The sequence below is a fragment of the Dicentrarchus labrax genome, unplaced genomic scaffold (genome assembly GCF_905237075.1).
Source record: "Dicentrarchus labrax unplaced genomic scaffold, dlabrax2021, whole genome shotgun sequence".
In the NCBI taxonomy this organism is placed as follows: Eukaryota; Metazoa; Chordata; class Actinopteri; family Moronidae; genus Dicentrarchus; species Dicentrarchus labrax.
In genome coordinates this window covers 16,582,958-16,643,947 of record NW_026136718.1, presented here as the reverse complement: position 1 = coordinate 16,643,947, position 60,990 = coordinate 16,582,958, and the positions used below count along the sequence as shown (strand labels likewise).

At 38.3% G+C, this 60,990-nt stretch overlaps 9 protein-coding genes and 1 long non-coding RNA gene across 17 annotated transcripts in view; 6 read left to right on the top strand and 4 right to left on the bottom strand.

The window, feature by feature from the left end:
- Nucleotides 1–377: 377 nt before the first annotated feature.
- LOC127350363 (class I histocompatibility antigen, F10 alpha chain) lies at nucleotides 378–2,377 on the top strand (the record flags this gene model as incomplete). The annotated part of the gene is given in 4 exon segments (XM_051376895.1): nucleotides 378–479; nucleotides 674–691; nucleotides 897–968; nucleotides 1,898–2,377. Coding segments are annotated over 3 exon segments (167 nt in total), but the record flags the coding sequence as incomplete, so codon positions are not given.
- A 2,286-nt stretch (nucleotides 2,378–4,663) lies between these two features.
- Nucleotides 4,664–8,374, bottom strand: psmb8a (proteasome 20S subunit beta 8A). Its single transcript, XM_051375985.1, has 6 exons — nucleotides 7,961–8,374; nucleotides 7,531–7,672; nucleotides 7,101–7,212; nucleotides 6,337–6,466; nucleotides 5,392–5,596; nucleotides 4,664–5,177 (listed from the first exon to the last, which is right to left on the bottom strand). Exons 1-6 carry the CDS (start codon nucleotides 8,108–8,110, stop codon nucleotides 5,089–5,091), a joined length of 828 nt encoding a protein of 275 aa, XP_051231945.1. The 5' UTR covers nucleotides 8,111–8,374; the 3' UTR covers nucleotides 4,664–5,088.
- A 401-nt stretch (nucleotides 8,375–8,775) lies between these two features.
- psmb13a (proteasome 20S subunit beta 13a) lies at nucleotides 8,776–12,209 on the bottom strand. The gene is made up of 8 exons (XM_051375986.1): nucleotides 12,070–12,209; nucleotides 11,738–11,825; nucleotides 10,675–10,772; nucleotides 10,346–10,486; nucleotides 10,120–10,235; nucleotides 9,753–9,811; nucleotides 9,343–9,494; nucleotides 8,776–9,089 (listed from the first exon to the last, which is right to left on the bottom strand). The coding sequence occupies exons 1-8, from the start codon at nucleotides 12,129–12,131 to the stop codon at nucleotides 8,978–8,980; spliced, it is 828 nt and encodes a 275-aa protein (XP_051231946.1). The 5' UTR covers nucleotides 12,132–12,209; the 3' UTR covers nucleotides 8,776–8,977.
- psmb12 (proteasome 20S subunit beta 12) lies at nucleotides 12,130–15,430 on the top strand. Its single transcript, XM_051375987.1, has 6 exons — nucleotides 12,130–12,277; nucleotides 12,742–12,812; nucleotides 13,574–13,705; nucleotides 14,054–14,183; nucleotides 14,293–14,437; nucleotides 15,075–15,430. Exons 1-6 carry the CDS (start codon nucleotides 12,230–12,232, stop codon nucleotides 15,200–15,202), a joined length of 654 nt encoding a protein of 217 aa, XP_051231947.1. The 5' UTR covers nucleotides 12,130–12,229; the 3' UTR covers nucleotides 15,203–15,430.
- A 252-nt stretch (nucleotides 15,431–15,682) lies between these two features.
- On the top strand, nucleotides 15,683–19,135 carry psmb9a (proteasome 20S subunit beta 9a). The gene is made up of 6 exons (XM_051375988.1): nucleotides 15,683–15,972; nucleotides 16,103–16,170; nucleotides 16,695–16,826; nucleotides 17,425–17,554; nucleotides 17,793–17,934; nucleotides 18,125–19,135. Exons 1-6 carry the CDS (start codon nucleotides 15,922–15,924, stop codon nucleotides 18,250–18,252), a joined length of 651 nt encoding a protein of 216 aa, XP_051231948.1. The 5' UTR covers nucleotides 15,683–15,921; the 3' UTR covers nucleotides 18,253–19,135.
- A 260-nt stretch (nucleotides 19,136–19,395) lies between these two features.
- tap2a (transporter associated with antigen processing, subunit type a) lies at nucleotides 19,396–27,091 on the top strand. The gene is made up of 11 exons (XM_051375984.1): nucleotides 19,396–19,968; nucleotides 20,783–20,897; nucleotides 20,997–21,127; nucleotides 21,618–21,823; nucleotides 22,170–22,367; nucleotides 22,476–22,604; nucleotides 24,229–24,417; nucleotides 24,670–24,843; nucleotides 25,475–25,634; nucleotides 25,887–26,023; nucleotides 26,499–27,091. Exons 1-11 carry the CDS (start codon nucleotides 19,458–19,460, stop codon nucleotides 26,706–26,708), a joined length of 2,160 nt encoding a protein of 719 aa, XP_051231944.1. The 5' UTR covers nucleotides 19,396–19,457; the 3' UTR covers nucleotides 26,709–27,091.
- A 7,998-nt stretch (nucleotides 27,092–35,089) lies between these two features.
- On the bottom strand, nucleotides 35,090–37,492 carry LOC127350486 (uncharacterized). Of its 2 annotated transcripts, XR_007880594.1 has the most exons (4): nucleotides 37,125–37,492; nucleotides 36,863–36,896; nucleotides 36,411–36,520; nucleotides 35,090–36,307 (listed from the first exon to the last, which is right to left on the bottom strand). It is a non-coding gene; the product is annotated as an uncharacterized LOC127350486 (long non-coding RNA). The 2 variants fall into 2 exon arrangements; XR_007880593.1 differs by having other exon boundaries at nucleotides 35,090–36,520.
- A 492-nt stretch (nucleotides 37,493–37,984) lies between these two features.
- Nucleotides 37,985–49,645, top strand: brd2a (bromodomain containing 2a). Its single transcript, XM_051377176.1, has 12 exons — nucleotides 37,985–39,770; nucleotides 42,766–43,072; nucleotides 43,742–43,879; nucleotides 44,128–44,269; nucleotides 44,386–44,585; nucleotides 44,720–45,235; nucleotides 45,399–45,527; nucleotides 45,654–45,845; nucleotides 45,962–46,224; nucleotides 46,498–46,817; nucleotides 47,063–47,191; nucleotides 47,429–49,645. The coding sequence occupies exons 1-12, from the start codon at nucleotides 39,739–39,741 to the stop codon at nucleotides 47,554–47,556; spliced, it is 2,496 nt and encodes an 831-aa protein (XP_051233136.1). The 5' UTR covers nucleotides 37,985–39,738; the 3' UTR covers nucleotides 47,557–49,645.
- A 1,454-nt stretch (nucleotides 49,646–51,099) lies between these two features.
- Nucleotides 51,100–57,421, top strand: hsd17b8 (hydroxysteroid (17-beta) dehydrogenase 8). 2 transcript variants are annotated; one of them, XM_051377183.1, is made up of 10 exons: nucleotides 51,100–51,177; nucleotides 52,951–53,113; nucleotides 54,122–54,324; nucleotides 54,440–54,556; nucleotides 55,482–55,577; nucleotides 55,935–56,020; nucleotides 56,133–56,217; nucleotides 56,671–56,713; nucleotides 56,999–57,073; nucleotides 57,208–57,421. In XM_051377183.1, the coding sequence occupies exons 2-10, from the start codon at nucleotides 53,068–53,070 to the stop codon at nucleotides 57,225–57,227; spliced, it is 771 nt and encodes a 256-aa protein (XP_051233143.1). In that variant the 5' UTR covers nucleotides 51,100–51,177; nucleotides 52,951–53,067; the 3' UTR covers nucleotides 57,228–57,421. The 2 variants fall into 2 exon arrangements, with proteins under 2 accessions (XP_051233143.1, XP_051233144.1); XM_051377184.1 differs by lacking the exon at nucleotides 51,100–51,177 and having other exon boundaries at nucleotides 53,079–53,113; nucleotides 54,007–54,324.
- A 1,752-nt stretch (nucleotides 57,422–59,173) lies between these two features.
- Nucleotides 59,174–60,990, bottom strand: part of col11a2 (collagen, type XI, alpha 2) — a 48,148-nt gene continuing 46,331 nt past the window's right edge. For all 6 annotated transcript variants that reach the window (XM_051377169.1, XM_051377170.1, XM_051377171.1 and 3 more), the window contains one exon: nucleotides 59,174–60,990. This exon is cut by the window's right edge and continues 1,050 nt beyond it. The gene's annotated coding sequence lies outside the window, so the exon portion shown is untranslated.

Here is a 60,990-nt window from a genome sequence, read left to right as displayed (position 1 = left end):
TTTTAACATCTAACCACAGTTCACAGATTATAAACACTGTATTGATTTAAACTACTGATCAGTTTTAGAAGATGAGTGGATGATTTAATTACTGAATAAATGTATATATCTATCAGTAAATCAGTCAGAATAAAGTTTATTGGCCAAATATGGTGACAGTCAAAAGGAATTTAAATATGATTGTCAGAAGTTGTTATTGTGCTAAAAACCAACATTATGGGACAGAAACCAACATACAGATAAACAAGCATTGATACAGTAAATAAATCCAGACAAGTAACAGCAGCACAAACTAACATTTGGTGTCTGACTCTGGTTCCTCAAACCTGCTTCATCTGTTCAGGTTTTTACTATTTTTGTTGTTTTCTGCTCAACAGAGAAACCTGATAACACGACTGTCATCATCATTGCCGCAGTGGTTGTTCTCGCTCTCGCCGTCATTGTTGTGATTGGAGCCGTCATCTATAAAAAGAAAAATGGTGAGAGACCATTTACCATTTACAGAAACAGAAACTGTGTCTATTTTGTCAATATTTTGATTTTAACTTTGAATTGTTGCTTTTATCCAGATTGCAAAAGTGAAACAAATTTAATTCCCAACACAACAAAATCTGTTTCAGCCAACACTGGAAATAATTAACATAAATCATTTTGTCTTTTCTTTCTATTTCAGCCAAACGCCCTCCATCTCGTAAGTACAACTTGTTATTCTCTCTCTGACCTTACATGAATGCTGTAGAATAAAAAAGGGTTTCTGGATTTTCTGTTGAAGAACTTTTCTTTCACTGTTATCTGTTTATAATATATATATATATATATATATATGTGTTGTGTATACGTTAACAGTGTCAGTTCAGAGCAGAATGTGGGCTAACAATGTGTTTCTGACCTTACAGCTATAAGCAACCCTGAGGTCATGGAGGAACTGAACCCAAAAGCCTAAACAACAAAAACACCATCTGAACACAGTAAGTTACATCTTATCAGACATGAACTATTCACACCTGTTGTTAAACAAAGCTACCTTAACTTAAAGTGCAAATAACTTTATTCACTGTAAAACTTCTGTGACACTTTGTAAAGAAAATATTTGATTTTCAGTTTATTTCCACAACAAAGGTGAAACACACAACGGAGTATTAGGGCCAGACTAAAAGAAAAACTTTTTATTTTTTTGGAAATTACGAGATTAAAGTCACAATATTATGAGAATAAAGTCATAATATTACCAGAATAAAGTCATAATAATATTACCAGAATAATGTAATAATAATACAAGAAAAAAAGTCATTTTAATGAGAAAAAAGCTTCAATAGAGTTATCAAGATCAGACTTGAGCAGCTCAACCAAACAGCAGCCTCAGCCTGACTCCAGCAGCCGCTGTTTGTCTCAGTCGTACCGTACAGTCAACAGGTAAACTAACGTATTGATCATTTTGTCGTTAAACAGTTTTGCTGGCTGGGCCAACAGGCTGACAGTTCTCATAATATTACAACTTTATTCTCGATATTACGACTTTATTCTTGTAATTTCCCCCAAAAAGTCTGGCCCTAATACTCCATGGTGAAACATTTATATGAAGTTAAGATTATTAAGAAAAGGTATCAGCTTCCAGAAACCTTTAGATCAGTAGGTCAGATAAAGTGAAATGTTAAAACTCAAATATTAACCTTCAGAAAAACAATGACAAATGTTTATTAAAATTACATTAAATTAAAACAACTGTTCTTCAGAAGCACAGAAGGTAAATACTTGTTTTATTAAATATTAACACTTAATTATGGATATTTAATGTCTGAATGATTCTTTAAATTTGTTGGTTTGTGGAAATGATCTCCGCAAACATTTAGGAAATTATTTTGTTTTCTATTTTATGTAATGTTTTTTTTCTCTTTAGGTTTATGGATTCATTTTGCACTCGAACGAGGAGCGGTCCCTCCACATTCTCCTCCGTAAACTGGGAATTCATTGATAATTCATCCACATACAATAAACTGATCAGGGTTGGAAATCTAGTAGTAGATGCTTATTAATTGGAATACAAAGAACACAAATTTGATAAATTAGTTTACAAACATTTTACATTACAAATATAAACATAAATGGCGACATTAAATTATGAAATGTTGGTCAATCAAATGAGGATCAATCATATTTTGCTCTTAACTGTAAAGAAGTAAAACAAGATATTTAAAAAAAAATGAATGAAAGCATCACAGCACTTTCTATACGTAGATTTGTGTGTTAATCTTAAACAAATCCACCATAGTTATAGTTTAATACTTCTGGTGTTGGGGTTTTCTGGTAAAATCAATATCTGTAATAGAAATGTAAATATACATATACACATACACAAACACACACACACACACACACATCCATGGATTCCCCTGCATATACTCCAAGGATATGGCGATTTGATACCTTAAGATAAGAGAGATTTGTAAACCAGTAGAGAGTTAATATATTAAGAAAATAAATAGTTATTTTATTCTCTGGTTGTATTAGATCACTGGAAGCAAAACTGCAAATCAATCAGCAACATCCAAAATTATGCTTCCTATATTGGACACTCTGTACTGTCTGTAGGTGTTAATGTAAGAATACAATGGTGATAAACTTTCTTCACCTCTCCCACTGTGCACTGGCTGACTCGTCCTCTGTGCTCTCAGCTGGATCAGTGGGACGGTGTGGAGGGTTTTGTTTCAATGGTTTGAATTATCTGGATTTGTAAATAATTCATTGGACACACATTTCCACCTGTTTCCTGCTACATGGTTTAATTTACAGAAACTGTTCAACATCTTGAAATACATGCAAATACTGAATAAACAGTGATAGGTTGTATCAATGTTGCCCATCCCCATACACACACACACACACACACACACACACACACACACACACACACAAACAAACAATATAAGAATCAGGACAGAATTTAGTTTCCAGTTGTGTAAATAGTTTGCTTGTTTATTTCTTTAAAAGTGATCAAATTTAAAAATGTTGTTTTGATTCCAATCAGGCCAAAGTATATAATTTATGTTTTTGAGATTTTTCTGAATTAAACAAGAGTGTGTTATTGTTATTGTTTTTGTTTTCATAATATCTCTGTTTTAATTAGTTTGGAAACTATTATATTTAAATTTTAGCTGAAAGGGTTGTGGGATGTTTTAAGCTTCTCAGCACTGATAGAAATCTTTTTGAAAATACTTGCTAATATTTAGGGACAAGGGACATTTTCTCTCTTAGTTTTCTAGAAAATACTCAAAATTACTTTTTGTGTTGGATTGAGTGGATTAATCTCAGATTAAATTGTTCAACTGTTATGTTCCCTTTGTACTTTTGATTTCAATAAAGTCCTGTCAAGTCCAAGTCCAATAGTGTCTTTTTGTGTTTCTGCATATATTCTTACACATTTGTGACTGTAGCTACAGTTATATGAATATTGCCTGAGTTTTCATGTTTAAAACAGACTAAATGAGCACAGCTCTGTAGATGTTAAACTGGAGAACGTGTAGAACAAAATTCTTTACAGATAGCTCAATGAGGAATTTGGCTTTTCACACGAGAAGAAAATTATAGTGATGACGATTCTGTGTTATGTGTAGGTATTGTTTACTGCTGACTTTAATAAGAAGGGTCTTCAAATGTTTTGTGTATCATAGGAGGCACGTAGGTGTATTAATTAAAGATAAGAAGAAAAAAACGATAAAATGTTTAAAACTTCTGATTCATTTTTGTCTGTTTATGTCTCATTGTGTGTGTGTTATCAGTGTATAGACTTTAAGAGATAGCCACTCAGTTCTTCTCATTGTATGTATCCAGTGTGGTGATTTGGTTTTCCCCTAAAAAAAAACCTGTTGCACTGAAATCTGCCTGACAACTGATGACGTTACGCTGCCAAGATATTCTCCAGTTCTGTGGCTTCTCCAAATCAACTCTATTTTTATATGTATACTGTATGTATGTGTGTAGGATGTACCTACAGTATACAATAAACCAAAGATATACACTCACCTACTGTATATCATATAGTTAATATAGTTGTGACACTTTGTTACTATTTTTAAAGTCATATGGCCCATAATATATATAATGTTCTTTTTAAGGCATAAATTTTACTGCTAGACTTCTGTGACTTTCAAATTTTAACTGAAGCAGGAGAATACAAACAGATCCTCACAGACCTGTAAAAATGATGACTGACCTTTTTTCGTGAAGATCAATACCTCCACGGGCAAAACCTGTGTGACTGAGCTCTGCATGGAAACAGATGACATCACAGCTGTTTTGGTATCACCAACCTGTATTATATAGTAAACCATAGAAACAAAGCCTATTGTTTTAAGTGGTTTGACCAACCTGTTTTTTTAATAAACCATAGAAACAAAGCCTATTTATAAGTGATTTTATATAACACAATATAGATTTACCTTGTGTTGAAAATGTGATGACACAATCATATTGAATCAATACACAGTTGACAGTAAAAAAAGAGACTGGAGACTACAGGGATATTTATAGATTACCCATCATGTCAACATATTTTACTATTTAATTTTCAGTGACATACTAGCTCTGTCATGAATTTTGTGCTTGACACTATATCATAAAGCAACTTAATGTATCTGTTCAGGTTAATCATTACAGGACAAAGCAGTAAGTTGAACGACAGCCTTTATTTAGAGCAGTTTTGATATTATTTTAACAGGATGTGCTGGTTAGCATAAACCATATCAAGAGTATCATCATGTACAGTACCAACAATACATAATATAAAGAACCATAACCAAACAAAGATGTTAACTATTTAATTGACAATTGGATCCGGCAAAGTTTAGGTTCATATGTAAGAAAGAAATGGTTCTACGTAGCATTTAATGATCTGACTCATTGATCTAAAATCAGAAATGGACCACACACTTCCTTACACACTTTCATTTCCAAAATCAGGTGTCAACTATTTCAATATACAATATATATAGATATAAAATACATTGAAACATAAAAAAAACACATAATTTTGGAAAGAAACACATCACTGGACTGTACTCAGAGAGCTGAACTTTATCTGTGTTTGAAAACTCAGAACATTCCCTTCCTGTAGCGGTGGATCAGCTCTGATACGTCTTCCTTACACACCTTTATCCAGCCATCCTCCTGCATGTGGTACACTAAACAAACACACACACACAAAAATATCACATACAGGCCTACACACATATTCCCACAAATCTACACAAAAATAAGATTTCAGTCTGGACCAAAGTGAACCGACCAATCAACAATGCTGCTTGTGATAAAAATAATATCTTTAATAGAGATACAAGATATACTTAAATGTTAAATCAAAAACTAAATTTAAGAGCATTATCAGAGTATACTCACTGTTGACCACTCCTCCAGAATAAGCATCCCTGTGTGTAGCGTGAGCGATGCCCCGACGGCCCAGTTCATACGCCTCCTCTACTGTCATGTCTTCCCGGTAACCGCTGTCCACCACACCGTAGGCGTAACTGTTACCACAGCCGGTGGAGAACATACGGCCAGACAGACGCGTCCCATTATCATCTACATAGTACAGACCTGGGCCCTGGAGAGCACAGAGTCATTATATGGTCTGCAGGACAATTATTATTTTATATACAGGCCCCTGTTTCTGATAAGAGTACTTCCAAATAGTGACAATCATAAAACGAATATAATTTAATGAGCTGCTCCATCAATGATGCCTTCAGTGTTCACGTATATCTTCTAATATTTCAGGATTGTATACCTGACTCACTAAAGAAATTATACTTACATGAATTTGAAGATATAGGCAACTGGTGGCGGCAATCAGTATTATTTATATGTCATATTGATATGTAGCTAATATTTAAATATGTTGTGTTTACAATAAATCCCTCTTTTCCCTAGTTTGACTGTTAACTGGTTTCTGTGTAAATGTTTCCTAAACAGCTTATATTATAATATTATAATACATTAATACATGAGTGTCAATGTTATCTAAGTGGTGTCTATATTTTAATGTTTTTTACAATGATGAAGGCCATGTGAAAAGGAATAAAGTGACTTTGTCATTGAGTGTCATTGATAGTAAATATAATTAATGATAACAAACAAGTATCCATTTTTAAAATAAATTCTTATTATTATCCAAATTAGACCACAACTTTACAATCCTCTACCAGCAAAATTTCTAATTTCTATACCAATAAATTGGGTACAATATGAGGCTCTGTTTCACATGAAGTGATAAAAAAGATTATAAATGCTCCTAACACTGCGGATTGTAAAACTCACACATTCACAACCAAACCCACAGCTTACCTCTTTGTCCCATCCACAGATCATGCTTCCCATAGAGAGGCCCATCCCTCTGTAACCCTGCATCATGTTGGAGAGCAGCTTGGACGCAGCAGCTACAGAGATCCTGTGGTTGTTCCTCAGCCTGTACAGCCTGGATGAAATAATAATAAAAGAAGGTACCAACCAGTTCATAAGCAAATCCATAGACAAATCAATCTGCCATGCATTTAGTCCAGATTGGCCTGAACTTGGTGCTTACCAACACTGAAAAAACTGTTTTACCTGGCAGTATTTTATGTATTTTATGCATGTTTTCATCTAAATGTAAATCTGTTATGTTACTTTGATTTATTGTGTTAATTTCTTGATAAAGAAGCTTTGATAGTTCATATAGTACCTTGTGTAATATACGTGTCCTCACATGACATTCGCATAGGAGGCCCATGTGGGGTTAGGACCTGGAGCCCAGGACTTTCTTACTGTGCACCACTGAACCTCTTTCTGTCAGTCAAATAAAACTAAATCATTGAGCTTTCTCCAGTTTCTTTTGTTGTGATTGATCTGACATTACTCGACTATATATCCAACTCATTAACACAACTGTTACACTAAATCTATAAGGTCATGAAGCTCTAAAACAGGAACCAGATAAAATGTTGAAGCACAGAATACAAACAGCAAGTAATACACCACCAAACCCACCAATACACAGATACATAGAACGTTAAATGACAAAAGGGACTGACTGACAATGGGACCAATATTCAAAACACTGCATGACGGACCTGCACTCTTTGGCCAGGAGTCTCTCCCAGTACTGGCAGTCTGCAGCGCTGCCTGACATGGTGCCCAGTAGGTAGGGGTTGATCTCTATGACCTTGTTGACATCGTTGGATGCTGCAGAGCATTTGGGAAAAGGAGACATTTAGTGACCAAGATTACAGTCTGAAGCATGTCAACACTATGATGAAGCCCACTGTATCAGCACCTTTTTAGTCCATGGTCTCTAAATTCCACATGCTGCTCTTTGAGACCACTGTTCCGAGAATCAATGAGAATTTGATATGATGTACTGTAAGGGACTTTACAGAAGCTAGGCTGTCAGACTATGTGGAATGACGGGCTATGCATTGTATGCTCCACTTTCTGCAAACTTTTCCAGGTCTGGAAGAGAAATAACACATTTTCCATAATTTTCCAGACATGCATATTTACCTAAGTATCGTCCAGCTGAGGCTCTGGAGTCTACGGCCACAATGACTCCATGTCTGAACTTGAAGGCCAGGGTGGTCGTACCATGGTTCAGCTCTATACACACACCTCCGTCATGGTTGCAGGACTTGAGAAACCCTGAAGGCTAAAATGAAATCAAAGAAGGGATCTTAGACGCATAACGTGTAAAAACGCTGTATATGTGTGAGCAACATGAGAGTGGAATATCCATCATAACCTAATATTCTTTGACAACAACTCGTGATAGTTAAGATAAATGCATGATATGATATTTCATAAGAAGCAAACACGCTGAAAACCACAGACGCGTAAAATAACTTGAACCACACCGCGTCTGACGCTTCATGCTTATGGCAGGTTTACCGGATAGGATTCACTATATTTATTTCTTACCAAAACTCAAGATACTCACGTCTACACCCAGAGGAAGAGCAAATTCTTGAATTTTGGTCCCGAAATTGTAGTGGTTGGTTCGGTCAACAAGATGTGTCTGTCCTGCTGGAAGAATCTGCTCCCGGAGTTCAGAATAAGACTTAAAACCACTTACGTCGAAAAGAGCCATCGTGTGTTAAAGTGGATAAACTAATTCTGATTATAGTCTGTAGTTTGGGGTTTTATGTTTTCCAAAACGACGAAGCTGATTGACAAAGCGTCAATGATAATTTCCTTGTTCGTGACAAAGAATTCGAAAGTGAAAGGATTGAGAAACAGTTTTATGTAGTTTGTCGTCTCAAAATAACAATTCAAAATTAGTCAGAAACATAAAACCGGTGCACATTTATACATTTTTGAACAATCATGGCCATTATTTGTAAATTAAATAGTTAATTGATCAAAATAAAATACCTAGGACTAAAAGAAGGTATTGATCTATAATTAAAAGATGGCTCGGAACTACAGAAACCAATAGCAGAGCACTATATGTTTCTCGTCATCAGTCTCTAAGCGGAAAGGCAACACTCAGGTTTGGAGAAGCCAGCTGAGGTGAATCACAGTATTAATACCTGTTTGTATACTAAATAAGTTTAAAAAAAATACACTATCTAATGCAGTTAGGTCAATGTCATGATGTAGTATGACATATAACATTAACATAAGATGCAGCAGCGTTCTTTTTATTGGTCTGTTAATAATAATAATAATAATAATAATAATAATAATAATAAGCACAGTAAAGACAAATAACAAATCATGAAAAGAAATTAGGAAACAGAGATCAAACTGAAATTTATTCAATATTTTTTTATTATCATTGCATATTGTGAATATTGTTCTCATTGTGGCCTACTCTTCTTCACATCACAGTGAAGCACAGCAGCAGAACAGAAACCATGATGACAGTGTTAATAAAATGTCTGAGATGTTTAACAGTGTTATGTAATTAAAGACTGCTAAATGTTTTCGTCTGTGTGTGATTGTGCATCGTGGCTCAGGCTGTATCCATCTGCTGCACGGTCTCCTGTACAACCTCCAGCTTTAAGGGGACTACTTTCTCTGTCAGAACCGCCGTCGTGCCTGGACGATATTTGTATTTCATTTTCCTAGGAGAGAAAAGATAGATAGATAGATAGATAGATAGATAGATAGATAGATAGATAGATAGATAGATAGATAGATAGTTTAATTGAATTAATAATCACAGTGACAACGACAGATTAAAGATATTCACCACTCGCTGAGAAGAAAATCTGATTTGCAAATATGGTTCAACATAAAAACTCAACAAAACTCTCTTCAAATATGTGACCACTGAATCTGTTCTTCTTGAATAAAGTCATACTCATACTGGCCTACCTGTTGTCTTTGTACTCTGACTCCTGGTAGGGTCTGATGTAGTCCACTCCTTCTCTGGTGATGACACAGATATCGATGTTGTTGCCTGAGCCGAGGTCACTCATGATGCCTGCGTGGATGGCGGCACACACCAGCTCCTTCGCCTTCTCCAGCTGACAGAGTTAAGAGAAATCAGGGAAATGATGGAGAGATGAGTCAACATGAAGAAGACAAAGGGCTTCATCAGCTTTAAAATCCCAAATACCTAAACACTCTTTCATTAGGGAAGAAAATTAATGGTTTTAACATTTTCTCAACTGTGCTACAATTGACTTAAAGATACCCAAAAGTAAGTGAAATAATATTGTGATAATGTCTAAATAATCGACTAACAGTCATTGTCACAATATTTAGATGTCCAGGTGACGTACCTCCAGGTCGTGTTTGAACCCGTCCTCTAGAATCCCAAGAGCAGCCAGATCACCAGATCCTGCATGGAGACAAAGTAAAGACAGATTAAACAGATTGGAGAGTGAATAAAATATATAACTGCAGAAAACAAAAATGTTTGACATAATTTATATTAGTATATTATAGCAAATAATTTCATAAGGAGTGTTTGAAAAATGTACTGAGATAACTTTTGTTATGATTTTGTGCTATAAACATAAAAATGAGTTGAACTGAATTGAACAGCACAACTGAACAGCATCACATAAACTCCACCAACAAAGAATCAAAGAAAAGATGTCACAGTAACGGTGCTGCCACTGCTTGTAATAGTCTTATGTCACATACCCATTGAAAGATAAGGCACCTTATTCACGCTCCCATATGGCCCCACTGTGTATAGGTGGTTCCCGGTGCAATCTACTCCTCCCAGTATAAGATTGGCACCAATTTGGCCGTGATACCTGAAGGCCAGAGATTCCAACACACAAGAAGCAGGACGTTTTTTTTTAAGGAACTGTGAGTTAAACTCATTAACACGCCTCTAGATGCAGTACATATGTGTAACACAAACCTGTACAGCATATCCTGTAGTATGTTGACAGCCATGACGACACGAGGGTTCCTCCCGCTGTTCAGAGAGAAGATGGTGAGGTTGGAGGAGAGAAGGTCTGTGGTCTTCTCTGTATCTGCTGCTGTACCTGCTCCACAACAACTATGGAGAGAGAGAGAGAGAGAGAGAGAGAGAGAGAGAGAGAGAGAGAGAGAGAGATTGTGAAAGAAGAGAGAAGGGATTAGAAGAAAAGAAAAAGGGAATTGGGAAGTCAGACAGGAAAAGACCACTATAGGGAATTTTGGAAATCACTCCATTCATGTTTTCAGTGTACCGTGTATGAGACTTACTATATATTGGGAGCAATGTAATGGATCTTTGCACACATCTTGTCGGCCACCACTTCACTGGAAGTAGCTCTTGTGTCTGCGCCCAGCACCACCCCATCCTGCACCAACACAGACACATTGGGACAATAGTAACCAAGTTTATTATGCAAATTATATTTATGTGCCTAGCATACAACAACAGCTCCAAAGCTCCATACAGCTCCATACTACTCCCTTTTCAGTGCCCTGGGGAAAGGCCCTAAAATCTCAGTTGCCTGCCAGCAGTGGATGACTGTGGGTGAACTGGACAGGTCCTATGTGAAAATGTGTGGAACTGCATGAATGAATAAAATATTGTGTTGCTGAGAAATATCAGACACAACTACACCACCAATGTGGAATGGATAAGTATTTCAACTTCCTATAACCATTGAATATTTGCATGTTTTAGCCCATTATCTACAACTGCAGACACATTTACTATTTAACATACAAAAGCATAAGTAATTATATAAATGTCTTTACTCTATGGCTCTCCATAGTAACTTACAGGCAGCCTTTGGTATCAGTATGAACATTAACTGCAGATATTTTAAACTACCTTAACATATCATCATAGTGGACATTCATTGAATCTATGTTACTGTCAAAGTTATGCATTGTGACAATCCCAGTGCGAACAAGGAGTTTATAACACTGTATTTCTTTGTCTCAATACTTGTAAAGTTGGATTTAATATAAAACACTTTCCTTGTTGTGTTCAGTGATGCTCCAGAATATGAGATTTATGAGTTTCCTGCTAAACAGCAACATTTTTTAAAGCCAGTAAATACTAAATGTGTGGGGTTTTGTCACGACTTAATAACATAACTGGAGAGTTGTTTGCAGGTTTGAGAGGCCTTGAATACAGAATCTGTGCTCACAACTACACAACCATAGAGATAACTTTGATGTTTAACAGCATGCTGTTATGTATAAAATACATCTGTTTGAAAAGCAATGCAAAGTCTCCAATTCATAGTTCATGGAAAAAAACACTGTTTAGGTCCATTAATTTTATCAGTGTGAACTGCTTTATACTCGCCTTGAACACCACTCCTGCTATCGTGGTGCCTGTTTTCAGAGGTTTAGGTGTCTGTCCTCCATCAAAAAGACCCTCTAATGCAGCATTCCTAGAGAGATGGATGGAGGAGGGGGTAACATAGGAGCATAAACTGAGGAATATAAATATAATAGTTATAATAACCGTGAACACATCATCACTATTGTTTCATTGATTAAACTGATAAACAAGCAGGAAAAAGTTACTTTCACTTTTGATCCCGGTGAAAGCTCAGTGTAACCGTCAGATTAAATGTATCTACTGTTATTATTGATACAGTCTGCTGCTCACAAGACATAAAAAGAAGCTCATACCTCGCTGCGTTGTCGAAATTAAACCCCGCTGCAGGAGTTTCGAGGACATTTGATAGCGCCATACTGGATGTGACTGCGGCTTCTCTGCGCGTCTCCGTGCGCCTGAGGTCGCTGTTCTGAGCGTCACCTCTCCTTCTTCTCTTTCGATTTTGGAGTGAAAATGGAGAAACACTGCACGAACTCACAAGTCAAAGGAGTCAGCACAGGGGTGAGTAAATCCGGACCGTTTAGGTAGTAACTTTATCTATAAATGCTGTACCAACGCCTATTACGCGTAAAATGATCGATAATCGACTTCGCGGAGGAACAGGTGATGCTATACCTGAATAGTGACTTAACACAAAGAGAAATGTCATCGACTGGATATTCCACGTGTTTTATTATCAGTAACTTGTTCCCATGTTAGCCCTGACTGAGTTTATTTGTCACATTTCTACAAAAAACGTCTGACTACGGTTTCATTTTCAGTTAATATCCCCTTAAAAAAAACCTCCCTCCACAGAACTCTAAATCCCAGAATTCATAGTGTTCAGTCAGCGTAAATGAACATGGAGTAGTATTTATGATACTGTAGACCCCTATGGTATATTTGAGTGTATATTTCTCTTCTGCCATATCCTGGAGGATCTAAACGTATAAACAATCACACTCTCCTCCTCTCTCCTCCCTCAGACCACCATCCTGGCTGCCACTTTTGATGGAGGGGTCGTGATTGGGTCAGACTCCAGGGCTTCCATGGGAGGGTGAGGATGATACACTGAAGTTGCCTTTATTGTTGAACTCCTTTATACAGAAGAGGGACTGCTTGAAAACATCCATGATAACAATCCACACATTTAAGTTGATACACAGAAACAAAACTCTGCACATAAATAATAACAACATTTTATGAAAATTTTAAAACTTCTGCAGTCAAGTTTTTATGTATTTCTCAGCTCAGTGGTGGAATGTGACTGTACTGGATTTAAGTACAAATCTGACGTACTTCATGCTACTTTACAATTCTGCTCCACAATTCAGAGGGAAATGTTTTACTTTTTACTGCAGCTCATTTATTTGCAGCAAGTTACTTAACATATTAAGACTTTACATGCACAACATCTGATGAGCTTATAAAATATAATGCATTGTTATATATTTAACCAAATAAAGCCATTTAAATTAGCTTCAGCTCAACGTTCCAATAGTAAAATGCTTCTTACACATTGATCCAATCCAATAACATATTACTGAGTACTTTTTGCTGATGTTACTTATATATTTTTTACATATGTAACATTTAATACCAGACTAAAACCTGAATCAGAGGGTTGTGTATTATTTTGCTCAATAGTGTATATGTATATTATTGATTTGGAAACGTGTGGGACCTCTTTCCTATATTATGAAGAGCTTATTGGCTTAATGATAACACTTCAACAACGTCTCTTCTCCCTGCTGCAAATGTGTATGTATGTAGTCTATCTGAGAGCTTTGTTCATCCTCTCATTGTGTCTCTCTTCAGAGAATATGTATCATCTAAGACCATCAACAAGGTGATTCAGGTTCATGACCAGATCTTCTGCTGCATGGCTGGCTCCCTCGCAGATGCTCAGGCCGTCACCAAGGCTGCAAAGTTCCACCTGTCCTTCCACAGGTGCCACACACACAAACATATGAATACACTGGCAAATATTACACAACACATCACATTTCAAATTTAAATAATTTTACTAATCCCAAATCTTCAAACTTCCAGACTGGCTTTTATTCCTCAGCGAGGACACAGTCGTACACAGTTGTGTGCATGCAAAAACATGCAAATACCCATATCCTGTATGTGCTCTATCTGTCTCACACACATGCAGTTAACACAACATTGATTCATCACATACACAAAATAATCCAGAGAATCTGAGACCACACATAATAGATTCAAAGTCTATTCTCTTGCCAACAGCACAAACTTTAAAATAGATCTTTCTTGAACTTTCTTGATCCATAGTGTCCAGATGGAGTCTCCTCCTCTAGTGATATCAGCAGCATCGGTGCTGAAAGAACTGTGTTACAAAAACAAAGATGAACTACAGGCCGGCTTCATCACAGCAGGCTGGGACAGGAAGAAAGGGCCACAGGTAGGAAATGGTTGTGAAGGCAGTCAAACATCAGAGAAGCAGTGATGATGATAGTGAGTCCACCTCGTTGCATACAGCTGCGTTACTGATATTCTCCATCCTTCTCCAGGTGTACGTCGTGGCTCTAGGCGGGATGTTAATGAGTCAGCCGGTTACCATCGGTGGCTCAGGCAGCACTTACATCTACGGCTACGTTGACGCCAAATACAAACCCAACATGAGCAGAGACGAATGCCTACAGTTTGCCACTAATGGTATTCTTGTATTATTTTACTTTTGTACCCAAACTTTAATATGTTTGTATTTGTTTTGTCAGGGTTTGAAGATTTTGGGGAGAACTGGGTTTGTATTCCATGAAAATGTATTAATATGAATGAAGGGGTTAACAGAGATAAGGATTTATGTTTGGCAAATCTGTTTATTTATTAAAAATATTAAAGTTTGACATAAAAATCTTAACTGAAGGTTTTCCAGGACTTTCAACAACCTCTCACGGTCTTCAGCAACATATAAAGTTTGCTCAGTTCTCATTGAGTAAACCTAAGTGACACAAGTATGACCTGAAATGAGAGGTTAGATTAATATTAACAAGAAGGAGTTCAGATTAGGTGACGTTTATGTTCTTACATGCTCAATATCTTTGGATCTGCAGTGTTGCATGTACCTCTTTTATAAGACAAAGGCTTCTGTGTGCTATTAAGGAAAAGAGTTAAATGAAAATCATTTTTAAACACAATTAAATTATTGTTGGTGAGTTGGTAGTTGTATGTCATACACTGCATGTCTGTACTTGTTTAACTTGACCTATAATTCTACTGGTTTTTGTCCCTGTCTCTCTCCCTTCCTCCTCTGCCCTCCCTTTGCTTCATCCCTCTGTCTCTCTGCTCACAGCTCTTGCTCTGGCCATGGGCAGAGACAACGTCAGCGGGGGTGTGGCTCACCTGGTGGTGATCACGGAAACGGGGGTGGAGCATGTGGTGGTACCTGGTAACAAGTTGCCCAAGTTCCACGACGAGTGACTCCCTTTGAACTTGATCACACAGACACATGAAAAATGAGTTATTGCCTGGAAACGGTGGAGTTTATGTTGTTATGATAAGATGCAGGCTAGTTTATATAAAATCATTCCACAGTCAAAAACATAATAATGTCCATTATAACAGAAGGTTTCTTTTAGCCTTTTGTGTGTTATGTGTAGCTATTTTATGTGTGAAAATAAAATAAAGATATACATTTCCAAAACCTAATTGTTCTTATTTCTTTATTTGAGTTCATTGCTTCAAAACATATTAAAGGATTTGTGATGTGTTCAGTAATTTACTGTTGTTGCTCTGTATCATTTTAAGGCTTTAAGATTTATAGTGCATATATTGTATGTAGAATATTTGATGATATCCCATCACAAAGTGCAGTAAAAGAGAACTTCACTGAGACTAAATGTGCGTTTGAAATACGTACAAGCTCAGACTGGTTCGCTGCTCACGCAGAGGAGGGACAATTTAACTTTCAATTTCGATTTAATTCAGGAAAACATGGAGTCCGTCTGATGTGTGATTGTTGAATTTGACAAATAAAACGCGCCGAAAACAGTTTTAAGGCTGTAAAGACGGTTTCCAACAACAAGAAAACAATATATAACCGGGTCTGAACGTGTCGGTTTACCTCTGGTGTCACTGATACTTACAGACAGATACGGTCGTTGTTGTCGTTATTACCGGAGTCTCTGCGGCGCGTCAGCATGTTGGAGGAAACAGGGCCAGAGTGGTTGTCTGAGGAGGTGAAAACCGGAGTAAGTATGACATTCTCAATGTTTTTGAGAGACTTGGTGCCTTTTTATGTGCGCAACGCTGAGTACTCTGCGGAATTGCGGGTGCATATAATACATTTTAAATATTTATTACTTTTACTTCTGTTTGTAGACAACCATCATTGCCATTGAGTTTAATGGAGGGGTCGTGCTGGGGTCTGATTCCCGAGTGTCTGCAGGGTAAGTAACAGAGTGTGCATGTATGTAGTCTCCAGTTCTATCTGCATATGTATTAACCGATCAGCCATAACATCATGACAACCTGGGCACCCTGGTGCCTTCGCTCCCCTCTTGCATCAGTGACCCTGTCTCCAGTTCACCACTCTTCCTTCCTTGGACCACCTTTAATAGGTACTGACCACTGCAGACCCGGAGGACCCCACAGGAGCTGCAGTTTTGGAAAGAGTGTCAAAGTTGTTCAAATCCTCACGCTACTTTGAGGGCAAAATGTTCACTTTCTTCCTAATATATCCCACCCACTGATAGGTGCCATGATAATGAGATAATCAGTGTTATTCACTTCACCAGTCGGTGCTCATAATGTTATGGCTGATCAGTGTATCTTTATCTTTATTAGTTTCTCAAGAAAACTCTTCTACCTCTCGATGTTTCCTTACATTAAGTATGTCCTCTTCTCCCTCTATATCAACATCTCCACTGCACAATCACACACACACACTCTCTCTCTTCATCCCTCCATCCAGGGCGTCAGTGGTGAACAGGGTGATGAACAAACTGTCTCCTCTCCATGACAAGATCTACTGTGCACTGTCCGGCTCTGCAGCAGACGCTCAGACCATTGCTGAGATGGTCAACTACCAGCTAGATGTTCACAGGTAAGTACTGTAAAAGTACACCAACAGACCTGTTAATCCTTTATTAAATATCACACAATGGCAAGGTATAGTCAAACTCTTTATTCCAACTACATAAACAGCAGATAAAATTAACAAGGCCATATATTCCTAACAATATATGTTCATACGATTGCTCAGATAATAGTCACTTAAAGGCTGTTTCTAAAATTATACAAGGAATTCTGAATACAATACAGCAAACTGAATTTAAATACTAATTCTGATTGAAATATTTTGACTTTAAGATGTTTAATATTCATTCAGTTTTAGCTACTGGTTTAAAAATATACAAGTATTGTATTGGCCTTCAAAGGTGTTCATGAGTGTAAACCACAATGCACACAGCTTTTGTATTTTTTATGGTGGACTCTGTAAACATACTCTGTATACAGTATGTTTTTATGTGTATTGTTTTTTTTTTTTACTTTAAACCTGGTTGTTAACAATAGGAACATAGACAAGCTAGCAGCTGTTGCATTTTCTTTGCAAGGATTTATCTATATAATGCTAAGGCTTTCCACCAAAACAAAGAATATATAAACAATAATTTATCTTCTTTTGCGTATTCTTATGTTAGCATTGAGATAGGTGAGGACCCTCAGGTTCGCTCAGCTGCCACTCTGGTGAGGAACATCTCGTACAAGTACAAGGAGGAGCTGTCTGCACATCTCATTGTGGCCGGCTGGGACAGAAGAGATAAAGGACAGGTCAGTAAGCACATGTACTGAACCAAGAGAGAACAAAGCTTTAAACAAGAAAGATTACTGGTAAAAATGTATGTTTCTGCAACTTCTGTTAATGTGACTCTGAGGTTGCTCAATAGCTGGATCGGTTGCTAAAGTTGTTGTCTGATTGCTGCTGGATGCTTTAAATAAAAGATCTTATCCAACCAAGACACTTGATGTTGCGACCTGTTTTGTTCCTGTGCCCTTTGACCTCCTCCAGGTGTTTGCGACCCTGAATGGTCTCCTGACAAGACAACCTTTTGCAGTGGGTGGCTCTGGCAGCTCATATGTTTATGGGTTTGTTGATGCCGAGTATCGCAGGGGCATGAGCAAGGAGGAGTGCCAGCAGTTTGTTGTCAACAGTAAGTTTATTTAAAGACAGATTGTTGGATAGTGGAGAGGAAACCAGACACTATCTGCTACTTGTACTTACTACTAAGAAGTGCTATCACTCTATATTTCAAGTTATCAAAAATTTTGTCTTATAAAAACTAAATAATTTAGTTCAATCTCCTCACCAGTCTCCCCATTCTCTCATTGTCTCTCTTGTAGCTCTCTCTTTGGCAATGAACCGTGATGGCTCCAGTGGCGGTGTGGCCTATATTGTCACCATTGATGAGCACAGCACAGAGGAGAAAGTCATTCTAGGGAACAATTTACCTACTTTCTTTGATCAGTGATAAATATATCCCTTTTTTCATCTCCACTCTGCCACAACACTGTTGTGCAGGTTGAAATTAGATATTTGTTTTTCTCACAGTAGCCATCACACACACACACACACACACACACACACTTTTTGGCTCAACTGTCACCAAAGGAAGCTTTTAAAATAATAAATATTGGACAAAAATACTTACTGAACACTTAATAATTATAATAAAAGGACAAATGACTTGCATTGCTCTATTGTTCCCAAAGCTATTTCAAGTGTAATATAAGGTAGCCTTTGTGTTAGTTTAAAATAAAAACTGCTAGCACCTTCACATCATCAGCTGACCAGGTTTGTTTACTTTTATTGATTTATTTTCCAAAGAAAAACTACTGAGAAGTTGTTAATTTCAGTCCCTGCATGTCATTTGAACAAGGTTATTTCACCAGAAGGATAATGATAAACAGTCACTTGCTGAGAGACTCATTATTCGGTCAGTGAGGCTGCCACATGATAAAACTGTCAATTTATGTTTTAATGTTCCTGAGTGGCAGAGAAAATAAACCTGCAGAACCTCTGACATTCCTTTATCCTCTCTATAAAGAGTCCAACAGAAACACTCCCATACTTACTAACATTAGCGGCAGCAGTTGTCTCTGTCAGGTATTCAGTCTGACAAACAAATTACTAAACAGTGAAAGTCAGATTTGTTGCACCACCACAGGATTATGTCACCCTTTTTTTCACTAAGATGCCTGATGGATGGTTGGTCATCTGCCTACATAATTCAGACTGGACATAACAACAAGTATGCTTAAATTAACCTGCATGTTTTATCATAGTGCTGCATACACTCACATGCTGTAATGTAAATGATGTGAAATTCAAATAAAAGCCCCTTGTTGAAAATATATTTTTAAAATGTGTCTTCTTTATAATGAACCATCCCTTTAAGGGCTGTTTTTATGCTCTAAGGGAGAATAATGTCTCAGATACAGATACTGGACGTTATAACTGCAGTTTCCATCCAGATAATGTTTAACAGTGAGGAAGACTGTTTGAACACTCAGTTTAAGAATCCTGCATTGTCCGACTTCAAATTTTAGTTTTGTGCTCTGCAGTGGATTTCAGGGAAACCCCTGGTTGTGCCAGAAAATGAAACTGAAAGTGGATGAGAACTAAAACACTGGTACCGCGGCAGAGCAGGTCATACGAGGACGACTGTCGGAGAAAATGGCAGACAATACAACAATAATCCGCAAAGTCGTTTCTTTGATTTTAGCAGTTTGCGTCGACCTTTCCTTGTTTTACGCATCGGGATGTGTAGTGACTCACAGCGTCTTTGGACATCTTGCGCGTCTCTGGGTTTCTGCGGCTCTCCGGTGTTTAGCACTAACTGCTGTTACTCTGCTCAGTCTTGGAGACTTCAAACCATTGCTGATTCGTTTGATAACGGCCCACAGTCTGCTGCCCGCGGTGTTTGAGACCGGCACCAAAGCGCTCTACCATGAGGAGACCCAGTGTGGCCTATTGGCGGATATTCGCTGCTGGCTGATGTGCACCGGAGCGTCGCTGGCTGCTGCACTGTTTTGGGAAATCACCATACCGGACACCGACGATGCGGCCAACGGTAAAGAGAAGAAGCAGAAAGCCAGAGAGCTGTTTATGAGAGTCCTACACCTGAACAAACCCGACTATCCCTTGATACTTGGAGGTCTTGTGTTCCTATCGCTGGCTGTTATCTGTAAGTACAGAGGATGATGATCATCAGAATCCGAATCACTTTTATTGGTCAGGTATGTGCACACATAAGCATAAAGAAACAGGACCTAAAAACTACTATGTACAGTTATAGATATATAAAGAAACAAAAACAATACAATTTTAAGACAATAGTGCAAAGGATGCTGAAATAAATTACCTGCAGGATTCTTTATGAACATGAGGTAGGTGGACATGACAGTATGTACAGTATACAGCATGCATAGCATGAATGATTGTTTTTATGTTTTAAAAAGAAACAATTCTTTTAACAATGGAAAAATTAATAATAAATAGTTTACAGGTGCAGTAGATGTTAGTCACAGGGTTATGGTACCGGGATTGTTTCTGACACTGTGTGTCTGGAGTTAACTGTTTGTCAGAGATGATGATAATGATGCTAATAATCCAAAATTATGCATTGTCCTACTTCAAATTTTATTTTTGTCCTCTGCAGTCTGGGTTTTAGGGAAACCTCTGGTTGTGCAATGAAACTGTAACAATAATTATTTTAAAGAAGGTGACAGTGAAGGAAATTAAGCAGACAGATGATAATAGAAAATTCTCAACCGGAAAAATATTGTTTCAAACACTTTGTCATGTTTATTTTAATTATTAGCATTATTTGCAAATATTTTATTATGGGAATAGAAACACACTTTGAAGACTGCTCCTGGGATACACTGAATCACATTCATGATGATGATGAGGATGATCTAATGTTTATTTGCCTGGCTAACATAAATTTCTCTGTATGAGTCTGTTTATAGGTACCTGCTGTGTGTGTCTATTCTCAGGTGAGATGTTCATCCCATACTACACTGGGAGAGTCATTGACATCCTTGGCAGTCAATACCAGCCAAATGAATTCATGTCAGCGCTCCTCTTCATGGGCCTGTTCTCTCTGGGAAGGTATGGGAGAGTGTTTTCTCTCAGCATTCGTCCATCAGCATGTTTCTGTGGCTCAAAGGTAGAAATCTCACTGACTTTCTCTTTGTTTTGATTGATTAGCTCTGTGAGTGCAGGTTGCAGAGGGGGTCTCTTACTCTGTGCCATCAGTGCCTACACATGCAGAATAAAAGTCAAGCTGTTTGGGGCTTTGACCAAACAGGAAATTGGATTCTTTGAGACCATAAAGACAGGTATGGCACACAACATTCAGTTATGTTATACTGTATGAATACATTTTAGGGGTGAGAACCAGAGGGGCATAAGTGACATTTGACCAACTTTACAGGAGAGCCCAAACAAAAAAAAATACTACTTTGTCCTGTCTTAGTTTATTAAATTCATTCTATTCATACTTTCAGTGAACTTGTATTTTTTATCTTTTAAGTGCATGTAAGCCCTTTTAGCCCCAAATAGTTCAGGTTTGTTTTGTCTGGATTGGTTTAGAATTCACATAGTACCCTTCTGCCAGTAGAAAAAAGCTAATCAAGAGCTTTCATTTGATATATATGACATATATATATATATATATATATATATATATATATATATTTGCACATGATGGACAAACAAGTCAGGTTAAGACTGGATATAAAATACAGGTTGAGAGGATGTAACAGGACAAGACATACCAGAACAGAACATAACAGGAAAGGACAGAATATAATAACATTTTCTGTGTAGGTGAAATCACATCCAGGTTGTCTAGAGACACCAACTTGATGGGAAGAACAGTGTGTCTGAATGTCAACGTGCTGCTGAGGACATTCATCAAGACACTGGGCATGATCTCCCTGATGATGAATCTTTCATGGAAGCTCACGTTCCTTGTATTGATGGAGACGCCTATCACTGGGCTCATTCAGAACATCTACGACACACACTACCAGGTAAAAGCAGGTTGTGATGAATTAACATTGAGATCCATAGACTATATGGATATGATATCCGTTGCCAAGAAACTTTCTTTAGTAATTTTAACTGATTAAATAATCCTTCATTTAAATTAATTTAACAGATAGGTCCTAAAGACTTTTTAAATACAAAGGGTGCTCAGAAAGAGAAAACACATTTTCTAATAGTTTACCAATAGTTTTTATTACATATCTAGTCCGAGGATAAAATTTCTCTTGTACCGTAAGTTTTTGACAGATTCTTGTGATTTGATTTAAGGCTAATTAAAATACAAAGATTTACAAAACATCTCATTGTGCTTCTTTTTTATTCCTTCCTCAGAGATTGTCCCTGGCAATGCAGGACTCAATGGCTCTGGCAAATGAAGCTGCGAATGAGGCAGTGTCCGGTATTCGTGTGGTTCGGAGCTTTAACACAGAAAAACAGGAGTCCCGTCGCTATGACGACCGCTTGATGGACACACACATTCTCAAGACACGCCGGGACACTGTCAGGGCCGTTTACCTGCTCGGACGGAGGGTGAGAATTTTATCCTTTTTTCAAAACTGTTTTATCACTGCATACCATCTTATTTAACCATATTTGTTCCTATGTGGGGTGTGTGTGTGTGTGTGTGTGTGTCTACAGCTGACAGGGTTGGCCATGCAGGTCTTCATGCTGTACTACGGCAGGCTGTTCATTCGGAGTGGGCAGATGACTACTGGCAACCTGGTTTCCTTCATCCTCTACCAGTCAAACCTTGGACAGAGCATTAGGGTATCACATATTGCTGTGTTGATTATTGTCGGTCAGTGCTGGTGATTGCAAGCACATAAAAATAGTAACTTTTAAGTCAGTTAAAAAACAGTTTAGCATTTAGGCAAGACAAACTGTATTTATATAGCATATTGTGTACAGAAGGGGAGAGGAATCTTTTGGCAGGCAGTAAGAATAACTATATAGAATTAAAGCTGTAAGCAGCGATGAACAGGCCCTCCCACTCCACGCAACTCGGGGTGTGCTGCGGCCGTGTCACGTGCCGTCGTAACACGTGCAGACATAACACGTGCGGACCACAACATGTACATTTCACGCAAATCAGATTAAGCAGCAGTTCTTACTTCCTGTTGCCAGTAGGTGGCACTATCAATATATCTGAATATTATCACATAGATGTGTTCAGGGCGGGACTCTTATCAGACAAGTGAAGTTTGGAGCTGAATGGACTATGTACATTCAAGTTATAACAATTTCGTGTGTTATGGCGGTACATAAAAATTTGATGCCACGTCATGGACACGCCCTTTAACAAAACTCACCACAATCATGAAATATCATCAACAACATGTTTTGCATTTCTTGACTAAATTTCAGCTGGATCTGATCATCCTGCTAGGAGTAGAACATGGAAGTATAAAAAATGACATTTCCTTTCACCACTAGGTGGCGCTCTCACTATTACTGAATATTATCACATAGACGTGTTCAGGGCGGGACTCTTAACATGTGAAGTTTTGTTGAGATCAGATCATGTATGAGAAGTTATGACAAACCCCTCGTTTATGGCGAATCGTTAAAATTCCACGCCACGCCACGGGGACGTTGTTTGACGGAATGTCGTAAATAGCACAACTTTTAATCGTGAATGTCTTTAGATGGCTGTGTACAAATCTGAAGTTGTTCTGATTAATTCCCTAGGAGGAGTTTGTTCAAATACAATGTGTGCAAATCGCCAGAAATGGCTGCTAAATCCAAAATGGACGACTTCCTGTTAGGTTTGGGATATGGCTGTCACTGGATATTTTGTTTGTCTGGATAAGATCTATGTGTGTGCTGATTTTTATGCATATCGGTGAATGGGGCCCCGGATGGTACAGTTTATGGGCCCCTGAGGGGCCATTTTGCCATGCTCATAGTTGACCCCTAGACAATATATGCAGTCGAAGGGGCTAAAAATAATAATAATAGGTAAGAATTCTTGCAAATACAATAGGGACCTCCAGCGGTCACTGCCTCGATCCCTAAATAGCCAATCTACTCACTGTCTTATGTGCTTATGTAGATCACATAGAGGCATCAGTATTAGAGTAGTAGTAGTAGTAAACAGTAGTAGACTGTTTTATGTTACAAACACCTTGTAGTACGTTCAAGGAGAACCATTAACAACTGCTTGGTTTTCACACATATCTATATTTATTATTGAAAAATAATGGGAAAGATATGTTTAAATTTGCTTTTAGAAGTAGAGTATGAGCTTTCATGTCATCGGGAGCCTATTCAGTTGTCTCAAAGCATGTCGAACACAACGTGCCACTCCTATACTATATTAAACTTATAACTGCTTCACCATACTGCAGTTCTGTGAATGAAAACGATCAGTTTTGTGACTGCCATCTTACAGACTCTCACCTACATCTTCGGCGACATGCTGAACTCAGTGGGGGCTGCTGGGAAAGTGTTTGAGTACCTGGACCGAAAACCTAATGTCAGCACAGAGGGAAAACTCCAACCTGATCAGCTGACAGGACACATCAGCTTCCGCCATCTCAACTTTGCCTATCCTGCATGTCCCAACAAAACAGTGCTGCAGGTGAGATCTGAACGGCAAGGAGACAAAGGGGGCCTCTGGGGTCAATTTGGACAGTTAATGAAAAAATAATATTGTAATGAATAGTTGAAAAAACAAGAGAAAGAAACAAGTAGAAAGTTACAATATATATATAGTTAACCACAGATGCATTCAGTATGTATCCGTATTCAGTCCAATAACATTAGGGGTTAGGGGTTTATGTGTGTCAGATAGATAGGTTGAATCTGTTATTACAACCCTTGTGTGTTTCAGGACTTTTCTTTGGAGCTGAAGTCAGGTCAGATGACGGCACTGGTGGGTCCATCAGGAGAAGGAAAAAGTACCTGTGTGAGTCTGCTGCAGCGATTCTATGAGCCGCAGGACGGAGAAATCCTCATGGACAGTGAGCCACTGAAATCCTATGACCACCGTTTCCTTCACAAGAAGGTAATTAATCATTTTCATCCCTCTTTTGAGGGATAATCTGTGAAGAAATGCACTTGTGATACTTAAAGTACAGTTTGTGTGATGGCATGTATAATGATACTGCCGGATAGTGTGCTACTGTTGTAATCTAAAGTATCTAAAAGTTTGTCTAAACTACAACCAGCCTGAGTGATTGTAATTTAAGTTAGAAAATGTACCTTAGTGTACTTTGTCACAATTTAGGCTAATTGTATTTTGAATGCTGTAAAAAAACACTGACAGTATATTTTAAGTAAAACTGTTTAAGAATATATTGGTAATACACTATAAATTCAATGTCAGTAGAAAATCCTTTTTACATTAGCAACATTGTTTTTTAAAGCACATTTTTACACTAGTGTACTATTTTGGTATAGGTGAGAGTTCACAAAAATATGGGTTTAGTGTATTTAAGCGTGCCTTAGATGCAGCTTTCAGTATGTTAAGTACAACTTGTGAATGGAATTCAGGAAAATGGTGGAAAGCACTAAGAAACATCCAATATTATTCACAAATCCTCATATTTCCTTACAACTCTCAGCTGATTGTCAACCAGGAGGACATTTTGAGATTTGGGAGGTGCTATAACTATGTATAACTTATGTATTAACAGATTGCAGTGGTGAACCAGGAGCCTGTGCTCTTCTCTGGCTCCATCAGAGACAACATCGCCTACGGGCTCGCTGACTGCTCATTGGATGAGATCCAGGAAGCAGCACGCAAAGCCAACGCCCATGATTTCATTGAGCAGCTGGAGAAAGGCTACGATACAGGTTAACTCTTTTAACCACCCTTCATGATGCTTTACATAGAAAGCTGCTTTGGACAGCAATGGAGCAAGATTGATAATGGAAAATTTATTTATTTATTTATTTTAAACATTTATGTAGATTAAATTTGTGCATAATGGCCAAATTAAACATTTATTTTGGAGGGTTAGTGCTGACCATACCTTTAGTTTTTGAGTTTTAAAATTCTCATATCTTGGTCAGATCTGTTGTGATTTTATAATGTCCATTTCTCAGAGGTCGGTGAGGGTGGCGGCCAGTTGTCGAAGAGTGAGAGGCAGCGGATCGCCATTGCTCGAGCTCTGGTCAGACAGCCACAGGTCCTCATTCTGGATGAAATAACGAGCTCTTTGGACACTGAGAGTGAAAATAAGGTACACACATGTGCATACCTATATAAATACACATATACCCTATACGTAAGAATAATCCAACTGCTATATACAACAAGTACTGTACTATGTATCGCACAGTTTCAGTAAACTAAAACATAACCATCATCACAGCCCTTCCTCATTCTTTTTATATATATTTTTTTATATATATCTTCTTGAATTGAGAAATATAATAATTTAGCCTGTTTTTGACTTCTTGTTCACTGATCTTGTATGCATGCTCTGGGTGCTTGCTCACTCCAATCATATTCAACCTCAGTAAATCGGCTTGTTAAAGCACAAAGCTGCAGAGGAATAGGAAATTATGTAACATCTTGATTTATTCTTTATTCTTTTATATACCACAGTACAGAGTGATATATCTAAGTGTTTCTTTTTACATCCTTTAGCTCTGCTTAAACCTAAAAACAAAGATATTAAGCTATTAAATATTTCTGTGGTTGACTTTGCACAGGTTCAGCAGGCTCTGGCTAGTTGTCCCAACCAGACCCTGCTGGTGATCGCTCACAGGCTGAAGACGATTGAGAAGGCCGATCAGATCGTTGTGGTTAGTGGCGGCAGAGTTCAAGAGCGAGGCACTCACCAGGAACTGATGGACAGGAAGGGGAGCTACTACAAGCTGAGAGAGAAGCTCTTCACTGAGGGAAACTCACCACAGCGTTAAACTGATGCTGTAGCTCGATGTATTCTGTGAGAGATTGTTCTGTATGTGTCCTGTATGTGTTAGACAGCAGGGCCAACAGCAGCTACCCTGATAAAAAATGTGAGAGAGCAAGCTGGAGTTTATGTATATATTTTTGTATAAATAGTGAAAATCAAACAACATCGACCAGTATGTTATGTAGGTATTTTAAAACGGGGTGTAAAAAGCACCTTCACACCCAAATAATATACATTTGTTCTTATTTATTTTGCAGACTGTTGAAATTACATTGCATATTTTACATTTATCAAATTAAATGTATGATGGATTTTCCCCTCTGTATATATTTTCAATTTCATGTCTTGGTATCTGGTAAAGATGAATAAAAGTTTTATGCAACAGTACACAGTTGACACCATAAACCTTTATTTATGATCAGAGTGGCCAAAGGTTGCTGTATGGGTATGTCCCAAATAAAACATTGATCAACAGCATCAAGCATTTTGGATCATAGTCAGTGACCTCAATTGACTCCTGCCAGAATGTCAGTCAAACCTATTGTCCTATTAATGCAAAGATATTAATAGGACATTCAACATGAAGGATAATATAAAAGAACTACGAAATGAGAGCTCAGCACACGATTTTATGTTCTGTGTTCTGTTTAGCTTTTAGTTTCCTGATTCATACTGTACTGTGGGGTGAAAGGAAGAGAGCCACTTAAAAATAGTAAAATGGGAATATTTAATTTATTACTGAGCAGGGTAACAGCAAATTTGTTATACTGGTTGTTCGGCTGAGGCGTTCACATTTTTCGTTTGTGTCTGTTGTATTTCTGGTTTTAATTCACCTGACTACAGTACGGAGCAGGTTGGGTTTTATTGTTTGAGCTGACCTGGAAAGTCCCTGACTACCAGCATGTTTTTATTTCTGGCAGTGAGGCTTTTTGGAAAGTTGCCTGGTGATATGTGTCATAAACACCAAAGGTACAGTGAAATGATGTGCATCATTATGTCAAAACACCAACCCCCTCTATCGACAAAGATCAGACTCAGCCCAGGCAACAAACAGTATGTCACCATTTTGTCAAGGTATCGGTGCATCCACAAAATGGTGACTGAAGTCACGTGCCTCCGACAAGTTAGGCATGATTTTTAAAACTTTATGTATCCTGAAAATATTTCATGAGGATATTGCACCAATATATTAAAAACGTTCACATTTTCAAAAAGTGTTTGACTACATAATTGTAGCTGTTCTCAACACAGAGATGTGGAAATCAGCCGAGCAGTTTAAAGCTATCAGTCGTTTGCTTGGCAAGAGCTGGAAGCAGAGTTTGAAAACAGGCATTCAGGCAGCGATGGAAACCTAAGCAAGCAAGAAACAGGAACACTGGTCAATCACTAAGACTGAGTAGAACATCAGATGATTGGGCACATGACTGAAGAAAGAGGGCTGGTAGATATGCGAAGGAAATAATGAGGGAATAGGGAACAGGTGTGTTGGTGGGTGAGGGCATCAGATTGGCACACTGAGGACAACTAGAGGGGAACGAGGGGAACAGCTTCTGAAATGACAAAAAATAGGAAAAAGAGCAGAAATGTTCTTAATGACTAAATAGAAGTACCTGTTATATATGTTATATGTAACGTTTGCTTGCATGTCTTACAATATTATACCTTACATATTTCTGTTGTTATATTAAATGTCTCCTAACTTTAGATTAACTTTTTCATGTTTTAACATTAACTGAAAGATTACACGCTCCTCTGTGGGTGAAACTTGGTCTACTGTTTACCGTTGATGCTTATTAAAACGTTCCCTGGAGGAATTAATAAAATGTGTTGAGGTCCAGACAAAAACAAACGTCTTTCTCATTATTCTCAACAACCTGACATTTGAGACATACGGTTAACATCAGGCACAGTGACTCATCAGTAAACTTGGCTGCTTCCCATCAGTGATTGTGTGCCGCCTGCGGCTTACAGAGGCACGAGGGCGCAAAGTGGAAAAGCCAAAAGCTGCCGCCATCTTAGGGTGAGACCATGCAAAACCTAAACACAAAATGTCCGACAGCGTGCATAGAAAGTATAAAAATGTGGGATTTTAAGGCAAATAAAAGACGATGGAGACCCTGGGGTTGTGTCTATCGCTGTGGTGTAATAGAAAACAGTCATGTGCATCCTCAGACCTCAGTGGGAAACTAAATATACTGCATATGTTTTTGGATGTTCTGATGTCTTTTGCCAAACCTGCTCTGCACCATACCACTGCACCACGCGCCCAAACTGGAAAGTCCCTTCGCTTCTTTCTTTCACTTTCTTTCTTTACTGCGTTGTTGTGTGTTCACTAACTGACTGACTCAGCCAAACCATAGCCAAGCCCTTGTGATCAAAAGCATTCTTGTTTTTACATTCTTGTACCTTTAAGGTATGTAGCTTGTGTTCTGTTGTCACACTGGATATAATACAATAGATCTGCCACAATCTTTCTACATTAATATTTAGGCATTTGACTGACAATCCCTTTCCAGAGCAACAATTAGTAGTTTTGGTTTGGTGGCCTTGATTGAGGACACTTTGACAGGACATGTGGTGGTTGATGGAGATACACTGACTTTTGTGTTAATCAGAATTGTTTGTTTTCAATTACAGTATATCCTTTCCTTCCACCAGGCCTTATAGAATACTTTGGAAATTTGGTTTTATTAGTACCGAAAGGGCCTGGGAAGGGAAGTGTTATCCTTTACTTCAGGAAAAGTACAAATACCGACGTGTAAAAATACTCCATTACAAGTACAAGGCTGTCATTCAAAATCCTACTTAAGTAAAAGTGTCAAAGTAAAAACATTTGTTTTACCCCAGTGACTGATATATTATTTCACAGGACATTGTTAGATTGTTAATATTGGTGCATTTGTGTGTAATTAGCATTACTTCTGGAGGTTGAGGTAGTTTTATAGGTCCTAGCTAGATACTGTTGTATTGTGAGGGGTCACAGTAAAAAGGTTGGAGTCATTTGGTTTAATCTTTAATAGTGTATTGTATCTAATAAGATTATGTATATGTTTTCTAAATTCAAGTCTTAATCTGTAAAGTAACAAAATTGTACTTAAGTATAGTGAGACCTACTTGAGTAAATGTACTTTCCCTCACTGAAAATAGGTTTACTGCCACAACTGCTTCAGTTGACGAGTCATAATTAGGTCAGGTGTGCAACCGAATCAGCCTAATATATATTTTGTGTTGTATTTTGTGTCCCTGAAACACTTCCGTTGGTTGGTACAATAACCAACAATAACACAGAAGAACTAAACTGCAAATCAAAAGTGAATCATTTTGAGAGGAAAATAAGTCATTTGACAGATTAGCTTCACTGTAACATAATACTTGCTTCTCTTCTCTTCTTTAAACCAAAAGTAATAAAGGAACTGATGCAGCATAAAGCACAACACAAATGACACCGATGTAGCTTCTTTTTCCCTGCTCATCTCATTTTGTTTGACATGTTTAATAAATGTGTTTGCATAGAATAGAGCTGACAAGAATATTACTCTATAGAGTCTGAAAAACAATCATGTTTAATTACTGATCTTGGAGAATAAAGCGATTTGGATGTGTTACATATTTTGGATATACTGTTTTACTGTTCAACTATGCAGTAATTCTTAACGGAGCCAGAGAGCTTTTGTATTATTTCATAGCAGGTAAACCCCCACTCTCAGTTTGTGAATCCCCTAATATCCCTTGGGGCGTGTAGCAGTTGCAACATTTACTGCAGTCTGTCAGATTTCTTCCAGGCATCAAGCAGTTAATGTGTGGTTTCCTCAGTTAATCATACATAAAAAAAAAAACCTAATCAAATACACAACACATGACCAGTTGAGGGAAGTCCCGGTCTTATGAACAATAGTTATACGGAAATGCTGATCTGGTGTCTGTTTTTAACTTTGGAGAGTAAAATTGGGCGAATAGAAACTGATCTTATGTCAGCTTAACAAACATTACAACCCTAATCTGTGATAAAGCCTTTAAGGTAGCACAACAGCGCCCCTGGTAGTTGGTGTTTTTTGGCGCTTTCACCAATGGGCATGTGATTTCTTGTAAACTGTTTGCCTGGTAGAGCAGACTGGTAAATTAGGGGATTCTCAAACGTCTCCAGCAGAAGGTGAAACCATAGCTCTTGACTGCCATCTAGTGCAAATAAAAATTAAAAATAAAACACCCTTAGCCACATTAACCACCATGGTTGGAGAAGTAGGTTTAAGCAGTATCGTTATGCAACAGTGTTTTGTAGCAGTATTTTCAGTTTTGAAGTGTGGGTTTTGTGTTGTGGGAAGTCTGGTGGAGAGTGTAGATCCACATGAAACCACATGCTTTTAGGTGCGGAGGTGACAGTAACATCTGAGGGCCACGTGAATTTTAACAAAGAGACAGATTCACAAAATATCTGTATATTTTAGCAGAAGATTAAAAAATACTGAGACTTCATTATCTTGTTCATATACTCTTTAACAGGGACAGAAAACTAGCAAGTTGAGGGGGGGGAAACAGTCTAAATTCAGTTATAGTCTTTCTCACCACACTGTAGTGTGATAAGTAGTAGATAAATAGATAAATAACAGTGATTCAGAGGTTCAAGCTTACAACACAACTGTCAGATTCCCACAACCTCAGCAGTGTAGCAGCATGGCAGGAGAGGGACATAGTTTACTAAAAATAGAGTTGTGATAAAAAAAAAAAAAAAGAGCAACAGCACCCCAAGTGTTTATCTCATTTTCATGGTGCAACCAGGCAACCATGTGATTTCCTGTAACTCCTCAGTCTGGTGAACAGGCAATTGTAAGCTGGCTGCCTTTTGTAGAAGATACAAATAGATCTCGAGTGCCCCCAAGTGGGATAAAATAAGAAATGAATAAAATGCATTAAACTATATTGGGATAACATTATGTAACATGGTATAATGTAATAATACAATTATTTTGAACCCTAGCAGTTCTTTCAGAACAATCAATATATATATAACTCACTTCAAACATGCTGTATTGTGCAGATTTACAAGCCAAGGTCCCAAAGTACCCAGAGACACCAGCTGTCTTATGGTAGTTTGCTCCCCAGCTCCTCCTGTGTGTCCTCCAGAGTGTCCTTGGGTAAGACACTTAACTGCTTTATATGAGTGTGTGTTAATGGATGAACAAAAGGCAAAATTTTAAAGCACTTTGGATAAATGTGCCCTATACATGAAGTCCATATTAAATTCTAAAAATATGCATCAGACATCTAAAATATGTAGATTTCATGTAATACATGACACTGTTTGACAGTATGACATATGTATTCTGTATCAGCTTGTTCCAGCTATTTATTGAAAGTATATACTGTATACTGTAAACCCATATTATCAGGGCGGTAATGGAAAAATTATAATTATCCATTGCATAGTCTTTTTATTTCATTTTTGGCACATGACTTGCCAGTTGCCTTTAAAGATTATGGTAAAATCAGGGTTTAAGAGTTTAAAACAAATAACCTATTTGATGTGACCTTGTTTTTGTGTCATTGTGTAAATCTTTATGAAAGTCTGTAGCTCTTTGTACATGCAGCAAAGGGCCACAGACCCAAACCCATAGCACGGGACACCTGGTAGAGCTGGTGCCAACTTTTACTATAACTTCTGTTCACATTTTACTAAGTATGAAAGTGTTTGTATAAATGCATTTAAAGACTTAGATTTTGCTGTTTACCATTCTGGTGAGTGAGGGAAACCCACTGGATGACATCATCTACAAAACACAATAATAACATGACCTCTACTAGACCACCTGTTGAGCACTACACCAGGACCCATTAGCACTTATGCTCTCTTTGTTTTCTCTCTTCAGTCATGAAAGGATAGATGTTTACAATTAGAAATATGTTAAGAGGAGGTCAAAGGACAGAGTCAAGAAGGTGCAGGTCATACTCATGGGCACTTCAGCAGACCCAAAGCTAAATTATACGATTAACACTCTCAATAAAACTGGATATGTGGAGCATCAAATTTCTTTTTGTTAATGTTCAGTATTTCCTGTTCAGCCTGATATTGCAAAAAACTTGTACTTATTTGTTCTTAAAAATTAATCCAATATCTATGCAAAGAGGACCAATTGGGATCACCCACACTGTTTGTTTTATGTTAAATTAAGAGAAACTTTGGTGCCTCTGTGGCTCGCCTGGTGGAGCTGGAGGCCCATGTACCGGGTCTGGTCTGTGACCCTGTGTTGTGTGTCATCCTCTCTCTCTCTCTACCCCTTTACTGTCTATCTCTTGATAGATAGATGGGAATAAGTTACAGGAAAAATATAAAATAAAAAAGGAGGAACCATGTATATGTATGTAATCATATTAAAAGATACATAGTTTATGACAACCTTAACTAGAATAGTTGAAGTCGGTTTCCATATTAATATGGAAACAGTTGTAATCATTCCTCTTGTTCATATTGACCATTAAAAAATGTAATTGATGTGGAACAGAATCCACAATCCTGTTCCTGTGTTAAGATGTAGTCTAAAACTAATGGAGACTGACTTAATCAAGCACTTAATCGTCCTTGCTGAGCTGCAGTTTAGTGACCACCAGGTGGCGACATAACACAACATATTTCAATAACCTGAAAGTTAGTAACGTGGAGTGGTCAGTAGATGGCACATTAGAACAGAAGACCAGGTTACTGCTGCCTTTTAGAGCTCACACACATCTTCTGCTATAAATAATGCTAATAAAAATTATGTTTTACTTTAATATTCTTATAGGACAATATTAGATGATCAGTATAATGTAACTCATCCCCTTTATCATGCTGTTACTAATAAGGACTAATCTCCAATCATAAGATCATCCTTAATTAAAAGCAATCTTGGATCTGGGACAAGGTTTTAGATAATCTGTTTTCTCAGAAGCAGTATTTGACAATGTCTGCTAAATCCTGATCCAATCAACTGCATGGTTGCTGCACCTGGCTCATATTTTGTCTCACTGACTTTCCTATTGACAACTGCATAATATACAATGATTAACTTCCTCTGTGCTGACACTGAATTGTAGTTTATTTTATTTTATTTGATTAATGATAGTACAGACATTTATAATATATATATAATATGTATAATTATATATTTTATGTAATTATACACTTTGTTTTCATACATATATATATATTATACAGATACTTTTATTTTTAACAGGTTGTGGTTTTTCAAACAACAAAAACATAAAGGTCCCGAAAATATTAGATTTCTGTTCTGTTTGAGGAAAGACTCTCAGATTCACTTTCATATGAGTAATCAAGACTTAAAGTTAAAAAAAAATAGCACCATATTCATCTGTTTAATACAGAGGGAAACTATTTTGTCCAAAAAAATTTGAAAAGGACATTTTATATTCTATTGCACTTATATCTTTAAGCAGTCTGGATACAGAGAATAATCCTGCCAGTTACAGCAGTAGACACTTTGATAGGTTGGCTCCCTGATTGTTTTGCACATCGTTCTGTGGGAGAGACAAACAGGCGGGGAGAGGAGGCACAATGGGATGACAAGCCCGACTGTCACACCTGAGCCCAGTTGTTTGTGTGTGTCTGCACACACACACACACACACACACACACACACACACACACACACACACACACACACACACAGAGTTCTCTCCCGCGCCTGTTGCTGTCTTGCACTCCCTTGCATCTCTCTCTTTCTCTTACTTTCTATTTTTTTGTTTCTTTCTTTTGATGCTATTGTGGTTATTGTTGCACTATTAAATAAAATGCATACACATGCAGTACATAACAGCTACACCCTTCTAACACAACTACTAAAACTCAGAGACATATGCTACAAAAGAGATTACACATATAGGATTAGGAAGCATGTTAATCTTAATCTTGTTTCATGTCAGTGATCATCTTTGTTGATTTTATCTGTAGCAGCTTTTCCTGTCCTGTAGCTGGTTTGTGTGGTGCACAGTTTCTGCCTGAACACAATCACATTATACATTTTATGTATAAAACACTGATCACAGCATTGCTAACCTTTTTATTTTTTAGATTTGCTCTCTCCCTCTCTCCACCAACCTTCTGGAGGAGAAAGTCCACCTCTATTCAGATGGAAATCACTCACCTTGGAGTCCCTGCTCCCTTTTTTGAGAGTATAATGAAGTGTCCCTACTCAGGTTCACACATTTACAACTCAGTTTGCATGACTGCATAATTTAGCAGCTGTTGTTTTCCCAGACTTGGTTAGTTACCTTCTTCAAACTGCGCATCAGCTTTGGTTTTCAAATTCATCGCCACTCTTTATCTCTATATTACCTCAAGAAAAGCATCAGTTCAAAATGAAATAAAAAAATGTGACCATAAGCAGAACAAAAGTGCTTGCCTTTTTTAGTAACATAAAAAGTCAGTTTATCAATCCATATTATGGGTCTAACAAAAGTTAACTGAATTTCACTTTCTTTGATTGGTAACCTGTAGATTTTTGGATCTCTATGCCCATCTATGATTTAAAGTGCAACACAGTAAATGGTCACCATTCTACAAATGCAAACAAACAGCAGTGACCACTTTGTGAAAGGAAGCAATTTCTTTCCAAACTGGTTCTTAAAACACTACCACCAAGAGAGAGGTGTTCTTCTTTTTTCTTTTTAGTGTAGTTAGTGTATAACAAAATATCATTGACCATTGTTTATTGATATTTTGAAATGCCACATGTAATAAATAAATAATACAACTTATTTGGTACCAACTAGGACTGCTCATGCTACAATACAAATGCACTCATGCAACTTAAAATCTCATTGGATACTGTAAATGCTGCTGTAAATGAAAAATAAACTTTTTTTGGAAAGGACTCAATGCAACTAAACAGGAAATTAAATATAAGAGACATTTTCAGTAACAACAGAACACAAGAGAAAACAATACAGGTGTGTTTTTGAGCACAGGCTTTGTAAAGCAAACAGTAACACACTGGGATGCAAATGTAAATAGCTGGGAATAGGAACGATCAGCATGCTAGTGCCAAATACTGTGATTGCATGTTGAAAAAATGAGCAGAGATAATGTGAGCTGATAGTAAATGTGTGCGTGTGTGTGGCTGAGATGAAAGTCTGCTGCAATTGATAATTTTTCAGAGATAATGTGATGTTCATGAGGCGACAACGCAACAACACTACTGAATAGGAACCTTAAAGGCACAGTGCGTCTTCTGTGTCTGAAAACTGCTGCTTGCATCAGTTGTCAAAGAGACTGTTGTTGCTAAGGAAGGCTTGCCCGCCATAGTGGGAGAAAATGAATAGACTGAGGCAGAGTTGTAGATCTACAGAGTTGTGCAAACACAACAACCATACAAAATATGTAAGACTCAGAATACATTTACAGTCTATTTATAACACCAGGCTTATGCAAACACCATAAAAGCAATCTGTGATCCTGGAGTTCGGAGTCAACGCTGAATCAGGTCAGTGTGGATCTGTAAAACACTGGCAACGGATGACTCAGGACTGAGGCGTTGTGAGGGAGAGAGCTTCCTTGGCAACCATTGCTGGACTGATTGTCATCATGTGACGAGCTGATGCAGCCAAGCACTGAAAAAAAAACAGAGTAACACACAGGAGGTGGTGTGTGTGTGTGTGTGTATGTGTGTGTGTGTGTGTGTGTGTGTGTGTGTGTGAAAGAGAGAAAAAGCACCGCTGATGAGTCAGAGATGGCTGATTCTGACGTAATCCAACAACCCCTCCCTCCTTCCAGTTCTCCCGTCTACATGGATGTTCCTGGATATTCAGGTTGGAGTCTGCTTCCTGACAAAAGGTTTGCAAATCAGTGAATGATCAGCAATGTTTGACTCGCCCACAAATTTCCCTTTTTGGGAACAATTACAATTCTTAGTCAGGCTTTTATTGATTCATATATGGTGAGAAGAATAGAAATACAAATAATAGAAAACAGGAATAATATCTCAATGTCCTCTACAAAAAATATAGGCTACACAACAACACCTAACAGCCTACACTCAATCCCATTCAGTTAAAACTCAGTTTATTGTTATACAACTTTATACATATTGTTTATGTTGTTGGTGTGTTTACTCCATCCCAGGAATCCATAACAACACAAACCTCCATCCACACATACATTATTACCTGCAGACAGTGGGCAGTATGACAGAAACCAAACCTGGAATACCAATAAAAACATCTGGTCAGTAATGTATAGTCTGACATGGCAAATGCATAATTAAATAAGTGATATAATCAAATTCATATACAATATTCAAAGCAAAAAAGAGAGCAATTCAATTTTCAATCGATGTGCTAAAGATTGCAAAACACTAAAAGTTAAGTTTCTTAAGGATACATTTTGAGATAACAACAGTTTGTAGTAAATTAGTCATACAGCATTCACCTTTTAACAACTGTTCTCCAACTCAAGGTGGTGTTTTGTGTGTAGTTTATTAGTTGAAGTTTTTTTTTAAAGAAATGCAGAGATCAGTCTTATTATTTTAAATAAGGCTAAATAATGCTCTTGATAGATGGATGGATAGATAAATCACTTCTAATTGAACAAATAATACAATATTCTCTACTGAAAGGCCTCTCTAATTCAAAAACATAAAGCACAAAACATGAGGCCTCTGTGTGTTAATCTCCTTCTTCCTGCTTTAATCTGGAAACCAACACTTGTCCGCCTGCAGCTGAATCCCACCTCCTTTCCAGGGAACACTCAATGCACAATCTCCGCATTTAACATGCGAACAAAAACACGAAACTGCTCTTAGATCAGCCTCTCGCATTCCCAGTGCATCGCAGGCAATGCGTCTTCACGGCAGGAGCGCATGCGCAGTGCTTCGTGTTGCGCCATACACCGAGATCGACAGCAATCGTCATCTGGACAAAAAGAAAAAGACATTCCTGGTTCTTTTGAGAGAAACTGGGAAGCCTCAGATGAGCTGTGAAGGATTAATACGAACATAAACGGATTACAATAGAGGAAGTTTGGGAAATAACGCGATCAATAGCACTAATAATCGGTTTCGTCACGTGGTTAAAGCAGGACCAATCGGAGCGAGCCAAGTCCGGTCCAAAGTATGTCTTTGTTCGGATATTCTGCCAACTTTATCTGCACATCCGAGCCTAAACTGTGTATAAATCCCAGGATGTGAATGCGGAGGGTGTGTGTTTTTATTGTTATTGTAGGAAAGGAAACCTCGTGGAGACGTTTCATCTGCGGATTTCTGAGGAATGCCACGTGTTCAAGTTTGGATAAACAGTGCGCTCGGACTCCATCACATGACTCCCCTCCCCCATCCTCCCCCACCCTCCCCCACCCGGCGCAGGGAGTGGGGCAACAAGGCGGACATGTCTGAGGGAAATGTGTTGGTTAAAAAGTATCGAGGTGGAAGACAAGAAGATTATTTGAAGAAAGGTTCCGCATTATTTTGGGATTTACCAGTCGACATTTGTGTTTGTTTTAAATTCAAGGTTTTTTTTTTTTTATTTCATACTTTGAAAATATTTATTTCTTTGTTGTTGTTTTTTTTTTTTTCTTCTTTTGATCATTTAACTTTAACAATTTTAACAATCTACTTTGTTTTACAGCGTAAAGTTAAAGAACAACTTTAGTACTGTTTCATGTTGTGATGATATAATGTTACTTTCGGTCGTTTATTTGAGTGACATTGTGGAGAATATGTAACCTTGGTGTGGGGGATGGGCGCATGTGGTTAGGTAACCATTTTGTGTGATTGTTGAATTTGTTTAGGGTCGGTCGTTTTTTAAATATATCAAATAGTGATTTTCTCATTTGGTAATCTTTTCTAATTGTAGGATTTTTTTTTACAATGGGTTTATTTTATTCTCTCTGTAGATACTTAAAGGTCAGGCTCTGTTTTCTGTATTTTCAGACCCATATAAGAGTTTCTTGGTGATTTCATTGAGCTTTAATGTTAATTAGGGTCATTGTTTAATTGTTAGTGTGATTGTTTGGTTGAGTTTGGCTGAAAACAGACTTTACTTTAATCAAATGGAGTTTGAGGTCAGTGAGGAAAACTGCTGTGTCATTCAGTGGCTGGGCGGTAGTTAATACTCTAACAGGCTTTTTTTAATTGTTCCTTTTTAAGTAAATAGGAGGAACGTCCTTCACCGTATTACATTCAGTTATAATTGTAAACTTGGATTTAATCCTATTATTACTTTGTTGTTTCTGAGCCATTGAGGCCTTGTTGGGTTTGTTGACCTCAACCTGCCGCAGATTGAACGCTGCTCACTTCAGTTTGTGTTCACAGGCGAAATATGAAGCGTGTTTTTTATTTGTTGTCGACGTTTAACCTTTTTCTCATCGTGAATATTTGTTATAATCCTCTGTGTCACTGTACTTAAAGATGGCGGCGGTGCGCCTCTTCTAGAAGACAGAAATGCGGATATCCAGAAAGCAGCGAGCTCGTGGGAGAGGCTCTTTGCTCTTGAGGGGTGCGCGTGACCCGGCGGGAGAACCAATAGGCTTCTTGGTATTTACCCTGGAAGCCCGCGTTACGACCGTATTGACCAATCAGAGCCGTCGCTTTGCACACGTTGACGTAATGTAATATGATGAGGAGGAAGGTGGCCTCGGTGGCCTCGCGTTCTGTACAGGATTACATTGAGGAACCAGTTACAGGCCGCGCTTCGGGAACACTGTGTCGCCTCGGCCAATAGGATTGAGCCGTTGTCTTGATTGACAGCAGAAACTTGCGAATAGGTTGGCCCGAAAGATTGGCAGGGAGACATCAGTATGAAGGGGTGTGGTGACTTTGACGGACATCGTCAGCAGCCAATAGGAACTCCGAGGGCGTGGACGCTCTGAGGGCGTTTATCCAATAGGGTGAGAGGTTGGTCTATATAAGAACGGGTGTAGTCGCATCGTCGCCATTTCAACGAAGCAGATTAAAGGAGTTGACCGTGGCGGGGAGCGGAGACAACTGACGAGCAGAGACGGATCCAGGTCTGAGTCTAGCTAAAAAACAGAATCCGGATCCATCCTGATGGATATGGCTCTTAACCCGCTCCTTGACAGGTATCTACCGGTAAAATTGACTCTCAGCTTTCCATCAGAGGGAAAATTGTAAACATTTGTCATGAATTTTTTTCCTTCAAAATACCGTTGCTGGCAGCCTGTGTTTGCTGTAATGCGAGTGGAAGAGAGAAACGGACACTGAATGAAGGAAGAAGTTGCTTTCGCGTCGTTAAATGGGATTAGAAGCGAAATTCACGTTTAAGGAAATAAAATGGGTTTGTGGTTTGTAACAAGCTGCGACTGTTGTTCGCACTACGCCGGCGCCATCTTCGGAGCCGTTGGCCGCTCTCTCTCTCTCTCCTGCTGCCTGGCAGTTGGTGCTAGCATGACTAGCATTAGCTTCTCAGCCCGAAGCTTGTTTCTGTAGCAACAGCAGCCCGACCAGCGTCCATTTAAATTAATGTAAGAGTTCTGACCTCAGCGGTCCAATAACGGGTTCATTAACACCTCCAGCGGGTTGTAACGCTATTATGTGTACTGGTTACTGATGCGACGGAGTAGTTTTGGCGGGTTTTATTAGCTAAATTAGTGTTTTTATAAGTTGGCGTAAGGTTAAAGTCCAGACGAGCGCGGTCCGGACCGGCATTATTGTCGGTGTCGTCCGGTTGTTATTGTAGCCATGTGACGGTCAGGGGTTGTTGTGATCACCGGTGTTGTAGCGCGCAGGGCTAACGCTATCCATGTGTTGGGTGTTTCATTTGGTTGCCTGGTTACAGTGTCACTCAGATAGGGAACAACTTATAAACTAATAAAAGTGGTAAATTATTTGTTTACTTATAACTCCACTGTACTCAGTTTCTTGTTTTTTGTTTTTCCCCCTCCGGCACGCATACCGCATTTTACTCATATATTTATTTGTCTATCCAATTTACACCTAACATTAAACGATGTTTTTTTGTTTAGTGTTGTTAATGTTTTTGTACATGATTACTTTCATTTTTTAATAATAAAGTACACTAACTGTCAAATGTGTTTCCAAAAGTTGTATCATTCAAAACGAGAATTGCTTTATCATAAACTATTAATAGATAATAGCATACATTAATTTATCGCCGCACTGCTGCAGTGAGGCTTTACCATTATATTGTAGCTTAAATATTTTTATTGAATTGTGTAGAAATAATGTTGTAGGATACAAAATGTTATGCACCTGCCCCAATGGGTCACCCCATTTACTGCATAATGCAGGCACAGTAATACTTAACACTAGTTGCCTCAAGGCCACTTGGAAATAAAAACATAAAATGGTGTGTGCAACAGTGTTAATGTAAACTAATGACAACAGACGATAAGTAGATGGCCTTAAATGCCCATATTTGATCTTAAGTAAGTTTTGTTTTGCAGTGTTAATAGTCCAGAGGAGATGTGCTACGGTGAGTTCATTCGGTTGATGACAGCGAGAGAGGATGGTCCTTTTACATTAAACATGACAGGACTGTTTTTTAATGGAGGAAATGCATTAATTTGTGAAATAGGTGTATATTTTTTGCACATCCGAGCACATACCCTCCACTGTCAGCAAGTAACTGGTTATTATTGGAGAATTTGAGTGCCGTGTGAGGCACAAGCATAATGTAGCACTGCAGCAATTCTAGTATGTGCAGTAAGTAACTCCAGTTGTTCAGTCGGGTGGGGCATTTCAATAGTGTTCATTTGTATCCTCTTAAAGTGGTACTGATGTGTGAATTTGAGCCCATAGTTTTTTAGCATTGCTTCCCTCTTAGTCTTAATAATGTGCAAATACATACAAGGAAGTGTATTCCACAGGATTTGTGTGGTTTCTCTCGCTGTATTGTGTTGCACTTGATTGTCGGTGGCTGTCTCCTTTGGCTGAATGCTGTTGTGTCGGAAGGGGTGGGGGTGTTGTTTCATAGTTGATGTGGTTATGACATCTGGATAATATTAGATACAGTCTTCCTAGGTATTAAGTGATTTTCTACATATTCTTAGTCCATATTTGTTTTTATTGATGGGGTTAGTCAGAAGTTAGCAGGAAGTCCTGCTGTTGATTTAAGCTGCAAATTCCAGGTTACAGCAGTTTTAAAGGCCAACTGAGCCCCTGACTCATTCAGCATTAACTCCCTGTGGAAACTACCCATTAATTCTACAAGTTGCAGTGGCCAACAGAGGCCCAGTTCTACTGATGGTGTGACGAGTGTGCAGCACTGCAGGATGTTTGTCAATCATTAGCGTGCTACAGCGCTGGGTAGTAAACCAGCTTCAGACAATACTGCACATTTCAGGGAATGTTATGGACATTACTGTTGGAAAACTCTAGCATAGACCTCTTGTTGCTGTAGCACGTCCACTGAAACTCCACCCACAATCCTTTGGGAAAGCCTTTTTTTCCCTACAGGGAAATGTGGGTGGCGTCTCTGATGGCATAGTCACCAAGAGGAAGTGGTAGTCATGCCTGTTCTCCTGGGACTGGGAGTGCTGATTTAGCAGGAGGATATTCCAAGTCAGACTGAGTAATGTTTATATGACTGACTATGCACGCCTTGTGAAGGGATTTACTCCACGCTATGTGCTTGTTAGTGTGCAGTAGGGTAAACAGGATTAATAGTTTGATAGGATAACGTACAATGTATACCAACAGGAGATCATTATTATTGTTAGGATGAAACGATGAGAGAGGAACATAACTTAATAACTTAAGTTCATCTTGATATTTCTGTTTATATGGTTAAGAGTTATATAGTCATAGATGCATAATCCAAAATAGAGGCGAAGAGTAAAGTCTTATGTCCCATTTTGAGTTGCGGCACATGCAGGCAGTGTACCTGGCTTCATTAATTAGACAGTTCATATTAAACAAACAGACACAGAATATTAGTTGGCCATTTTAAAGTCAACAATTGTGAGATGTTGAGGTTAAGAGCAAATCTTCATCAACATGGGAGACAAGTAAAATCTAGTTTACTACCACCTCTTGTCTTGGCATCATAACAACTCATGCCAAATAGTTAATTGGTCTTTCACCTACTTTCTACAGCTCCCATGTCGGGGTTGAGGTTGGCATAATGGGAGTCACATCGATGGACCAGGGTTCTGGCACAGCTGGAAAACGCATCCGAAAACCTTCACTGCTCTATGAGGGCTTTGAGAGTCCTGGGATGCCCCCTCTCAATCTGATGGCCCATTCGGGACCCCCACAGCCTCCGGTGAAAGACCCCAACCGACAGGGGAGGATGACCAACCAGCTTCAGTTCCTACAAAAAGTCCTGCTCAAATCTTTGTGGAGGCACCACTTTGCCTGGCCCTTCCATGAACCTGTAGATGCAGCAAAGCTCAACCTGCCTGTGAGTGTGAAATTGGAAATGTGTCTATAGGAGGGACCATTCTTATTTCTACAACCTCACTCCTATCCAACAGTTTAAACAATGTGTCCCAGTACGCAGGCTTACAGGAAGAGACAACAGGTTTTTTATTTAACTAAGCTTTCACCAGCTCCTTAAAAAGTTCTCTAATACCTTTCACTCCCAGCCAGGATCAACATTTTAACAAGATTAATTTTAGAAAATGAAAAATATTGAAAATAAATATATTAGAACTTTATGTATGCATACTTGCAAATATCCATTATTGTGGAAATAGAAGCACATACATGGATAAGAGTGAAAACACAATTTAAAAGTAATTAACAAATAAATTGGTGTTCATTACATAATAAAAACATAAGACATTATATTACCATATTTACAATTACATTTTCTCTCTGGTCTGCATCCATCTACAACAGGTAGAGACAGGTGTTACGATTAACCTAATTAAATCTGATAATATTGTTTTTTATATACATGTTAAAAGTAGTTCTTCAAACCGATTTGTGGCCAATTATCCAAGTCATCAGCTTGTCTTAAGAGGTATTTTCCTATTATGCCTTTTAATGGTATGGCTAAAAGTATTTTGAGATGTAGTATAGTAAATGTACTGTTTCTTGTCCTGAGAGTGTCTCTCTCTCCCCCCAGGACTATCATAAGATCATCAAAACTCCCATGGACATGGGCACTATTAAGAAGAGACTTGAAAATAACTACTACCGCAGTGCCAGTGAATGCATGCAGGACTTCAACACCATGTTCACCAACTGCTACATTTATAACAAGGTAAGATTTGTTTGACAGAGTACGAGCCTGAGACATTTCTGGCAAGACTGCTGGTACCCTGGACATTTTTGTGTGTAAAATCTAGTTTTAATGTAGTTTCACTTTGTGGAGAAAACAATTGTATTGTGTGTAAAATAGTGTGTTTTTTACTTTAACTATAAAAGTTAATCTTTCTACTGTTGTACATATTGTACATATGTGTCTGTAATAAAGTTGAATTGAATTGTGTTCCACATTATCTCCTGTAGCCTACAGATGACATAGTACTGATGGCTCAGTCTCTGGAGAAGGCATTCCTGCAGAAAGTAGCTCAGATGCCCCAGGAGGAGCTAGAGCTTGCTCCTCCCCCTCCACGGAGCAAACCAGGCAAACCTGGAAGAAAAGGCAGAGGTAACGCAAGCACTAGCTGCAAGCAAAAACCAGACATGCAAAAGTCTGCAGTCAAATAATTAACTGAATACTTGTTTTGTGAATCTGCCTCACTCCTGTTTTCCTCTATCTTGCAGTCACTGGAGGAGTGACAACAGCTCATCAGGTCCCAGCTGTCTCTCAGTCAGTGTACTCACCTCCCACCCCGGAAACACCCGACTCCATCCTCTCTACCCCTCCACAGACACTTTTGACCAAGAGCATGCCCCCTTCCCTTCATACTGAACAAAGCATCCCTACCATTACGGGTCTGCCTCCCACACAGCCCACTGCCAAGGTAATGGTTAACATGTGACATTTTGTGCTTGTGTGACGAGAATTTTGACAGTATTTTGCATAAAATGAATGAAGACCACAGACGGAACAAAACACTGACTCACCCTCTCTTCCTCGCCTTTTTTTCAACCCCAGAAAAAAGGCGTGAAGAGGAAAGCAGACACGACCACCCCAACCACTGTAGCCATGCCCATCATGAGCACCATGGGTGTCAGTGGCATCAGCCTGGGGCTTGGTGGTGGGCATGATTCCCCGCTCACTCTAACTTCTCTGGGGGTGGACCACAGCTCCAGTCTGGGGATGAACCAAGGCCTCAGCCAGGGCATGGGGATGGGCATGGGCATGTCTTTAGGTATGGGCTGTGGACCAGTGATGATGAGTTCCAAAGCAGCTGGGGGCAGGAGAGGAGTGAGTGGACGACCCATCAAGCCCCCCAAGAAGGATCTACCAGACTCCATGCTGCCACCGCCGGTGCGCCGCAGTAAGCTTAGCCCCCAGCTGCGCTACTGCAATGGGGTCCTGAAGGAGCTGCTGTCGAAGAAGCATGCAGCGTACGCCTGGCCGTTCTACAAGCCCGTCGATGCCTCAACACTTGGTCTTCACGACTACCATGACATCATTAAGCAGCCCATGGACCTCAGCACCATCAAGGTACTTACAGACAGAACTGTAAACATTTGTCAGAACAGGGTGTTGTTTTCTTCTTCTTTTTTCAACACTAGTACGTCTGTGATATCAGAGAATAGAGAAGATACCTTTTTTATTTTTTAAAAAAAGTATTTGGCTAAAATCTGTTGTCTCTTATCGTGTTTAGAGGAAGATGGACGGCAGAGAGTATCGGGACTCGCAGCAGTTCTCTGCTGATGTTAGACTGATGTTCTCCAACTGCTACAAGTACAACCCTCCTGATCATGATGTGGTGGCAATGGCCAGAAAACTCCAGGTGATTTACTTATTCCACTGATTCAATCTGTAATAAAAGCATAATTCAATTCTGCGCCTCAAATCATCAGTGATATTTGTTTTTAATCAAATTCACTCACATACTGTTTTTATTTATTTATTTTAGGATGTGTTTGAGTTCTGCTTTGCTAAGATGCCAGACGAGCCCCCAGCACCCCCTAGCTCCTCCTCTTCCTCCTCCTCATCATCGTCGTCATCTGAGAGCGAGCTCAGCAGTGAAAGTGAGGAGAGCGAGAGCAGCCCCAGCTCTGACTCTGAGGAGGAGAGGGCAAACCGACTGGCAGAGCTGCAGGAACAGGTTTGTACTAACTTCACGAAGATGTGTTTTTGTAGCATTGCTGTGATGTTTCCTAATTTTTCTGTATCATTTCCTCAGTATTTCACCGACTCACCTGCTTTTCTTTCTCCCTTCAGCTAAAAGCCGTACACGAGCAGCTCACTGCACTCTCCCAGGGCCCCATTGTCAAACCTAAGAAAAAGAAAGAGAAGAAGGACAAGAAAAAGAAGAAAAAAGTAGAAAAAGAGAAGCATCGGAGGGTAGAGGAAGAGCTGCCGCCTATTAAACCGGCCAAGGCCCCCAAGATCACCAAGACTCCAAAACCCAAGCCCAACCGAGCTGCAGCGTGTCCTGTAGTGCCGGTAAAGAAGGCACCAAGCAAGAAAAACAACAAGAGCAAGTGAGTACTGACACCTATTGGATAATGTTGGAATTGAAAGTATGTGGGCCACTTAGAAAATGTGGAAAGGGCGTCGCTGTAGCAGGAAGTCAGATTCACTTGTTGTAAGAGTTGTATTAAAATAACTGAATTAGGGAAGTAAAAATTACCATCCGGCTTTGTTGCTGTTTCTAATGACCACAGTCTTATGTTTGGTCTCATTGCTTTGTGGGTTAGAATAGAAAACTCTCTCTGTCATCGTTTAACACCTCCATCTCTCTCGTCTTCTACCAGATCCAAAAAGGCCGCCATGACGTTTAGCATGCCTCAGCCGGTCCACGACCCCATAGTGAGTCATTATGACTCCGATGAAGAGGAGGAGACGGCACCCATGTCGTATGATGAGAAGCGTCAGCTCAGCCTGGACATCAACAAGCTGCCCGGTGAGAAGCTGGGCCGCGTCGTTTACATCATCCAGTCCCGTGAGCCCTCGCTCCGAGACACCAACCCGGAGGAGATCGAGATAGACTTTGAGACACTGAAGCCTTCAACACTGCGGGAGCTCGAGAGATACGTCATGACGTGTCTGAGGAAGAAACCTCGAAAGCCATACGGTTAGTAGGATAGAAGGACGGGATCATAAAATCATTGAAAGACTTTGTTTATTTTTTTGATCAGAAAATCTTAGAGGTTTAATGTAAAAACTGAAAGGGAATCAATATAAAATCCAGAATTTATTAATGCTTGAGGAGAAAAAATGGAACATAAGGACAAAAAAAATCTAAATGTTGTAGTGAAGTCTTTGATAATATAGTACAGTACATCTTACTGACTTTGTTACTGGTCTGTTTGTGTGCAGCAAGTAAAAACAACATTGCTGGCAAGTCCCGAGAAGAGCTCGCTCTGGAGAAACAAATGGAGCTGGAGAGGAGGCTGATGGACGTCAGTGGTCAGCTCAACTCTGGAAAGAAACCTCCTAAGACCAAACGTAAGTCCTCCATACTGCTATCTTAAAGAGCAGAGAGTAAAATGTATTAAATATAAAAGGGTTTCCTTCCTTTTTATTACAAGCTCTTGTTTTCACCTACAGATGTTAATGCTCCACCAACAAAAAAGTGAAAGATAAAATATTTTTTATAAGATTGTTTAATCTTGTGTTTTAACTAAATCAAAGTAAGAGCTGAATATTCACATGTTCTTGATTGTGTGCGTTTGTTTTCTGCAGCAGAGAAACCTGCAACAGAGCAGAACACCCAGCCGTCACGTCTCAGTGCCAGTAGCTCCTCCTCAGACTCCTCTTCTTCATCCTCTTCTTCCTCATCCTCGGACACAAGCGACTCAGACTCTGGCTGAGGGGCGGTGGGTTTCCATATGAAAGGGTCTTGTTCGGGACCCTGGGCGTTTTGCTTCCCACCAAGTGGACTGAACTGCAGTAGAGCTACTGACGATGGAGCCGCAGGACGGATCAGACGAGACCAGCACTCGGCAGAACTGGTCTGACTCAACAAGTGTCAAACCAAGAAAGAAAGAGAGAGATGGGGCTTTCCCTGCGCTCAGCTCATTCATCCAGTCCCTTCCTGGACACAGAAAAGTCGAGGATGGAAGGAAAGAAAGAGACTCATTGTAAAGTCCTGCCGTTCTCTGGAGAACTGGCGTTGCTGGGCAGAGCGAGGGATGCTCCATCTCCTGCAAAAAAAAGGAGAACGAAGCATGCGTTGGAGGGATAAGGGTGCTAGAGCCAGAATCTGTCTTATTTCTGGAGATAATTTCCCTTCTTTCCGTGCTCTCTGTCTTTACGCTGTATAGATAAGGTGTACAGTTATATAAATATCTATTTTTCTTTTATAAAGAAGCATTTTATGGAGCTAATTTATTCCCTCATTCTGGGAAAGATGAACTGGTGTGGGCGGAGTTGTGTTTTAGTTTTTGTTTAGATTTTTTCTTGAGTGGCAGAAGGTAGAGGGGAAACACGAGAGAGTGTGTGTGTGTGTGTGTCTGTGTGTCTGTGTGTGTGTGTGTCTGTGTGTGTGTGTGTGTGTCTGTGTGTGTGTGTGTGTGTGTGTGTGTGTGTGTGTGTCTGTGTGTGTGTGTCTGTATGAATGTGTCACATATGTGTTTGCATGCACATGTGTGAGTGTGAGATCCGGCACCACAAGTTCCTCACAGTTTTGACGCAGGCGTTGAAAATCAGTCTGCACGCAGAAGCACCTTGGTTCAGTAGAATACAGAATGCATGCAATACAGAGGAGCTGACAAACATCTGCATACTCATGTACTACTTTACTGCATCCTTGTGTACTCATGTACTTGTTTGAAAGGGTTGGCCACTGTACAGAAATGTGACCTAGTTACGCATCAGTTTATACGTAAATATTTCTGTTCCCATGTGTGCTGTCTTTTTTTTTTTCTCTCTCATCCATTTCTCTGTAAACGTGTTGCTTTTTTTTTTCTTCTTGTGACCAATCTGCTAATAAATTGTGAGGACGTGTCTTGTCCACTCACCTGTGCCCAAATACCATCTTGGTTCTTTTGATTTCTTTTGGGGTTTAAGTCACAAAACATCTGACCAGAGTTGATTATTTGAAGTTAAAAGAAAAAGCTTTTTGCTGTTTCTTATTTGATATTTTATTCAAGCACTTTGGGTTGATGTCCCATCACTTCTTTACACCACGGTGTCACAAAAAAAGACAAAACTTGCTTGTTTTTAAAAACTATTTGGCCTTTGAGATCTACGGCAGCTGAACGTTTTATTTTCTGTGTTAGTTTTGTTTAAGTTTACTTATTTGTGTGATTTAAAAACATTAGTAATACACGTTAGGTTGTGGACGGTGAGATTTTCTCTTCTTTTGTCTCTTTGGCAGGTAAACAGGTTTTTGTTTTTGTGGTTTTGTGGCTGGTGATAACATGAAAGTGGCTTTTTGAGTTTTGGGATCCAGCAGCCAGTAGAAAAAAAAGATGGTTTAATGTTGTGAGTGATAACAATGCACTGTTTGTTTGGTGGTACTACTAAACAAGTTTGTGATTTAGGAAAGGCGTGTATCATTTTTGTTCTTTTAAAATGGCCTGTGGCTTGAGGTTGGAGTATTGTATGTTTGAAACTGATTATTTATTTAGAAGGAATTTGAATGGAGATTTTTTTTCATAATACTGAAAGTAATCAAACGCTTTTAAGTCAAAGTCTATGAAATATGCACAGATTTTAACTGTCAGGATTGTAGAAGTGTACATATTTTACAGTCTCAATCTTTGAGCATGTTTTTGTTTTTCCTTCAGTAACTTAGTCGAACTTTTTCTGTCCAGATTTGATCTGTTCTAAAACAAAATACTCCAGTTGTCAGTCTTACTTTTCTGAAGTTTGTCAGAAATCTAAATGCCTCTGTACTTGACTCCATCGTTTCCTCTGAACATCTGTACATAAATAAACTGAGACATGTTCATCTTTTCACTGACTGGGGGATATTTTATTTACAGATTATGTAATTCTGAGCTCATTCAAGTCGTTATCAGAAGAGAAACGGTGACATCTACTGTTGGAAGACGTATTCAAACGTACAGTTTATTGCTCCAAGGGACGGTTTTTAAGATTCAACCCAGTTCTCGGAGGAAAAGATCTTTGTTTCTTCCTCTTTGTCTTTTTCTTGACATTTTAAATTATAACCTCACTTGTGTTTTTTAAATTCAGAACTTCAGTAACTTTCTGGCCTTTTTCTATGATGTAAATTGTCTTAATCTGCAGTGAGAACTCCTAAAAGTATAAAATCCTAAAAATATATTAGATAAGTGTAAAAACTGACACTTATTTCCAGTCGATCTAATTAAATAAATCTTGATGCTCATTAGTTATAAATTATTTAACCTTTTTAAGTTCGACTGATGGAAGTTTAAACTCAGGTTGATTTAACTTCACTCATGTTTATCTGAATCCTTTCTGTGGAGAGTAAATCTCCCACTTTGCCCCCTCAGCGCTCTGTTGTTGGTAAGTTAAGTCACTACAATGAAAACACAGCTGATCCTTCCTGTAATTCCTGCGCAGCCTGTCCTAACCTCCCCCCGTTGGTTCCTGGACAGCTGTCACATACCTGCGTGACAGGTGGGAGATCACAGAGATGGGTTGGATGAGTATTAGAGTAAAGAAACTGCATCAGAAAACAGGATCGGTCTGAGACGAGGAACATGACAAAGACATTAAGCTTTTTTTTTCTTAAACCTGAAGGTATGATATTGTGTAATATTACTGCTCCATTTGTGGATAAATGGGAGTTTGTCTTTGTGTTTTTAAATTATAGCCAACAAATGACAATGATGACAAATAATGTTTCATGTCTATCATCAAAAACATGAAGAAAAAAAACATATAACTAGTAAATTTAATGATTTAATATGCAAAATAATGCATGTATGAATTATATTTTAGATATTATTATATATTGTTTTAGCTTATTATTGTCTTTGACACTGCAAGTGGTTAAAGTGTTGTTTTTTAAAAACTAATTAGTGAGTTAATTTCCTCCACAGCAGAAAGTTTCTCCCTTCTTAGACTATCAGTACTGTAAGTTAGAAACTATAAAACCCGTTCACAGAGAAGAGTAAACGCGATAATGTTTAAAGATTAATCTGCCACGTTAATAGTTTAGGCGAAGATATAACATTTATAATATAATAACAGTAATACTGCCCTCTTGTGGCCATACGATGTATTACAGCGCTCCGTTATTGTGAAGGCTTCCGGTAAGCACTTTCAAAATAAAACAAACGGCCACAAGGTATTCTGTATTGTACGTTCGTAATGTAAGAAGGAAAATAAAGTCACAACTTCATTGAGAGTTAGAAACTATTAAAACGTCCCACAGGCAGAGAAAACGTTATAATGTTTAATAATTAATCTGCCATGTTTTTACCATTAACAGTGTATAAATCACGGTTATACTGCCCTCCTGTGGTCATACTGTGTATTACAACAATCCGCTACTTCCGGTAAGCACTTTCAAAATAAAACAAACAGGCTCACGGTATTCCACACTTAGACTGGAATATGTTGCAGAATATTTTTAGAAACTATAAAAACTTTCCACAGGAAAGATAAAACGCTATAATATCTGTAAATTAACCAACTATGTTCATAATAGTTGAATAATAAAGAGTTAGTAATAGTTTTTGCGAAGATATAATATTTACAATATAATAAATATAATTAGACTGCCCTCCTGTGGTCATACGTGTATTACAACAATCCGCTACTTCCGGTAAGCACTTTCAAAATAAAACAAACAGGCTCACGGTATTCCACACTTAGACTGGAATATGTTGCAGAATATTTTTAGAAACTATAAAAACTTTCCACAGGAAAGATAAAACGCTATAATATCTGTAAATTAACCAACTATGTTCATAATAGTTGAATAATAAAGAGTTAGTAATAGTTTTGGCGAAGATATAATATTTACAATATAATAAATATAATTAGACTGCCCTCCTGTGGTCGTACAGTGTATTACACCGCTCCGCTATTGTAAAGGCAGAGACAATTACTTAGGCACAATTACACTTCCGGTAGGCACTTTCAAAATAAAACGGCACCCTCCACGATGTGATTTCTTTGAATTATTTTAATACATTTTAAAAGGCCTGAAGACTAAATTATTGGAGTATCTGTGTGTAAAGAGATGAGAGATGAAGCTCTCCCTGCGATCAGCTCCAGTCTTGTCCTGGACAATCTTAAATATTGATTGCTACTGTTTGGTAGCTTTCTTGCTAGCTGGACTATCAGTACTGTAACGTTCGTAAGAAGGAAAATAAGTTCACAACTTCATTGAGAGTTAGAAACTATAAAAACGTTCCACAGACAAGAGAAAACGTTATAATGTTTAATAAAGTTTTACCATTAAGAGTATAACGTTATACTGCCCTCCTGTGGACATACAGTGTATTACACCGCTCTTGTAAAGGCAGAAACAATTACTATCACACAAATGTACTTCCGGTAAGCACTTTCAAAATAAGACAAACAGGCTCAAGGTATTCCACGCTTTTAGACTGGAATATGTTGTAGAATTTTTTTAGAAACTATAAAAACAGGAAAGAGAAAACGCTATAATATTTGTTAATTAACCGACCGTGGTATTACGTTTCATAATTAGTTAGTAATAGTTTGGGCGAAGATATAATATTTACAATATAAATATAATTAGACTGCCCTCTTGTGGTCATACAGTGTATTACAGCGGCCCGTTGTTGTAAAGGCAGACACAATTACACCGTTTTACTTCCGTTTAGCACTTTCAAAACAAAATAAAATAGCTTTTACATATTTTGTACCGTTTTACTGGAATATTTTGCAGAATATTTCAAAACTCCTAAACTAAATAAATGTTTAAAGACTTGCAGACAAAATTGTTTGGGTGTATTATGTTATATATTTAAAGGTTTTATTTTGTGCTTCTGCATATGGTTTTGATCTGCCTCCATAGAAAAAGAGAGTTTTAAATTAAATGCGACCTGTTCCTGCTTAAATAAAAACATTGTCATTGTCACAGCGGTCATAGTTTTATCATGCAATTGTCACTGTACATCCAAATACATAATAGAGAAACACTTTGGAGACATTTTCTACTCCTTCAAGACATTTAAATTAACTTTTTTAGGCAACAATTTAATTCTGATTTACGGCTAAATGAACCCATAATTTAGAGCTAACAATATAGTCTTTATTAACCAAAATAGAGTTTTAAAGTTCGTCTTTATTTCCAGCTTCCACATTATTTTCTACTCTGCTCCTTCACTGGAGAACACCTCGTTCACGGTCCTCTGGCGCCACCTACCGGATCAACAGAGAACTACAACAACACCGGGAAACAGGACAACGACATGGCGGCCGCCGCAAGGCTCATATCAAGGTTGACTCTGGTCACTGGTACGTTTATATTTTACCGTGAAACATTATAATTCAGTGTGTAAAAACATTGTTAGATAAATACAGAATAGTCTCTTTACAGGATGTTGTTTTTAACGTTGTGTGTTTGTCGTCAATCTGTCGGTTTTCTCATTTAAACAGGTAAATAAGTACAATTCAGTTATAATATGTAAACTTTAGTTAGAGTAAAGTTTGGTTAGGTATGTTTTTCTGCTTTCTGCTCACAGCTATTGAAGTTACTGAGTTAGTTAAATCATAATCCTGAGCTGTGACATTCAAGAAAGTATTATTATTTGGATGAAGGTAAAACTGGATGTTACTTTGACTCTGATATAATTTTAATAAGAGCTGCAACACTGATTTATTAATATCGAGATGATCTGTCGATTTCTCTGGATTATTTTGTCTATAAAATGTCTGGAAATAGTGAAGAATGTGTACAATCAGTCTAAATCTTTAAACGTCTTATTTTATCCAACCAACAGTCCAAAACCCACAAAATATCCACAAAATATCCACATTAAAATATAAAACAGAGAGAGGCAGCAACCAGTAACTGTTTAATCACTTCAGCTTTAATATAAAGGTTAAAACATAATTTGTCCTCCTACATCTCCAGAACCAAACAGAAGCTCTTCAGAAGATAGAATAGACCCAACAGTATATAATACAGTACAAATACACAAAGGAGATCATCATACAGTAGATAAATGTTATTTATCATACAGTAGATAAATGTTATTCAGGAATCCACAAGAAGAATAAACACTGAATCAGAGAGATGTATTCGAGGGCCAATGGATGTTAATAGCACAGAATCAAATGGAAACAAACCCTGGCTCAGTTTCACCACCTGCCTTGTTTGTTATGTTGATTGACCTTCATCCTATCAGATATATCCAAACCAGAGTCTTCCCTCTGAAACCTTCAGCGCTCATTATTCATGAGACAAGCTACAGTGTGCTGCTGGGTGCCACTCTGACTTCATGCTGCTCTCTTCCCACCCAGGAGGAGGCAGTGGGATTGGCCGGGCGGTGTGTCAGCGCTTCGCCTCTGAGGGCGCCTCCGTGGTGGTCGCTGACATCAGCGAGGAGTCGGCCAACGAGACCCTGGGGAGCCTGCCGAGTGACCTCAGAGGACAGCGTCACATGGCGGCCGTGGTGGATGTGGCGTCAAAGGAGAGTGTAAAGAAGCTGGTCACAAGTATACAGGTGTGTGGTAGACAGAGAAAACACTACAGCACACATTGTTTTTGCTGCATGTTTGAAAGCTGCAGAGACTATCACACTTTCTTTTATCCTCTGTTTCTTCTCTCTCCCTCTGCAGACTCATTACTTTCAGCCTCCCTCAGTGTGCGTGAACTCGGCCGGCATCACACAGGACAACTTCCTGCTCAACATGGAGGAGGATCAGTTTGACAGAGTCATCCTGGTCAACCTGAAGGTACGCAGCCGTGTAGCACAAAGCGAGATAACTGGATTATCCAAATGTTCTGACCATGGTAACCTCGCTGCAGGACTAACCTGCTCCAGATCTGGTTCACTTCACAGAATCAGATCAAAAGCACTGACTCTACAATAAAGTGTAAGTAATGAAGAGCAATTTATATGTTTACAGGCCAGTAGAATCATTTTGGTGTTTCAGGCCATAGTTTATGATAAAATACAATATAATATAATAATGAAGATTAAATTCCTTCATTTCCAACACAGTTCCTGACAGAGAAAAACACAAATATATGTCACATAAACAAATAAACTCAGAATAACATGAGGCAACTTTGTGATAAGAATTGGAAATAAAAAGTATACTCTCTGTTGTCTTTAACTCGAACAAATAATCCACACACATTAATTATCTTCCATGATCATTAAAGCAACAGTTCAATCAAATAAACCTCATCAGACATTAACTGCTTTTCTTCTTCTCTCTGTTAACTTTTTCTATCTGCATCACATATTCATAAAAGTTCATAAAATCATATAATCTCACTTGCTCTATACTAAAGGTAATAACATAGCTGGAGCCTTATTTTTAATATTTGGAAGTTATTTCTAGTGTTTCTACAGCTTCTTCTTCTATTCAAGTGGCGTTATCAACAAAACACAGCGAGAGAGTCGAGTCTGTTTTTTCCAGATTTTTGGTAAATAATAATATTTTTGGATTATGAAAGCTGTTTGGTTAATTCTGTAAAGATGTCAGAGACTATATAGAAATATTTCAAATGTGCCACGGTGCAGAAAAGTAGATTTTTTTTTTTATTTCTTCACAGCAAACCAAACTGCAACAGAATTTTCCACATTGAAACATTCATTTCTGTTATGTGAAATACTGAAGGTTAACATCTTTCCTCCTGCGTCTCTCCCAGGGTTCGTTCTTGGTCACTCAGGCTGTCGCTCAGGCTCTGGTGGCCTGTGGAGCACCCAAAGGGTCCATTGTTACTGTCGGCAGCATCGTGGGGAAGGTGAGACACCAGCAGGCCTGTCTGACATATCCTCTCTATTTGACAGCTGAAATATTGAACTAAAGCTTTAAAGTTTTATCTAGAAAAGCACAATAATAAGTGTGATAGTGGAATTGTTGTTATAGGATATTAAGTTAGTGATATTAGTGGTTTTAACCTTTCTTTTTAACATTTTCCAAAGCACAAGATACAAGAATAAACTTACATGAATCCATTAAGAACATATTTTTATTCTAAAACACAATATAAATACCAAAGTTGGTTTGAAAGTCTCAGATTTCAGTCCTTTGTCAAAGTATCTGGTGGATTTGAACTTACAAACACACTGTTACCTGTCTGTGTGCTTCATGTTTGCAGGTGGGGAACATTGGACAGGTAAATTACGCTTCCTCTAAAGCTGGAGTGGAGGGTTTAACCAGGACCGCTGCCAAAGAGCTCAGCAGGTGAGAAGAGCCGGATGCAGCAGTAACACTCAGAGCTCCTTCAATAAAAGTATTTGGAGTAAAAACAAAGAGGAATCCTCAGCCATCTGCTTTTTCTTTTCTTTTCCTCCAGGTTTGGGATCCGATGTAATTGTGTGCTGCCAGGTTTCATATCGACGCCGATGACGGATAAAGTTCCAGAGAAGGTTATTAACAAGGTACGGCGCACACACACACACACACACACACACACACACACACACACACACACACACACACACACACAAACTTTGAAAAAGACACAGTATATATAACCTTTATTTATCTATCATATCAATGCTACTAAAAGAGCGGTAACAAAAGAAAACAAGAGTTTTGCTGAGTAAACTCTGCATTTTGTTGTTGTTTCTAGAAATAGAAGTTTGTTAATGAATGTTTGAGCAGCAGAAATGATCCTGTGTTGTTTTAGAGTGGCTGGAGATAAAATTAAAAGACCTTCAACATCACTAAATATTAACAGACATCAGTGGGAAAAGGTTTTTTTGGGTTGGGTGGAAGGGATCCTGTTGAACTGAATGTTCTTCAACCAAATTAAATCTCTCCGCTCCAATGAAACAACGCGACAACAGCGTCATCCTCCGTAACTCTGTGTCGTGTTCTTTGTGTTTCAGATGAAGTCCTTGGTGCCTTTGGGAAGAATGGGTGAGCCTGCAGGTCAGTGATGATGCATGTTTATAATCAATCTGATTTCTTTTCCCTGCAGTCCTTTATTCTCATTTCATAAATCTTTATAATGGAAATGTTCTTAGCTCCAATCAACACTAGAATTTAAAACATCTCAAGATTTTAATTATCTGTTACAGCAACACCAACCAAAAACACTTTGAAATGTTATTTCATTATGTCCACATATATATTTGTACAGTAAGATGAAGGGAACAGGATGTGGATTGTTTCCAAGACTTGCTCACACTTGTCGTTCTTTTTGCCCTCCACCAGAGGTCGCTGATGTCTGTGCCTTTCTAGCTTCAGATGACTCTCGATACATCACAGGAGCCAGCGTTGAAGTGACAGGTACAGTATGAGTCACTTCTCTTACAGAGACAAGTACCCTCTCACCTGAACTTTTATTATATAATATACAGATATTTTCTTAAATCTTACATTTTAAAGGTTAAACTCAACGTATGTGTCTCTGTCTTTGTCAGGTGGACTTTTCACTGGTTAAATCAGCTGTCTGTCACACTGATGAAGACACATGGGAGGCCAGTTAGTAGTTAATTTAATTGTTTAAATGATTCTACTTTAATTAGGTCTTTTTTTTAATGATTACTGTTGATTATGTTTTATATATCTGGTTGTTTACATGTATTATACAGTGTAAAGCCATTTCTTTGTGCCAATAAAAACCTGTTTGTAATATTTCTGTACAGAATGTTATTTTATTTTGAAAGCTTGAAAATAAAAGCATTCATATGTCTGTAAAGCCCTCCATGATAACACCATTTTCCTTCCTGACTCATCCTAACCTTGTGTGGAGAACAGGTGGGATTTGAACCAGCTTCTCCAGATTTGCAGACATTTTAGAGGTTCTCATTGACAACTCTGCCACACCAGCAGAACCTCTTTACATTTTCATTGCTCTCTGAGAGCCTTGATTCAGTTCCTCTAGAAGTTAGCTTTTAAAACACTCTTGGTGTCAAAGGACTGAAGAGGGTTTGAACCACTGAACTCTTCATCTTCAGACACTGCAGGTGTTTAACTCACTGCACCACTGAGCTCATCTGCTTTCAAACACATTCGATAAACCTTTTGGGATTTAACCTCAATTTGTTGGCTTTTAAAAATCAGCTGAGAAGTGAAAAGGGGTTTCACAAATCTGCATCATGCTGCTCTCAGTACTGCCAATGCTTTTTAAAAACCCAAATCAGATTCATCATTTTTAATCGACCACACGTGTTTCTCACATCCAACTGTTGGTTGGTGGATGCTGCTTCTCACAACACAGCTAAACATCAAAGTTAGGTTTTGGGAAATGGGGCCCAGAATCCAAAAGATTGTGTAACATTATATTTCCCTAAACCATGAAGTGAAACAACAGTGTAGTTCGTCATGTGTAATATTTCCAAAGGGCTCGTCGCTGTCAAAATCCCCACAATGTTTGAAACACTGACACATGCCAAAATACATTTTTTACACAAAAAAAGGAAAAGCAAAACAAATATAACATGTTTCTTTAAATATGTATTTTTGTGTATGTGTATTGTTTCCAGTGATATAGGCTACATAAACCAATTAATTACTGTCAGTGACATGAACTCAGGATGGTAAATTACTTTCACTCATTTAAACCTGCACAGGGGGAAGAACTCCAAACAGCCACAAGATGTCGCTGTTTTGTATGACAGATACATGAAAACATAGTCTATAACCAATAACAAATTAACAGAGATCGATACATAACTGTACGGAACCGAGTAGGTTTAATGGTAAATATGTATATATATATATATATATATAAATCTCAAAGACATTAACTGATCATTCTCGCCCTCTCGTATCAATGTTTTCGTGTGGTTAAGTTAGCAAATAAAGCAGAAACACTTAACATTATCCCATAAAACAGCCTTTTAACACTAAAAAAAAATCTACACTCAGTTTTTCAGTCCAAAAATGCAACAGAACTGCATTAAAACCCACTTTATCTCCACAGTAAGACAGGTGGAAGGTAGCATGCTGGCCACTAACACTGCTGGTGCACCTGTCTGAACGATGTAGCCACAATAGCTAAGTTCACTTCCTAGGGTCACAATTCAGTCTGATTTGTGGGATTAATTATTGAATAACGCAAACAGACTATCAAAATATCTACCAGCAATACCCATAAGGTTCTGTAGATTTAAAATGGGCTTTTAAGTCTGGCAAAAGCTGTATTTTCCAACAAAAAAGAAAGGAAACCATATAGTTTACATTTATATTAAATTGAAACAACATGAATTACATGAACACACACGAGGAAGGTGTGTACTTCTTGTATGTATCTTTTCCCAACATGACACACAAGAACCATTAAACTACCTGTACAAATGAGGAACAGCAATGTCCTGTGGCCATTCGTAAGCAAAGAGAAGTACTGATGACAGGGGCGTGGAAGAAAAACAAGAGGCAAGCAGCTCTTTTTAAAAAGATTATATATTACAGAAACAAGAATTTAAAAAAATTACTTACACACATTATAAAATAACTTTTTTCTCTTTTCAGCACCATATTTTTATGTTGAAATGTTCGTCTTCAACACAATAAAAACAAATATTTGAGGTCATTCTCTCTGGAGAATCTCACGGTCAGATTTTGTAATTTTTAGATTTTGGCCATCCCCATTTCCCTGCTATATTAAAAAAAGACAAACAAATAAACAACAAAGAAATAAAACCAGACCCAAGTATGATATCGCCCCACAGCCACCCACGGTGGCTGACAGAGCTGTCCCCTCCCTCTCAAACCTTTCTCCTACCCGCTGTGGTCTCAGATAGAAATTTAAAAGATCAGCGGATTGTGTGCCAATATTTTTAGCACTGACTCAGTAAACTGATTTTCTGTGATACCACCAACTCAAACAGTAGCAAGGACAAGAAAATGTGACAGAACTGGAGAGTCACCATTTAATCATTACAGTGGAAGCAAAATTTAACAGCACAGTACAGTTGATGAAAACACTAAAAAGGGATATTACAATAAAATATGGCCACAGATTCTTTGGTTCTCCAAACAGAGTTTGGACAGGGCGTGAACACAAGCACCATAACTCAGGCTGGCAGTGAGTTTAACATGCAAGTCACTCGCTTCACTTGACCTTCAAGTGTCAGCTACAGGAAATAAATACAAATGAAATATACCACATTTGACTGGAATATTTGGTGGTCCTTGTTTTTTTTAATCTCAAAGCACCCTGTTTGTTTTAAATAAATACAATAGAATATCACTATTTCTGTACAAATGGAATGTAATGCACATTTTCCCCAGTAAGAAGCTTTATGAAATTGTAAAAGAGACTAAAGAAAATGAAGGACTCAGAGTGAATACTAAAACTTTTATGCTTTGGTATAATTAGCACCTTGCCACACAGTTTCTTACAGTAAAGCATGCATTTTATTCACTGTTGTAGGAAAAATAAGGAGGGAACTTTGAATCTCATATACATATTTAAACCCTGATGATGTTCTGTGCTTGGATGCTAATTCAGAAAATGTGTTCTGGATGGAAAACAATAATCCCCCGAAAGTGACTCAGCAAATACTGGACTGGTGTGTGGTTAGCGACCCTGGTAGCCTGATCCATGATTTAAATAAGAATCAGCCCTTAACATGTAAGTACAATAGCATCAAGTTTAGCACAGTTTACAAAAATAATGGCTTTTAAATTCACTGATCTAGGTATCAACACATCTCCCATCCTGCCTTGCTGTATGCAGAAGGTTTTGTCCAACGTTAACAAATGAACATTTCAAAGAGAGTTTCTGCTGCTCTCGGCTGAGGAAAGTTTGTCCAGTTCAAAAAAAGAATGAATCTTACGTCATACTGGACTCCATTAACCTCGCTGCGTAACACCAGAAAGATTTTTCAATCATCACTTTGAGCTGTGAATCACATTTTTAGACTGTTTTAATAAAACTGCAGGGTGTCATGAAGAGAATATTACATAGAGTAGAAAATTCACTTTGTGGCAGCTTAAACACGACAGAAAACAGATCAATCCAACGGGCAAGACTCAGCAGTTCCCTCTTTTTTTATTCTGGGTGGAAACTGGTGGCTTTAATTCTTCGGTTCCTTTTGATGTAATAACATAAGAGCTGAGAGTGTGTTTTCCATGTCAGCAACATGATTGACAAGTCACTTGGACGTTCATTCATTTTTCTTACAGAACTAGAAGAATAGATGCCCTTACAGAGATGGACCAAAGCTTTATGTCAGCTACAGCTGAACATTTTGCGA

Excerpts from the sequence above, each read along its gene's own strand:
- hsd17b8 (XM_051377183.1), top strand. The coding sequence starts at position 53,068 with ATGGCGGCCGCCGCAAGGCTCATATCAAGGTTGACTCTGGTCACTG. Across the intron at positions 55,578-55,934 it reads TCGGCAGCATCGTGGGGAAG|GTGGGGAACATTGGACAGGT; the intron begins GTGAGACACCAG and ends TCATGTTTGCAG. Across the intron at positions 56,021-56,132 it reads GCTGCCAAAGAGCTCAGCAG|GTTTGGGATCCGATGTAATT; the intron begins GTGAGAAGAGCC and ends CTTTTCCTCCAG.
- psmb8a (XM_051375985.1), bottom strand. The coding sequence starts at position 8,110 with ATGGCTCTTTTCGACGTAAGTGGTTTTAAGTCTTATTCTGAACTCCGG. Across the intron at positions 7,213-7,530 it reads CTCAGCTGGACGATACTTAG|CATCCAACGATGTCAACAAG; the intron begins GTAAATATGCAT and ends AATGCTCTGCAG. Across the intron at positions 6,467-7,100 it reads CTCCTGGCCAAAGAGTGCAG|GCTGTACAGGCTGAGGAACA; the intron begins GTCCGTCATGCA and ends TATTTCATCCAG.
- psmb9a (XM_051375988.1), top strand. The coding sequence starts at position 15,922 with ATGTTGGAGGAAACAGGGCCAGAGTGGTTGTCTGAGGAGGTGAAAACC. Across the intron at positions 16,827-17,424 it reads TACCAGCTAGATGTTCACAG|CATTGAGATAGGTGAGGACC; the intron begins GTAAGTACTGTA and ends TTCTTATGTTAG. Across the intron at positions 17,935-18,124 it reads CCAGCAGTTTGTTGTCAACA|CTCTCTCTTTGGCAATGAAC; the intron begins GTAAGTTTATTT and ends TCTCTCTTGTAG.
- psmb13a (XM_051375986.1), bottom strand. The coding sequence starts at position 12,131 with ATGGCGCTATCAAATGTCCTCGAAACTCCTGCAGCGGGGTTTAATTTC. Across the intron at positions 9,495-9,752 it reads GGTTCAAACACGACCTGGAG|CTGGAGAAGGCGAAGGAGCT; the intron begins GTACGTCACCTG and ends TAACTCTGTCAG. Across the intron at positions 9,090-9,342 it reads TCAGAGTACAAAGACAACAG|GAAAATGAAATACAAATATC; the intron begins GTAGGCCAGTAT and ends TTTCTCTCCTAG.
- psmb12 (XM_051375987.1), top strand. The coding sequence starts at position 12,230 with ATGGAGAAACACTGCACGAACTCACAAGTCAAAGGAGTCAGCACAGGG. Across the intron at positions 12,813-13,573 it reads TCCAGGGCTTCCATGGGAGG|AGAATATGTATCATCTAAGA; the intron begins GTGAGGATGATA and ends GTCTCTCTTCAG. Across the intron at positions 13,706-14,053 it reads TTCCACCTGTCCTTCCACAG|TGTCCAGATGGAGTCTCCTC; the intron begins GTGCCACACACA and ends CTTGATCCATAG.
- tap2a (XM_051375984.1), top strand. The coding sequence starts at position 19,458 with ATGGCAGACAATACAACAATAATCCGCAAAGTCGTTTCTTTGATTTTA. Across the intron at positions 22,605-24,228 it reads ACCTTGGACAGAGCATTAGG|ACTCTCACCTACATCTTCGG; the intron begins GTATCACATATT and ends GCCATCTTACAG. Across the intron at positions 26,024-26,498 it reads ACACTGAGAGTGAAAATAAG|GTTCAGCAGGCTCTGGCTAG; the intron begins GTACACACATGT and ends GACTTTGCACAG.
- brd2a (XM_051377176.1), top strand. The coding sequence starts at position 39,739 with ATGGATATGGCTCTTAACCCGCTCCTTGACAG. Across the intron at positions 43,880-44,127 it reads ACTGCTACATTTATAACAAG|CCTACAGATGACATAGTACT; the intron begins GTAAGATTTGTT and ends TATCTCCTGTAG. Across the intron at positions 46,818-47,062 it reads GAAACCTCGAAAGCCATACG|CAAGTAAAAACAACATTGCT; the intron begins GTTAGTAGGATA and ends GTTTGTGTGCAG.